This window comes from Heptranchias perlo, chromosome 9 (genome assembly GCF_035084215.1).
Source record: "Heptranchias perlo isolate sHepPer1 chromosome 9, sHepPer1.hap1, whole genome shotgun sequence".
Lineage (NCBI taxonomy): Eukaryota > Metazoa > Chordata > Chondrichthyes > Hexanchiformes > Hexanchidae > Heptranchias > Heptranchias perlo.
This window is the reverse complement of record NC_090333.1, coordinates 51,584,415-51,656,503: the sequence shown is the minus strand read 5'-3', so window position 1 is coordinate 51,656,503 and position 72,089 is coordinate 51,584,415. Positions and strand designations below refer to the sequence as shown.

The 72,089-nt window shown below is 41.1% G+C and overlaps 2 protein-coding genes across 4 annotated transcripts; both read left to right on the top strand.

Moving 5' to 3' along the window:
* Positions 1-21,203: 21,203 nt before the first annotated feature.
* foxd3 (forkhead box D3) lies at positions 21,204-23,190 on the top strand. Its single transcript, XM_067990408.1, has one exon. The coding sequence runs from the start codon at positions 21,570-21,572 to the stop codon at positions 22,701-22,703; it is 1,134 nt and encodes a 377-aa protein (XP_067846509.1). The 5' UTR covers positions 21,204-21,569; the 3' UTR covers positions 22,704-23,190.
* A 5,643-nt stretch (positions 23,191-28,833) lies between these two features.
* alg6 (ALG6 alpha-1,3-glucosyltransferase) lies at positions 28,834-71,762 on the top strand. Of its 3 annotated transcripts, none has more exons than XM_067990405.1 (14): positions 28,834-29,006; positions 30,419-30,503; positions 31,817-31,906; positions 32,742-32,830; positions 34,321-34,400; positions 43,566-43,633; positions 45,730-45,912; positions 48,677-48,812; positions 56,954-57,039; positions 60,180-60,264; positions 63,111-63,181; positions 68,575-68,643; positions 69,177-69,375; positions 71,420-71,762. In XM_067990405.1, exons 1-14 carry the CDS (start codon positions 28,925-28,927, stop codon positions 71,510-71,512), a joined length of 1,416 nt encoding a protein of 471 aa, XP_067846506.1. In that variant the 5' UTR covers positions 28,834-28,924; the 3' UTR covers positions 71,513-71,762. The 3 variants fall into 3 exon arrangements, with proteins under 3 accessions (XP_067846506.1, XP_067846505.1, XP_067846507.1); XM_067990404.1 differs by lacking the exon at positions 71,420-71,762 and adding an exon at positions 70,804-71,093 and having other exon boundaries at positions 28,838-29,006; XM_067990406.1 differs by lacking the exons at positions 56,954-57,039; positions 60,180-60,264; positions 71,420-71,762 and adding an exon at positions 70,804-71,093 and having other exon boundaries at positions 28,838-29,006.
* The last annotated feature ends 327 nt before the right edge of the window (positions 71,763-72,089 follow it).

The following is a 72,089-nucleotide window of genomic DNA, read 5'->3' as shown; positions in this document are numbered from 1 at the left end:
TAAAAACAGAGTTATTTGGACTTGAAGAGGTCTAAGAAGCTACAAACAAGCTGGAGATTGGAAAGATACTGGGAGCTGACAAAATACTTACTGTCAATCCCAGGAAAAGTATTTAACATGAATAGCATTAGTAAAGCAGTAGACAAGAGAATATCTGAAGAACAGGCAGGATTTGGAAACGGAAGATTGTGTAACAATAGGATCTTTGTACTTCATAATATCATCGAGAAAGCTATGAATAAACAAGATGACAGCTTCATCGTTAAATTCAATTATTTTGAAAAGGCCTTTGATAGCCAAGATAGAGTTACACTGTCAAATTTTATACTGTTACAGATTTCCTTACAAATACATAAACATCATTAAGGAACTCCATGATGGAATAGAATATTGTGTTAAAATGGAGGATAGAATAATGGAATGGTTCAAAATAAAGCCTGATGTTTGGATGCTCATGCTACCCTTGTTACTTGGAATATCAGTACATCTGAATGCACATAAGGCAGTAGGAGGAGAATAGTGGGCTCAGATGGAGGAGACTGAGAACACTAGACTTCACGGATGATATAGCACTATTGATAGAAATGGAAGAAGAAATGCAAAGAAAAGTAAACATTGTCAACACATTGGGCAAGAAGTCAGACTAAAGATCTCCCACAACAAAACAAGATCACACCAGTTAATGTTGAGATAAAGCATAAACATAAATAGTTCAGGACGAAGCTGAAAAACATCTAAGAGTCTTAGTAGACAAACATGTCCAACTAATGCAAAACAGCAATCAACAAAGCCAATAGGATGTTGAACTACATAGCCAAAATAGTAGAATATAATTCAGAAGAGTTAGCTGTGGTCATATGGCACCTTGAATACCATGTCCAGTTCAGGTCACCAAGAAACAAAAGAAATACTCAAGCATTAGCGACAAAGAGCCATGAGAATGATTTCTAGTGTCAGGGGTCTGAGATATGAGAAATGACTGGAGAAACTTAGGCTTTTCAGCCTAGAAAAGGAGTGACTGAGAAATTATCTTAGAGGTGTATGATTATTAAGGGCATAGAGAAAGTTACTCCAGAATATCACTTTAAATTTAACTGCAGGTGTAGAACTATGGGACATAGGCTCACACTAGTAAAAATTAACTTTAGGACTGATATCAGGAAATTCTTCTTCACACAAAGAGTGATCAACATGTGGAATAAACTTCCAGATTGAGTAATGGAGGCAAAAGCCCTGGAATCATTTAAGAAACATTTGGATGCTACAGTGGGAGGATGTTAGGATCTCTCTGGGTGGATGATTTAACAGGGGCTGAATAGTCGTCTTCACCCGTAATTATCTTATGGTCTTCACTAATAATTGAGGGCTGTAAAGTAGAAGGAATATAAGACAGAAGTCAAAGGAAAATTAAGAGATTCTGTAGAATATGTCATTGTCTAATCCAAGTAAAATAAGGTGTTTTATTTCATTTATGTTAAAGGGTAGTATTACTAATCTTCGGTATTATATAGCTGAGTCTTGTTTATTGTGTAGTTGCTATATTTGTAACATGCCAAGAGGGTTCCATTGTGAGCTAAATCAGGCTTCCCTAGACAAAAAGGCATTTTAATGAGGAAAAACAAGATCCTTTTTATAAAAGGTTGAAATTCCTTTTCCTCAACTTGGCAACTGCAGAAGGAAAGTTAAAGTTCAGCAGAGTGTCTGAAGCTTGAAATTCACACAGACCTGTTCTTGGGAGCAATCTCCCTTCACAGTTGTAGCTCTCCAGACCTTAATGAGAGGAATAGTATCTTTTATGGGATTTTTTTTCTTGCAGTTTTCCTCTCTCCTCTATGGGGTATGATTCCACAAGCATAGAAACTCTCAGTACCTCATCCAATTGGTCACTCTTGATGTTTGAACCTGGACAGTGAATGTTGAAATATGAATATTCTGTTCAGCAACTAGAAAGTAGTTGTTTTGCTATTCAACTGTGATGGTATTGCTGCCACTTACACAGCGATCACGAGCGGAAATCCTGGCTGATATATATTTCTCTCCATGTTCAGGAACACCGGTTGATTATTGTTCCAACTACTAAACTAGGTAGGGTATTTACCCACAAACCCATTAAGGGACTTGAATAGTGTCTCTGAGGTACTCACTAAAGTTGCCACAACGCATATGTGGAACCTCTGGTATAAAACCAAAAATTTGGTGAGCAGGCAGCTGTTTGTGTCAATGAATTACAAGTCCATATTCTCTATTACAACCAAAAATATTCAACTCCATGTCTTCAAAGCTTTGCAACTACAGGAGAAGAATAAGGGGAAATCCTCCTTCAAGAGGGTAATCAAGGACAAATTCAAAGTAGATGAAGCTAATCCAATGTAAAATGTTCCTCAAGAGAGGTTCCACTTTTCTTGTCCAACACAACCATCGAGAAACCTTCAGAACTGCATTCCCTGGCAGCAGTAACCCTGGAATAGGAAGGAGGAAACTCATCCAGAGTGGCCGCTCTCAGTCATTATCAAGTGACTGCTGTTGGAAAGTCTGCATATATGGACTTTGGATGAGGACAGGATCAACTTGGCTGTAATTCCCCCCACAGTTGAATAACTTGCCAATACTCACTATCTAGGCAGACATGTGAAGAATGGCCATTTGGCCGAGGTAGTGGAAGACTGCCAGCACCAATGGAGCACCGTCACATCAGCAGTCATTGCATTCAAAAGAGGGGAGTAAAGAAGAGAAAGTGGAGATAAGAATTATGCCCTTTGCCCCTAGTACATCATACTCATACACCTAGTCTTGGATTAGATGAGGTTCAGTTTCAAGGTGGATCCTATGATCACAGTGGAACTAGATCAGTGGGGCTTACAGAAATCATTGCTGACAAATCCTCAGTAATTGATTTACTTGAAATTATTCAGATCATGTCTGAAATAAATAGTATCATGGATGATGGAAAAGCTAATTGATCTTCATTGTAAAAGCAAACAGCACAAACCAACTGGTCTGACTAAAGGGAATAAATGAAAGTGCATACTGTTCAGTAACTAGAAAGTAATTGCATTGCTGTTCTTAATTATTCAATAAATGACCTTTTATTGGATTCACAAACAGCAAAGATAATACAGTGGAATTTCTTTTTCCCTCCGCCAATTTTCTCCCTTCTGCTGTTGAAGAAGTGGAGTGACTCTAAGGTGTTGGACACACTTCAATACCTCACCCAAGTGGCCATTCTTCACCTGGGATCCTGAACAGTGAATATTCTTCAATCATGAGAGGGCAGTACAGTTTAGTGTGATATTGTCCTCATCATCCACACACATGCACTTTCCTGCAAAAGTCATTTTGGGAGATGGATGGGGGAACCATGCAGTAAATATAATTACTATTATACATTATATTTGTAGTGCTGATGCAGACTAAACATTTATATCCAAATTGTTTCCAAACATATTATCAGTGTGGGCTCCACCCATGGCTTAGTTGCACTGCCCAGTGAGTAACTGAGCCAAACAAACCGAGAGTCCCAAGTTCCATCCCTAAGTTAATTGATCTCAGCTGGGACTCTTGTGGGAGTACTACAACTGGCCTCAGTACCCTGTACAAGGGAGAGCCAAAATCATCCAGGATTCCTCCTTTGGTCACTTTCCAGTATCACTTGCTAGGAAGAATGCAACAATGGATGTTGCGTGAGGACAGGATCCTGCTTGGCTGTGATATCCCCCAGGTCAAATAGTCTGCCGATACTGTTAATAGAAGGAAAATCCAACGGGTTCTGTTACCGGCTCCCCGCCAGAACTTCCTTTCGCCCGGGCAAGGCTTAGCGCCCGGGCAAGGCTTAGCACCCAAGCAGCAAAGATGAAAATCTACCCTATTGCAATCACGAGGTGGGTGACAATTGGCGGAGAAAAAGAAACATTGGGTATAAAATGTGTTGATCTGCATATTCTCCTCAGGTCACCAGCTACATTATCTTAAACTCCACAAAAAGGACAATAAATTATAACTGCAGGAAAAAATGGTCCATTATAACCTGCAATTAAAAAGTAATTTCATGCAACCTTGGGAATGACAATGTCACCTCATGGAGATGCAGCTGCTGTTGAATTCTTCAAAAACAGGCTGCAAAGTTAGGCTAGGATTATTATTTTTATTATTGTTATTATCATCATCATCTAAATTAGCTTGTGCAGTTTAACATGGATAAAATACTTATTGTCATACTGTGCCGAGAAAGATTTCTTTTAATGCGACAATTTAGAAACTATGGTTGAGATTTTTTTTACCCTTTCCTCTCTTCTGAAGTGGAGATGCCGGTGATGGACTGGGGTTGACAATTGTAAACAATTTTACAACACCAAGTTATAGTCCAGCAATTTTATTTTAAATTCACAAGCTTTCGGAGGCTTCCTCCTTCCTCAGATAAATGAGGAAGGAGGAAGCCTCCGAAAGCTTGTGAATTTAAAATAAAATTGCTGGACTATAACTTGGTGTTGTAAAATTGTTTACAACTCTCTTCTGAAGACACTGACTCATGCTGGAGTACAATTCCACCGGGGTCAGGTGCCCCTCTACCTTGCCCAAGTGGTCATTCTTCATGTGTGAACCTTGAATGGTGACAGGTTATTCAATCGTGGAAGGAATCACAGCAAATTCATTTCTGACCTCACCCAATATCTACACACATGCTTGTTCCAGAAGAAATCACTGGATAGCGATCAGGAGCAGAATTCTTGCAGATAATTTCCCTCTGTAATTCAGCAGCACCTCTAATGTCACCCTGCTGAGATCAATTAACTCAGTTCACACATGAGCCCGAGGCGTTCCTGCTCATTTCCACACTTAGCAGTACATTTATTCACTGAGCCAAGGTGGAAAGGTTTCTTGAGTATTTTCTTTCACAGAAAAACTCATTCAGGTCCATCATCCAAAGAACTAATTCCAGATCCCATAGATTTTCACCCACCTATGGAAGTCCAGGTCCATGTGCCCCTCTCATTTCTTTAGTGTGTTTGTGCAGTTTTTCTGTGACATATACAAAGAAAGAAAAACTTCCATTTATATAGTAGGTCTTATCACATCTCTTAGAAACATCCCAAAGCACTTCATATACAATGAAATATTTTGAAGTGCAGTCACTGTTGTTATGTAGGTGTGTAAACATATACTACCAACAGTATGAGATTATTCAACAGCCTGCATAATATCTGCCTGGTGCACACAGCTATCAACATAGGGCAAAAGTTAAGAGTAACATTTATAATCAGCAGAAGTGACACAGATTACCACATGGAGATGTGTTTTTCCAAAAGCACATTCCTGGTGAGGAGTCTTGCTTGTCCAGCTCACATATTGGGAAACGGTGGGCACAAATTTCCAACCATTAAAACTAATGGACAGAAAATCATGGGGAACACATCCATGATTTCATAGAATCATAGAAAATTTATGGTGCAGAAGGAGGCCATTCGGCCCATCGTGTCCGGGCCAGCTGAGAAACGAGCCACTCAGCCTAATCCCACTTTCCCGCATTTGGTCCGTAGCCCTGCAGGTCGCAGCTCTTCAGGTGCACATCCAGGTATTTTTTAAATGAGTTGAGGGTTTCTGCCTCTACCACCCTCTCAGGCAGTGAGTTCCAGACCCCCACCATTCTCTGGGTGCTTTTATATTCTAAGCCTCGGCTAATAAAGGAAAGTTTCCTGTATGCCTTCTTAACCACCATATTGACCTGTCCTGCTACCTTCAGGGATCCGTGGACATGCACTCCAAGGTCCCTCACTTCCTCTACACCTCTCAGTATCCTCCCATTTATTATGTATTCCCTTGCCTTGTTTTGTTCTCCCCAAATGCATTACCTCACACTTCTCCGGATTGAACTCCATTTGCCACTTTTCTGCCCGTCTGACCAGTCCATTGATATCTTCCTGCAATCTGCAGCTTTCCTCCTCACTATCAACCACACGGCCTATCTTTGTGTCATCCGCAAATTTCTTAATCATGCCCCCTATGTTTAAGTCCAAATCGTTAATGTATACCACAAAAAGTAACGGACCTAGTACCGAGCCCTGTGGCACCCCACTGGAAACAGCCTTCCAGTTGCAAAAACACCCATCGACCATTACCCTTTGCTTCCTGCCACTGAGCCAATTTTGGATCCAATTTGCCACATTCCCTTGGATCCCATGGGCCTTTACTTTTTTGGCCAATCTGCCATGTGGGACCTTGTCAAAAGCCTTGCTGATATCCAGGTAGACTACATCAATTGTGCTACCCTCATTGATTCTCCTTGTCACCTCCTCAAAAAATTCAATCAAGTTAGTCATACACGACCTCCCCTTAACAAATCCGTGCTGACTGTCCTTGATTAGTCCGTGCCTTTCTAAGTGACAATTTATCCTGTCCCTCAGAATTGATTCCAATAATTTGCCCACCACCAAGGTTAGGCTGACTGGCCTGTAATTACTCGGTCTATCCTTCGCTCCCTTTTTAAACAATGGTACAACGATAGCAGTCCTCCAATCCTCCGGCACTACGCCTGTATCCAGTGAAATTTGGAAAATGATTATTAAAGCCTCCGCTATTTCCTCCCTGGCTTCTTTTAACATCCTGGGATACATTTCATACGGCGCTGGTGATTTATCCACTTTCAAAGATGCGAATCCCTTTAATACTTCCTCTCTCACTATGTTTATCCCATCAAATATTTCACACTCCTCCTCCTTAACTTCAATCCCTGTATCATCCCTCTCCTTTGTGAAGACAGATGCAAAGTATTCATTAAGAACCATACCCACATTTTCTGCCTCCACACATAGTTTACCTTTTTGGTTTCTAATAGGCCCTACTCTTTCCTTAGTTATCCTCTTGCTTTTAATGTATTTACAAAACATCTTTGGGTTTTCTTTGATTTTACCTGCTAATAATTTTTCATGCCCTCTCTTTGCTTTCCTAATTTCCTTTTTAACTTCACCCCTGCACTTTGTATACTCCTCTAAGCTTTTGCTGGTATTGAGTTCCCGGTGTCTATCATAGGCTTTCTTTTTCTGCCTTATCTTACCCTGAATGCTTCTTGACATCCAGGGGGCTCTAGCAGGGCACATTTGGAAACTCAGCCGTGATATATTTAAAAGGGTCTCACTCTTTATATAATTGCCTGGAAATTAATGTGAGTGAAATTATCATACACACGTTTGACACACTTGTATCAAATTCTTCTCTCCAGTATTTTAATGGAGGCATTAACCCATTTAAAATAAATTTAAAATAAACAGGTTAACACTGCCAGTAAAATAGCGGAGAGAGAATTTGATAGAAGCACATTAAGTACTGTACAATAACATTGCTCATAGTAATTTCCAGGCTAATATATTTTACTCATTACACTTCCCCAATGTTGGCAGCTCTGTGATGGTCATTCTCAATTACTTCTGGTGTGAACGTAGATGTCTCTTGTTGGCTAGGTATCGGACCTACCATATGTCAATCATTAGGAGTTCCACCCATTCACTTTGACTTTAAAAGGCTTTTTTAAATGTATGTCACTCTGAAGAATAACTCCATACACTTTATAAATGATTAAATGTTTTGTATTTGTAAGAGAGTAGTAACGTATGATTGTAGTGTCCTTTCAACCAAGGAGATCCCAGTCCCACTGTCCCTGGGCTTCACTGCCTCTGTCTCCTGTCCCTGGGCTTCACTGCCTCTGTCTCCTGTCCCTGGGCTTCACTGCCTCTGTCTCCTGTCCCTGGGCTTCACTGCCTCTGTCTCCTGTCCCTGGGCTTCACTGCCTCTGTCTCCTGTCCCTGGGCTTCACTGCCTCTGTCTCCTGTCCCTGGGCTTCACTGCCTCTGTCTCCTGTCCCTGGGCTTCACTGCCTCTGTCTCCTGTCCCTGGGCATTGCTGCTATCACCTCCCAGCCATGGGCTTCACCGCTGCTGCTTTTCAGTCCCAGACTTCACCAGCATCATCCTCTGCCCTTCATTGCAGTGATTAAAGCTGATGATATTACAGAGAGTTCAAGGCCACACACATTTAGTTTTATGGTTTAGCTGGTTGTGGTGAAAGTATTGATGGAATCAAAAAATCATATTTTCACACGTATGGGACCACAATGACAAAATTACATCGCAAAGCAACTTCAACTGATGTGCTTAAGCATGTTAAAAGCTTACTAAGAGTGTTATGTGTGATAAATATCTCTATTCGCAAGGTGAGCATTATTTATTTGTTTTTTTTGTCACTCCTCGTTGTCCAATTGCGCTGACATTTGATGATATGTCATATATCATGGCTGGCTCTGTCATATCCTCCACTAATTCCATAGATCAGCCCATGCAATAACAAGCATCCATGATTGGATCTTACAGGACTATTTTTGTTCCACATATATGGGCATATCAGAGCACACTCACTATTTAAACATTTATCATTACCTTTACTCCCAACATTAACTAGAAAAGTTAAGGCTAGTATTACATTAAAAGAAGAGTCTTACAATATTGTCAAAAAGAATAGTAAGCCTGAGGATTAGGAGAGTTTTAGAAATCAGCAAAGGATGACCAAAAAATTGATAGAGGGAGAAAATTGAATATGAGAGTAAAGCAGCAAGAAAAATAAAAACAGATTGTAAGAGCTTCTACAAGTATGTAAAAAGGAAGAGATTAGCAAAAGTAAACATGGGTCCCTTAGAGGCAGAGAGAGGAGAAATTATAATGGTGAATAAGGAAATGGCAGAGATGTTAAACAAATATTTTGTATCTGTCTTCATAGGAAAAAGAAGGTGGTCAGGAGCAGTGTTGGCCCCTTAAAAACTGAGAGTGCGATATTGTCATTGACAATGGGGAAATGGTGGACATGTTGAATAATTACTTTGCGTCTGTATTTACAGTGGAAAAAGAGGATAGCATGCTGGAAATCCTAAGAAAACTAATATTGAATCGGGGACAGGGACTCAATAAAATTAACATAAGTAAAACAACAGTAATGAAGAAAATAATAGCACTAAAGAGTGACAAATCCCCAGGACCAGATGGTTTCCATCCCAGGGTTTTAAAGGAAGTAGGTGAGCACATTGCAGATGTCCTAACTATAATCTTTCAAAGTTCTCTAGATTCAGGAACTGTCCCTCTAGATTGGAAAATTGCACGTCACTCCACTTTTTAAGAAAGGAGAGAGAGGGAAACCGGAGAATTATAGATCAGTTAGCCTAACATCTGTTGTGGGGAAATTGCTGGAGTCTATAATTAAGGATAGGGTGACTGAGCACCTCGAGAATTTTCAGTTAATCAGAGAGAGCCAGCATGGATTTGTGAAAAGTAGGTCGTGCCTGACAAACCTGATTGAATTTTCTGAAGATGTGACTAAAGTAGTGGACAGGGGAATGTCAGTGGATGTTATTTATATGGACTTCCAGAAGGCATTTGATAAGGTCCCACATAAGAGACTGTTAGCTAAGATAGAAGCCCATGGAATCGAGGGAAAAGTACGGACTTGGTTAGGAAATTGGCTGAGCGAAAAGCGACAGAGAGTAGGGATAATGGGATGTCACTGGTGGAGTCCCGCAGGGATCTGTCTTGGGGCCTCAATTATTCACAATATTTATTAACAACTTAGATGAAGGCATAGAAAGTCTCATATCTTAGTATGCCGATGACACAAAGATTGGTGGTATTGTAAGCAGTGTAGAAGGAAACATAAAATTACAAAGTGATATTGATAGATTAGGTGAATGGGCAAAACTGTGGCAAATGGAATTCAATGTAGACAAATATGAGGTCATCCACTTTGGATCAAAAAAGGATAGAACAGGGTACTTTCTAAATGGTAAAAAGTTAAAAACAGTGGATGTCCAAAGGGACTTAGGGGTTCAGGTACATAGATCATTGAAGTGTCATGAACAGGTGCAGAAAATAATCAAGGCGGCTAATGGAATGCTGGCCTTTATATCTAGAGGACTGGAGTACAAGGGGGCAGAAGTTATGCTGCAGCTATACAAAACGCTGGTTAGACCGCACCTGGAGTACTGTGAGCAGTTCTGGGCACCGCACCTTCGGAAGGACATATTGGCCTTGGAAGGAATGCAGCGTAGATTAAATAAAATGATACCCGGACTTCAAGGGTTAAGTTACGAGGAGAGATTACACAAATTGGGGTTGTATTCTCTGGAGCTTCGAAGGTTAAGGGGTGATCTGATCGAAGTTTATAAGATATTAAGGGGAACGGATAGGGTGAATAGAGAGAAACTATTTCTGCTGGTTAGGGATTCTAGGAGTAGGGGGCACAGTCTAAAAATTAGAGCCAGACCTTTCAGGAGTGAGATTAGAAAACATTTCTACACACAAAGGGTGGTAGAAGTTTGGAACTCTCTTCCGCAAATGGCAATTGATACTAGCTCAATTGCTAAATTTAAATGTGAGATAGATAACTTTTTGGCAACCAAAGGTATTAAGGGATATGAGCCAAAGGCAGGTATATGGAGCTAGATCACAGATCAGCCATGATCTTATCAAATGGCGGAGCAGGCACGAGGGGCTGAATGGCCTACTCCTGTTCCTATGTTCCTATAGTAGAAGACACCAAAAACATATCGGAAATAATGGGGAACCAAGGGTCTAATGAGAGTGAGGAACTTAAACTAATTATTAGTAAAGTAAAAGTACTGGAGAAATTAATGGGACTAAAAGGTGACAAATCCCCTGGACCTGATGGCCTACATCCTAGGGTTTTAATTGAGGTGGCTGCAGAGATAGTGGATGCATTGGCTTTGATCTTCCAAAATTCCCTAGATTCTAGAACGGTCCCCGTAGATTGAAAGGTAGCAAATGTAGCCCCGCTATTCAAGAAAGGAGGGAGAGAGAAAACAGGGAACTATAGACCAGTTAGCCTGACACCAGTAGTAGGGCAAATGCTGGAATCTATTATTAAGGATGTAGTAACAGGGCACTTGAAAATCATAATATGGTTTTATGAGAGGGAAATCGTGTTTGACAAATCTATTAGTTTTTTGAGGTGTAACTAGAGGGTAGATAAGAGGGAACCAGTGGATGTAGTATATTTGGATTTTCAAAAGGCATTCAATATGGTGCAATATAAGAGGTTGTTACACAGGATTAGGGCTCATGGGAATGGGGGTAATATATTAGCATGGATTGGAGATTGGTTAATGGACAGAAAACAGAGACTAGGAATAAATGGGTTATTTTTGGGTTGGTAGGTTGTAACTGGTGGGGTGCCACAAAGATCAATGCTTGGGCCTCAGCTGTTTACAATATATATCAATGACTTAGATGAGGGGACCGAGTGTAATGTATCCAGGTTTGTTGACAATAAAAGCTAGGTGGGAAAGTGAGCTGTGAGGAGGACGCAAAGAGACTGCAAAGGGATATAGACAGGTTAAGTGAATGGGTGAGAAGATGGCAGATGGAAAATAAAGTGGGGAAATGTGAAATTATCAACTTTGATAGGAAGAACACAAAAGCAAAATATTTTTTAAAAGGTGAGAGACTAAGAAATATTGGTAGTCGGAGGGATTTGGGTGTCCTTGTACATGAATCATAGAAAGTTAACATGTAGGTACAACAAGCAATTAGGAGGGCAAATGGTATATTAGCCTTTATTGCAAAGGGGTTGGATTGTAACAGTAAGGTGGTCTTGCCGCAATTATATAGGGCTCTGGTGAGACCACACCTGGAGTACTGTGTACATTTTTGGTCTCCTTACCTAAGGAAGGATATACTTGCCTTAGAGGGGGAACAATGAAGGTTCACTAGATTGATTCCTGGGATGACAGGATTGTCCTTTGAGGAGAGATTGAGTAGAATGGGCCCGTATTCTCTGGAATTTAGAGGAATGAGAGGTGATCTCATTGAAGCATATAAAATTCTTAGAGGGCTCGGCAGGTTAGATGCTAAGAGGCTGTTTCCCTTGGCTGGAGAGTCTAGAACTAGGGGTCATAGTCTCAAGATAATGGGTCGGCCATTTAGGACCAAGATGAGGAAAAATTTCTTCACTCAGAGGGTTGTGAATCTTTGGAATTCTCTACCCCAGAGGGCTGTGGGTGCTCAGTCATTGTGTACATTCAAGACTGAGATCGATGGATAGTTGGACACTAAGGGAATCAAGGGATATGGAGATAGGGCGGGAAAGTAGAGTTGAGGTAGAAGATCAGCCATGATCTTATTGAACGGTGGAGCAGGCTCAAGGGGCCGTATGGCCTATGCCTGCTCCTATTTCTTATGTTCTTACTAGGGAAAGTTCTGCACCACAACCACAATACCATCATGAACTTAAATTAACAAACTCAGATGGTCCCTCTAGCCACAGTCATGGCTATAGCTGAAGGAATTATGTTTTTTATTGCTTTGTAAAGATGTTGCAACTTCTATGCTATTACGACTTTGGTAAATGCTGCATCACCTTAATTCACAGTTAGTCCGCCTCACTTTTACCTCTAATGTAAGCTAAAATGCATTATATTTACATTTTATTTCCAATTTTCTCCCCTCCTGTCCTGAAAGTGTTGAATTATGGTAGAGAACTGTTCTGTGGGTCCTGGCAGCCCTTCACTACTTCACTAACTGGTTATTCTTCATATGTAGGCTAGACTGTGAGTGTCTGCAGCCTTACAGAAAGGGGGAGAAAGAAAGATTGAGAGCAAGAGTTAGAAACAAACTAAGATACAAAGACCTCAATGAGAGAAAGTGTGTGAAAGCAATGCAAAGAGGGAGCGAGTGAGAAAAAGTTGAAGACAAACAGAAAGGAGATAGAAAGAATTTGAAAGTGCCAAACAGAGGCAATTACAGAAAAAGAGACCAATTTTTTGGTCCATGAGCAATGCCATGGGAGGGCATGACATTCTGTCCTCACCTGAGATCCACAAGTTCACTTTCCAAAAGGACCCACTGGATAGTGAACAGAAATAAGAACCCTGGCTGATTTTTCCCACCTTTATTGCTGGGATGCAGCGGCCACTTGTAATGTCCCTATTATTACCCTGGCAGAAATCAGCTAGCCCAATATGAATTGAACCTTGAACCTTTCTGATATGAATGGCTCAGTACTACAGTAGTAGTGCATCTGTAAACTGAATGAAGGGGTAGCGGCCCACTTTTTTTTATCAATGATATATTTTTTTGGAGGACACTTTGGGACATATTGGATGTCATAGTTGTCCAGTGGGTGAACCTCAAATCATAATGCTCTGTGACAATGATATTTGATTAGGTCTACTAGTTAGACTCCAATTGCATCCAATGGAAAGAAAGAATCTGCATTTATAAAGCACCTTATCATTACCCTCAGGATGTCCCAAAGTGCTACATAATGAATAACTTTTGAAGTGTAATCACTGTTGTTAAATAGACAAATGCAGCAGCCAATTTTCACACAGCAATATACCATAAACAGTAAATAGGATAACTGACTTGTTAATCTGCTTTGGGAGGCATATGTTGAGGGAAGAATATTGGCCAGGTCACCATATTCTTCTTGAAAATTTCCAAGGGATCTTTAAAATCCACATGAATCACCAGAAGAGACAGATACTGTCTTAGTTTAACCTCCCATCCAAAAGACAGAACTTCAGATAATGCAGCACTCCCTCAATACTTCACTGAAGTGTCAGACTAGATTATATGCTCACAGGTGTGAGAGTCAACCTTCTGGCTGAAGAGGTGAGAGTACTACTAAGCCAAACAGACTCCAAGCTGATATATATCCTTCATTGAAGCCAATGGCTGAATTATTTATCCCATCACTCAGAAGGTATGTTTGTCACACTTATCCCCTCTCTGTATGTCGGCACACAAGACCATATTAGCCATTTAAAGGTTTTTTTGAAAGACATGTGTGTATGTGGGGCCAAGCTCCATAGTGCAGGACACCAATAAAGTTGAAATGAATGGGAGAGAAGAGATCATTGAAAAAGCAGTGGTATGTAATGCCATGCTTGGGTTTTAAACACCTGTAAATTACCGGGGGACGGAAGGATCGATGAGGTAAGGAGTTGCAGGATTATCTATCGGCTATTAAACCTACGTTTTGCAAAAAAAAACAGATGCCACGGCACAAATGTTGCTTTGACAATCTCTCGGTACCAATGAATGGCCTTCACCTCCATGGACTTTGTAATGACAATGTTACATGTCATATCATCTATAACTAGTCTGTCATTATTTATGCAATAGAATAGAACTGTTTTCTAATATATTTAAAGCAGTTTTGGGTACATACCTATTGCTTAAACAGAAAACATGATGGTCACCTGTTGAATATATCTACACAATAGGCAAAACAAATGTCGTAACACGCCGGCCATTGCCTTCTTGGGTCAGGTCTGTCCTTTGGGGGAATATTGTACTATGTGGGGCGAAGTCACTTGCCGTAACCTGTTTGATTCATACAAAAAGGAAGGGGAGAGGTAGGAGATAGGTGGATCCTTCCGGGTATTCGGCTCAAGTGTAGCTGCAACCTGTGCAGAGCTGAATTTTGAAACTGTGGGCTTCACGGTGGTTCAGCGGAGCACTTGAATTATTTTACATTTATAAAAGAGCTGACTGGAAAGTCGTCTCTTTTGTATCATTTAAAACTTCACCGGCAGTGGGAGGTCGGTGAGCAGAGCGATTTAGCCGCTGTGCGCCAAGCTCTGCTTTTGCCTGTGGGGAGAGCGGCGGCGCAAGTAGGCAGTATAACTCCTCGCCGCCTCGAAGTCATACCAGCACAGTCAATAAAACCAGACCAAACTCAAGACCGGTTCGGCCATTCTGTTGTTCCTGGGGCCAACGGACCCAAGTGGTCTCCTTGCCTTTGATTTCTACTCTTTCAGCGGTTCAGGAATGCAGAAATTGGAGAGTCAAAAAACACAGAAGTTCTCGTCAATATTTTTGTGCGTGTGTCTTATCTTCAACTGCAAAAAAACATCTAGAAAAAAAGACGTTAAAGTAATGTAATGCATGATACACATCAACAGCGACACGTCGAATTGGAAATACACCGCCGAGATGTGATGTCCACACTGCGTATTGTCTTGTACTATTTCATTAATATTAGTGGCTGAATGGCAATCTTTAGTTTATATCAAATGTATTTAATGAGCTTGATATTGCCATAAACATACATTTTTTCCCTATCTGTCTCGAAACTTTACACATAAGCCTTATACAAATCCGGTGTTTTTGTCCATCCAAAAAAAAAGTTTGGTGTATTTTTAGATTAAATTGTTTAATTTACACCGAGCCATTTCATGTTACAGTAAAACAGTAAATCGATAAAAGATGAAAATGGAAAATGCAGATAGGCCCGTCCTCCCAAAAAAATCTGTTAAATGTCCTTTTTTAAAAAAAAAGTGATTGTCGTAATAAACCGATAACTTGCACCTTGTCTTTAAATGATTTCAGAAGTGGTGCCAGTTATTCCAAATTGGAGCAAATTGTTTTTTTTCAAAGAAAAGGAAGAAGACTCAATAATGTTCTGAAAATAAAACTAAACAGCAGGGGCATTTGGCAGGATTGAACTTTCGGAGCGGCCCTTAGTGCAATAGACGATTTGAACAAAAACCGTGAACTTGAATTTTACCGCCACGGTGTAAACTAAAATATAAAACACAACTCCTGTTGGGGAATAACTGGTGAGTGTCTGAAGGGTAAACTGCACCATACGATCCCTATTTTCGGGCTGGTATTCCTCTGCTCAAATCACAGTCTCCTCGGTTAATTCTGCTTGAGTCAGGTCTCAATGGGTGACCCTTTCCTGGAGATCTCGTCACCTTCACCGATCTCTCGTCACTACCTCACTGACACCTCCGGAGTTCATTCAGTGGCAGGTTAGAAACAAATACAAAAATTATAACACATTAGGGATCCGCATGAAGCTATTGTACAATTTAAAAGAGAGACCATTGTATATTTTAGGTTGATTATTAAATGCTTTGCTATTTAAAATTATACACGACTTCGTTGTATAATTACAGGTAATGCGGAGAGAGGACGCTGAAAATATGTTTCGGAGTCATTAAAACGATAGACGAAGCTGTATTAATGCACAAAACTGATAGACTTGGATAAATGTGTGAGTAACTGGAGGAATTGTATTTAGATTTTTTAAAGAATGCATAGATTGTTTTTGCTTTGTCGATATTTCCACCTCTTAATTATAAGTGGAATGCTGCTGGATACAGCAGTCTGGATATTAAAATTTGCCCTGACGCTTTGTGAGCAAACCTTGAGAACACGCACTGACAGTGCCATTGAATATCTCTTTTGTTCCGACCACTTCTCTCTGGTTGTGAAAGCGGGGCTGCCCGCGTCGTATTTGCAAAAAATATCAACAGATAAAAATGAGCAACTTCATGTTGTTTGACAGAGAGTTACACGTTGATGGAGTAGGTTCCTAAAGGGGGTGATAATGGCGAATCCAGCCCTTTTAGGAGCTTCAGCCTGCAGGCTACACGTGACCAGACCGTACAAAACCAAATTAAACATTTCTTTCAATAAAAAGTCATTTTTTATATCTTTAAACAATAAACCCGCATGATGTAGAATCTCACATCGCGGGATAAAAGAACAGTTTTCTGCAGAACGATGCATTTTGATTAAACCTGACATGCTGATAACTTCATGCTAATGTAAAATAATTAACATAATAACTATAATTAAGAGCGCGCCAACAATGCCATTAATTCATCACGAATTTCACTCGCATTCTAAACGCTGTCCAAATGCTGGATCCGATTTCTTTGAACCTTTAATTAAACGAGTTGCCTTTTTATTAAGCACTGTTTGATTTGTATAAATTGGAGGTATCCCACTTACTTTTTCCTATCCATTATCATCGTAGTTTTTACCCTCTCCTCCTTATCGGCTTAATTGGTTAAGTTACAACATATACATGTATATACATACATGAAATATCTATTTTGCCATTTCCCCCGCATTGTTATAGCTAATTGGAAGGATTTAAATAAAATTAAGCAATGTTATAATCTTGATAAAGAGACCAACCCGTTAATAAAGATAGTGTTTGAAATATTACTGCTACGTTATTTGAATCAATTTAGTCAAACGTGAAAATTACAGTGCAAACATCTAGTGTTAGCCAGAAATTGCTATTATTTTAAAAAAGAAAATATAAAAGCCAATTTAATCAGCCGTCGCGGAGGTGCTCGCTCTCTTAACAGTGTAGAGAAATAACCGTGAAAGTGATCTTAATGGGATGGGGGGTTATTATGATACAGTCACTGTACATAGTAGGTAAAAAGGTTTGATGCTATTACTGCTTTCAGTTAGATCGCTAGTAAATGTATTGATTTTACTGGATGTGCAAGGGTTCAGAAGAATATTTGCTACAGGTAAGAATCTTCTGTCTCTCAGATGCTTGTATGGTTAATGTTATTACTGTTAATATTTCCAATAACAAGTTGAGGGGATGCTATCATATCACATGAATGTAAAATATATTCGTCACTGTTGCTCTGTGGTGTGTAGCCGAAGTTTGGAGCTAGCCCACACGATGGGGACTGAAAGAATATTTCCCTTCAACTCACTTTCCCTCCTGCCATGTGCATCATAATGGGATTTCTCCTTTAATAATCCGAGTGTAAGGTCGAGATTTTACATAATTCATCGTGGAGGCTAATAGGGTTTAAGGAGTGGAAATAGGACGTCTTTGATACCATTCCCGTGTTGTGTGTAAAGCGATTAGATCCTGGCAATTGCACTTTGCGGAGCCACAGCCTTAGGGTTGTCGAGCCCGAGTGACATCTGATCGCAACCGCGTCAGATGGGTCCAAATCTCAGCTATATTTAACTGGGAAATTAGTAAACACGAACAAGTGTATTTTAGTGCAATTTAAACCGCCACTTATGGAGGAGGGGGACCAAACAATAACTGGACTTAAAGATATTTGCGTTACTCGTTTGCCTCTTCTATTATTTCCCGTTAGTTTATATATTTTTCTTTTTAAAAAATTCATACGTTTTTTCATTCCTTTTACAAATGTAGCTTTCTCTATTCTCCCCTTCACTCCCTCTGTTTCTTCTTCCCTCCCAATACACCATCTTGACTGGATTAGATGCCGGTTGCTATTAGGAAGATTCGCTCAGGATCCTGTTATTATTTTAAAAAGGATCTGAGACGCCCAGCTCCGCTCCGAGATTTGCTCCTTCTCATTAGCGACGTGAAATTAAATAAGATTATAGACGCTCCGAGATATAAATCAGGTCGTTTTCAGCAGGGGTGGGGGATTGTGCATCTTTTTTCTATTATTTTCTGTTGAGTGTTCAACTTTCACGTAAAAATAGTTGACGTTTAAAGTTTATTGGTTTTGCCGTTTAGTTTTGAAAATGAGTGTTCGGCGCAGTTGTTTCAATATAAAATCCACGTGTGTTTTTTATGCTAACGTGAAATTCCCGTTTATTTCTTTAAATTAAAATCTATAATCGAAACAATCGTAGTGATATCCAAATCATTATTTCACCCTAAACATGCCTGATTAAGATTTGCTAAATTGGTCTAGAAAGGCTTTCTATAGAAATGATTGTAGAACAGACAGTTCTCTGAGTCAACACGGGGATTAGCACAATACATCCCTAATCGAGGGGAAACAATCCTTTTCACGCTAAGGGTCATAATTAATGGTATGATTTAATTAATTTGACTTTTATTGTGTTTAAGAAATACGCATCAAAGGGACCTGCGTTCTTTGGTTGTTTTTTTTTAATTCCCTGCCCAACTCCTCTGAGACTTAAGAAGATCATCGGAAATAAATAGGATGATGCTTTTGGAACAAAGACGGCATTTTATGCTTCTCTTAACGATGCTCTTCCGACCACGAAGCTGATCGCAATTGAAAGCAACAGCCCAGATGGTCGCATATAAGAGATTTTAAAAAATCATATAGTGCTCAAAAATGAAATCACTGATCTTTATTTGCAGCTGCATTCCATGCTCTGGGAACATTTTAATTCATCTCGAAATCATACAAAGGAACTGTCATTTTTTAAATGTGGAACTTTTTGAACCCAGATTCAAACAGGAAGACGGGAAATGTGAAAAGAAAATTTAAAAAGAGGCTTTGTGTGGCGAATTGTGGTTGTCAGTGATGGTTAGTCTACCAGCGTAGCCTGTTTTAAATGAAGAGTGATTATAGAACCCCCTGTTACAGTAACCTCTCCTGCTCCCAGATTACACTAAAATCAGTATTTTGCTTCGACAATTAAAATCTCATCACTTTCAACCGCGAGAATGTGCACGATTTTCGTCAAATGTGACACACGGAAAGTTAATCGCATAATTATAACGAATAAAAACGAAAAGAGGTTAAAACACGTATATATCGAGGCGACTTTCTGGTCTTTTCCAGCGTAAACCTGATTTTGTTAAGAGTTTGATAGAATCATTGAAAGTTTTTTTTAAAAATAAGTTTTGATTGTGGCAGTCGGCCCACGATGAAGTAAACAAAGTGCTTTGTAAACTGAGATGTTCTGCCGTATTTACACAAATGGAAACAGCAACCAACAAACACTCACTTATAACCAATTCACAACCACACAATGCAAGTTTTTTTCCCCTCTCACTCCCCTCCAGGCTTGATTTATTTTTCTTGTCCTCAATCATTGTTTAACATATCTTAATTTACTTGGATTCAGCACTTGTTAAAACACACTAAACTCTACATCTTAATTGCAGCTTATTAATTGAAGTAAATAGTATCTAATTTCTACAAAAAATAACGCCAGATGCCTTTACAAAATATTATTGTTTCGTTTGTATTTAAACGCCTTAATATTAACAGTTTTAAAAATATACACTTTGGGCAAAATAAAATCGTATCATAAAATAGTAACCATGCAAAAAATGAAGGGAAATCCTATTGCCGGCAAATACACCTTTATACGGAAGGAAAACAGTGCTTTGCTCTGTGGGGAAATCGCTTACAGTTTATAATATCATTTTGTGTCACAGGGAAGCCCTGTCAGGTTTAAATGGTTATTCATTCCTCCCATCGAAAACATGTCGTAAACCCATTCACATGGTTTTGTTAGTCTTAATAGGAGGGTGGAAAGAATAATTGATTCTTTTGTCACTTAAAGATATTCTGATTTGAGTAGGAGGAATTGGGAGAACAAATCAATTCGATTTTAACCTAATACCAAAACAAACAAAAACATAAATTAAACCGAGTATTTACACACTAAACTTTCGTGCTACAAAAAAAATGTAAGACAACAGTTTTTCATAAAGATGTTGCTTTCGGGAAGGAATTATTGCGGTGAAATTAGGCTTTTGTTTAAAAGACGGTGTCAGTTCCTGTTAAACTTATTTGGAAAAGTAGAGTTTCCACCCTGCAGGTTAAAAATCTTCTTTCCTGGGAACAACATTGAGACAAACGCTTACCTTCAGTGCTGTGAATGGCTCGTTCACATTCACCCACACTCTCCCATTTCCTAGTTTTTCATATGCTAACACATGGGATGATTAGCTCGTTAACACCTCTGCACATCCTGGTCCAAAGTTCTTTATTTGTAGCTTTCCTTTTGTTACCGCAAGTCTTTTCCCCCTACCCTTTTCGTTCCCTCTTCACTAAATCTAATAGATTAATCAATAACCATTTTGCTGTTTGTGCGGCAACCTATCTGATGCAGTTATAATACGTCTTTCTAACAAAAAATGTCGTTTAGACACTCGTGCCTGACTGTAAGTCAATGTAAAGCAAAAAAACAATAATAAAAAAATCAAACCGATCATTGTCTTTATAGAGAAAGCTAATGTCACGCCAATCTACACAAAAATGTGCTAAACTAAATAAATAGTGTCACATTCATTAATATGGTTATATTATGTTTTAATATCTAATCAAAATATTTATTTTTCACTGTTTTGATTGGAAGGAAAAAACGCCCTGAAATAAAGAAAAATTAATAAATAAACAAACATAGTTTTGTATAACATATTTGTGCAATTGGCCAAAAAGAGCAATTGCAAAAAAATGCGCTCAATTAAATAATTTGAGGTCTTGTCTTGCTCTGTTCTGCTAGCAAGTTTATTGACAAAGAATGCTTTGATCGTCTTGATGAAATGGTGCTTGTAGGAATGAGTGGTGCTACTGTTGTCTTGGCCGGATCTATGTTGACGATTACATGAAATAACTCGAGTTTTGCATGGCTTAACAGAGGGAAGTCTGACGTTAGTCCCTCACGTGACAATCCTGAGAGTATATCTTTAACTGAAACAATCTCCAGACAGTCTTTTTATATATAAAAAGGAGGCATAAAAAGCTAAAGAGCTGCGTACCTGAAAACGTTTTTTTAAAAAAAACATTGCGAGAAAATACAGGAAAAGTTAAAAAGTTGCAATGTGCAAGTTGAAATAGGCTGTCAAAAAGTTAAAGGTAACTATTATTGACAGCCCCTTGACCTGCATTAAAAAAGCGTTGTCATCTGATCTGCAAGGGACTGCCAGCTGAGACAGTGTGTGTGTGAGAGAGAGAGAGAGACGAGAGACAGGAGAGAGAGGGGAGAGAAGTTTCATCAGAAAAGAAGCCAAGCTCTTACCTTTTTTTGCTGATTTGTGAAAGGGAAAGCGTGATGACCCTGTCAGGCAGCGGCAGTGCGAGCGATATGTCAGGGCACACGGTCCTCACAGCCGAGGATGTCGATATTGATGTGGTGGGAGAAGGAGACGAGGGCATGGGAAAGGACAGCGACTCTGAGAGCCACGCCACCCACGATCAGGCAGAAGAGGTGGAGGAGATCGGGGCCAGGGAAATCGCGGAGAGCCCTTCCGTTATCTGCCAGCCTTCCTCCGAGGGAGAAGTAACGAAATCGGAAACTCAGGAAAGTGGCTCTTCGAGCAGCAGCAACGCCTCAAAACCCAAGAACAGTCTGGTGAAACCACCTTATTCGTACATTGCTCTCATCACCATGGCTATCCTGCAAAGTCCCCAGAAAAAGTTAACCCTTAGTGGGATCTGTGAGTTCATCAGCAACCGTTTCCCCTACTATAGGGAGAAATTCCCCGCCTGGCAGAACTCCATTAGGCACAACTTGTCCCTAAATGACTGTTTTGTGAAGATTCCCAGGGAGCCTGGCAATCCGGGAAAAGGGAACTACTGGACCCTGGATCCACAATCTGAAGATATGTTTGATAATGGGAGCTTTCTCCGTCGGAGGAAAAGGTTCAAGAGGCAGCCTGCAGACCATCTGAGGGAGCAGACTGCCCTAATGATGCAGAGTTTTGGAGCTTATAGCCTGAGCGGTCCTTACGGGCGTCCCTATGCGCTGCATCCCGCCTCCTACCCTCATCCCGCAGCTCTCCAGTATCCCTATATCCCGCCTGTGGGTCCCATGCTACCCCCAGCCGTCCCACTCATCCCGTCCAGTGAACTCAACAGGAAAGTCTTCAATTCCCAGCTCAGCCCCAGCCTCCAGCTCCAACTCAGTAGCCTGAGCTCCACGTCCATCGTGAAAACGGAGCCCACCAGCAGACCTTCTTTCAGCATCGAGAATATCATCGGGGTGACCAGTACGTCAGGCAGCTCACAAACTTTCCTGCGGCCGCCAGTGACCGTCCAGTCAGCCCTGATCAGTCCTCAGCCCTTGTCCTTAGCAAGAACCACGGCTGCAATCACCCCTATCATCAGTGTACCTACAAACATAATTTCCGGACAGTTCTTACAGTCAGCAGCCTCGGCCGCCGCAGTGACCAAATGGCCATCTTAATACCTCTTCGACTTACAACTGCTCACTTACCATATCCTTTTTTCCCCTCCTGTGGTAGTGGGTTGCACTGAACTTGACTGCAAATTATAGACTATAATCCTATGTTATATAAAAAAGGAATGCTTTCTGTACAGGTAAATACGTTTGTAAATATTTGTACAAAGAACCTATCGGTTCATAGTCATTGAGTTTTATTTTTTAATTAGACTGGTTTACAGTTGTAGTATAGAGCTCTGGGCTTTCACACTTAATGTCGTTTTTGAAAGGTTCATTGCCAGTAGTGTATTGACGAACATGTATAGTTATTAAGGAAGACTGAATCATTCTAAAGAATTAATTCAACAGGAGAAAATTGTCAATATTGTATACGACTGCAAAAGCTTAAAGCCCTTTATATGAATTAAATATATGTATTCTATGTAGCGCTACCGTCGTGTTGTACAATGGGAATTAAACAACTTTGTAAATACATTTTACAAATTGCAAACCTTTATGTCCTTGTTCATTTCTAAAAGAAAAGATGCTCTTGGCCTTTCATATTTAGAGTTTTTTTCTGACACAATTGTATTAAATGCATAGGGTTACAGACTGGGACATTAAAATACACTGTCATTGGGTAGCAACCTCCAAAAGACAAGAAACATGGCAGCTCAGCGTATTATTATAAATAAAATCTCTCTGTTTGAAGTGACGGCATAGAGGTCATTGCCGCTTTTTTTTATTAAAAGCCATTTAATCAGTAAACATTTTGCTGAAGATATTAGCTGTGAAATTCGAGCTGACAGCACCTACTGTTTAACTTCATGGAAGAGAGGTTCGCAAGGGCAAACTGAAAAGGGCTCGACTGAAATCTGTTTCAATTCCATTTTAGCAATCTAGCAAAATCTATTAATTAGAAGATTTTACCATTCTAAAAGGTTGTACATCAGTCATATCAAAACTCTAAGTGAGGTGCTTTGTCGTAAATTATATATTTTATATCTAAATAAATGTATTTCTGAGTGTATGTGGTCGTTTTTTTATTTGGGATACCCATAAGATTGTATGATTTATATGGAACTCAGCAAATTATTAAAGTCAAACACTTTAATCTCGTCCACAAGAATTGTTCGAGCCGATTTTGTTTCGTTGATGAGGAACCTGCTGTAATAGCCGAGCTGGAGTTGGAAATATAATTTTTTTGAATGAAATTGTCTGTATCTTCTACATAATCACCGAAATAATAATATATAATTTAAAACAAGACTCAAGGATGCATCAGCAATCCGTTATCGATTATCTGCAACTTATCTGAAACACTTAAAGCTAAGAAAATGGATGAAATAAAGGGGGGGGGGGGTGAATGCATGCGGGTTATAGAAAGTAAGGAAATTAAAATTAAAAGGGAATGATTACTGCTGCACTACTGAAGAGAAGGATCTAAGTGTTCTGGAAATAATAATTATTAAGTTCCATGCATGATCTTGTCGTTCCCATGTGTATCCCAGTTGCAGACATGTTTGGCAGACACCTTAAAAGTATTACATTTGAACGAATGTTCAAATAATTATTAAACACACTTGAAATAAATCCGGATCTTCTAACTAATCAATTATTTCAATTCCAAAACTAGCATCGTCTGGTATGGAGTGAACACGTCATTAAGACCGCAGCCTGAAAATATTGTGAAACACTGGGCGCGATTCTCCCAACTTGTGTAACCTGAATTCAAATAAATAAAAGACACCACATTAATCTAACTTTTAGTTTTTGCATACAGATGAAACGCGAGTTTCTGGGAGAGTTCTGAGCTTGAAAAATCTTTGTTTAAAAACGTAGCAGGAAAAAAACCCTCGTTTTCCGTTTTGATATTTTAATACTTTGTAAATGATCTTGGGAGACGAGGTTGATTTTAGATCACCAGCCTTTCTCCCCTGACTGTTTATCTATGTGTCGCGGCTTCAAGTGTCGCTGCCGGTATTGAATTCCCTTATTTACTTCACACTCTGTGCTTAAAGAGTGTTGCGAAATGACTGATCCCGTCTAACTTGAACAACATTTGCGCCCCGGCTTGGACGCGAGTTCTTTCTGTAACCGTAAATATTATTTTACTCTGAGCAAACATTTATACCGCAGTATAAATACACCAAATGAAGCGAGCCGCCCTGCTTGTCGGGGTGTGGTCTGAGCACCAAGTATATATATCTTTGATAATCGTTTGACACGAAAAAAGAAATATCCACCTCCAACGTTACTTGAAGGACAACTTAATAACACCAGATCCCGTCCCTAAATTGAATCTCCCTCAGTAATCCTTTTACAAGGAAATTGAAACTGATCTAAAAATGTTTTGTCTCTTGCTTCTATAAACGTAACAAGATGTTAGGCAGTTGTGATCCTCGTTATGAGTTGCGTTTACACAAAACTAGCAAATGGCGGATGGTTAGTGAAACACGAGCGTTAGTTCTATATTTAACTGATACTCCTGGGAAAGTAGAAGGCGACTCCTAAAGTCACTGTCCGGCTCAGGAACCTGCTGATATAACTACTCCGAAATGACGAGCCATAACAGGGGCTCATTCCAACACTGATCCTTTGTTGCTTGTAACTTTTACTGATTCGTATTTATCTGCAGTTGTAGCTTTTGAGTCACCCTGCGGTCAACTGTGATGTTCAAGTGATTTATGGCTTTAACATTTTTTTTGCGAAACGAAACTTGCGTGAATGACTTTCACAGAGACTTCCAAATAAGTGAACGGCAGAAATAAACAAGAACATGCTATTCTGCCATTTTACAAACTCTCCTGCTCAAAACTACTTACATTGAGTTTTTTTGTAAAAAATGAAACTATAGGAGACTTAGTTTGGAACAAAGTATTTTTTTACTGAAACCCAAAACGTAAACGGCAACTTGTGGGAAGTGCAACCGACTAATTGGCAACACACGAATCAGCGATGAGACTTGTAATCATAATTTTTGTTCTTGTTTTACTGAGAATTTGGATCTCAGTAAAGTGCAGATAATGATGTAAGCAGCACCATGATAATTATTGTAGCTTAACCAAATCTCGTTCCATTTGAAAGCTCGGGGTTGGATTTGGACGGGAGTCTGTGATACCGAAATGCAACACTAGATGGCACTTATGGAATGTGCTTAAAATGTCTGAAATGTTAGCAACTGTCCGATAGTTACTTTTAACATAAAAGTTTAAAAAAGGCATCATTAAAGTTTAACCCTTTGCCATCTAAATTTGAAGAAAAATCCTATATATGTGTGTGTGTGTGTTGGAATTGTATATCTAGTTCACTGTGGAGCTGATCCTCTTCGTAAAATAGTAAAATTGAATTCACTAGGTTTTGTGCAAGGATTGAATCGTGAGAAAAGTGATGCCTCTGTTCTTGTTCCTCGGGATCCCGGCTATTTTTGTATTAAATACGTCAATGAAACCTTCACTCACCGAGGTCCTGTAACACTAGGTTTCAGTGTAAGAAATCAGCTTTTTTAAAAAAAACTCTAGACCCTTTACTTTGGTCATAGAGTTCAAAGAGGAGACGGCAATGCTGTCAGTGACTAAACACAAAGTTACATACGAAATGCATACAAATACACCATACACGCTTTGCAATAAATAAATGCACTAATCCACTAATGGAAGCAAAATTCATTCGCAATTTCGATTTTTATCCAATCGCGGTTTCGTTTAAATTCATTCAATGGAAAAAGTCAATGTGCCACCTTTGGGAGGTAAAATTAGCCTATAGCTGGTCAACAAGAAACTTCAGCTAAAACCAATCCTCTTTCTTAAGATTAAAAAAAATCGATTTTATTTTTATTTAGGATTCTTGCGCTGTTAATTTTATTTATCATTATCCTGTCAGCTCGTACCAATTTACATTGAAAGGCAATCCGATTTAAATTAAACTGCAGGATGTCGGTGAGCGTTGTAAAGTTGTGTTGGTTTTTATTTTGTTCGCAATCTCCGTATTTCGAATATTTCATTTAACAAAAAATAAATAAAAGTCCAGGGAGCCCAATTGTGAATCACTAGTAGCACGGATTCACCTCGGCCAACCCTTGAATACGAAGTCTGCTGTTTACTGCGGTTCTTTGCTCAGATATATAGCCATGATGTAGAGATGCCGGTGATGGACTGGGGTTGACAAATGTAAGGAATCTTACAACACCAGGTTATCGTCCAACTGTTTTATTTTAAAATCACAAGCTTTCGGAGGCTTTCTCCTTCGTCAGGTGAGTTTGGGATATACACACTCACCTGACGAAGGAGAAAGCCTCCGAAAGCTTGTGATTTTAAAATAAAACAGTTGGACTATAACCTGGTGTTGTAAGATTCCTTACAGATATATAGCCACTAAGTACGATGGCAGATTTTTTCCTTTTTTAAATGCATTTTTAAACTACGGTCTACAAATATTTGACAGTAATGATTTTAAACAATGTAATTATAGCTTTTACAGTCAGTAAAAGACAGGAGCCTGCGGTTAATCTATCTGATGGGTTCTTGTGGAATGGCTAAACTCTGACATTCTATAAACCTTGTACAGCAGTGTCCTAAATTAACTTATGCAGTCGAGTGGATTCTCTTCTAATGATGTATAATCTTTATATATTTATTATATAATGTACCCATATCGTATACTTATATTAGAAATACTACCGTATACATGCTTACTATGTTTATTAGATAAAAGCATCTATTTTTAATAAATATCACTCACAGACATAGCGTAGACGACGACATTGAAATATATAGAATATTTTCAGCTGTCCGAAACTGACGTTAATATTCAGGGAAAATATCTAAAAGTAAGAATACAAAAGATTTACATTGCAATTAAAGTTCTTAGCAATCAAAACGTAGGCGTTACTGACTGTGGTCAGTCGGTCGAACACATAAAACGAGCAAGGAATTGTTGCTCAAAAGCAGTAAAGTTGAAAATTTGCACAAAATGATTTTTTTAAATTGTTTTAATAATTCACGAAAACCTGCAATCTTGCTGCTTTTGTGCGTTTGACCAATTCTTTAGACGAGGAATAATCATAAACTGCAAAAAGAAAGCGAAAAGTAATCAGCAACCAAAGCCTCATCAGAATGAGCAAAAATGAATCCAATTATATAGTTCTACTTTTGCATTAAAGCTAAGGAATTCAATTAAGTGTCATTCTCAAACCGAGTCAATATCCAGTTCAACTTAAATATATTCGAGCTTATGTATGAGACATCTAATTAGATAAAACTAATTGTCTCAACTGGTTCCATTATAACGTATGATGACAAATGAGGTTAAAATAATATTAATTTTGGCAGCAATACAAGGGAGCATGACAGAAAGTTTGGAAACGGATGCTGTTTGCCCAGGTGAAATAACTTCATTCTTCAGCTCAAACGGCTTCACAAAAAAAACACAAGTTTTTCGTCATTCGTTTGTCGCTATGGATATATGAACTTGCATGAACATAAACAAATGGATCTTGATGTTTTCCTAACCTGCCCGGTCTCATTCTTTCCTGATCAATAATGTGGCTTATTTTAATGTGTATCACTCTGTGAAATTAATACAGTTCATTACTTTAAGTGGGTTTGCCTCCCTCCTTTCCATTAAACGAGTTTCACTCCCAACATTTCCCTGTTCTTTTTCAGCATTTATATCCGTTAAAATGTTTTTACTTGCAAAGGACAACATACAATTGGGAGACCACCCAACATATGTAAAATCGGGAACGGAATGTCAATTTAAATAACTGTGATCCTTTTATTTATCCAAATGAAAACGGCTATGAATTTCAGTCCCTTAATTTAAATAAAAGACATCAATTTGAAAAAAAAAGACAACATATTTATAAACTACTGTAGGTTATTAGAATGAGAATTGAAACAACTTCTGAAATGGATGTCGGTCTCCACAGTAATTTAACTGAAATACAGTAGTTATCCAAATGGAATTTAAACACATTTTAAATTTATCTTTGAAAGTGATTCTTCCATTTAGTGTCTTGTCCGGTAGTTAAATCGAAGAAACTTTCCACAAATGAAAGCGAATTCCTCTCAGGCGACACCGACCGGCCGGCCCGCCTGAGTGGGCCGAGTGGCTTCACACGTCATCAGGTGGCGCCGGCCGAGTGGGGTGAGGCGGAGGCGCATGCGCGGGGTCGGGGACGAGCTGTGCAAAGGCAGAGAGCCCCCCCCCAGGAGAAAGAGGAGTGAAGAGAGGCGGAGGACGGGATGGAGAGATGGAGTCTCATCGCCATCACGCTCGCAATCAGTCTCACAGTGCGTTGGGCGGTGTCCCTGAACCCTTACTCAGGTCAGTCAGCGAGCTGCAGTTCTTCTCACCTCCCATTCAGCCTCACACAATGCAAAAGAAGACCACCCCCCCCCAAACAAAAACACAACGTGTTAACAGATGTGTATAGACTGCAAAGGCTCTTGTCAGCCTTCGCATTTAATATGCACAGTGTAAAATGACAATATCGAATGGGCTTAAATCCCTAATGAGCTGTTTGTCGATTTGTTAAAGGGGCAGGCTTCTTTGAATAATGCATTTGGCAAACTGTGGTTGCTTTTGGAAGCCTACAGTATTGGGATGTAAATTGTGAAATTCTGCTGAAATCACTTGCTCCTGTGATATCATCTTGCAAAAAATAATTGGTGGATTTTCTGTGTCTTCTTTCTCACTCCTCCCAAGAAAAGTTTGCCAAACATCTTTTTCAAATTGTGAAGCAGGTGTCGACCTGCTTCCTTTTTTCTTCCACCGGACTCCTGAACCACTGCAGCCTGCACCACCTTGTCAATTTTTCATGTTTCCCTTTAACTATTCACACGCTGTGTCTCGGATGTCTTTTATTTCTTTGATTTCTCTCATTATGCCTCCTGCTAATATCATGACTGCCATTTTACCATCTCCTCCCAAATCATTTTGTATTTTTTCCTGTGTGTATATTTTCCCCCCTTTCCCTTGTGTTTATTTTTAAACGCATTTCATCTGTAATGTCTCCTCGTCCTGGCGAAGGGTTTAAGGCCTGAAATGCTTACTGTTGTTTTACCACAGATGCTGAGTATTTCCAGCTTTTTCTGTTTTTATTTTCAGATTTCCAGCATCTGCAGTGTTTTGTTTTTTTGCCAAACACTTTCTTCCACCTTCCTGCCTTTTCTCCCAAAGGTCCTGAAATATGGGTGCCAACAGTTCATCACTTGCTCACTTACATGGCCATTCTCCATGTGTAAACCTAGACCACATCCTTAGTCACCTCCTATGATCATCTTCCCAAACTTCTAGTTGGGATTTGATCCCTCTTTGTAAAACTCTTGCAAATTAAAAGCGGTGAATAAGTACACATTAATGTTGATTTAGTAAGGTAGACTTTTCATGGAGGGGAACGTGTATCATAGACGAGTCCAATCCTGTCCTCACTCAGCAGCCATAGACTTTACAGCAGGGGTGGCTGTGTAACTATCAAGAGCCAAGGAACCTGGGTAATATTTTCCCCTCCCTAGTGCAGTAACACTAAGGCTAATTGTTATACTGCTGCAGTAGCTGAAATCCGATAACTCACCTCAGAGTGGGGATGCAACCAGGGACCACCTTGGTCTGTGTTACTCACTTTCCATATGGGGCAATGCAGTTATTCTCAGAAGAGTGGAATTTGTGAAAAACCTTTTCATGAAAGTAGTGCCCTTTAATGTTATTTGTTTAGATGTATTTTTCTGTATCATCAGGTGCTGGGAAACCACCTATGTTTGGAGATTATGAAGCTCAGAGACACTGGCAGGAGATTACCTTCAACCTACCCATCCATCAATGGTTTGTAGTCTCATTATCCAATTAATTCAACATTTTTAGGTGTTGGGCGGGTGTCGCTGAGGATTTGCTTCAGAATATCTGTGATTTGAAGTGATGAATATCTTCCTTCCCTCTCCCCTTTTCCTCTTCCGTCCCACTCCTAATGGCACTGATGTTGGTCCTGGTGGTATCACAATCAAGTGTTCATTCTTTGTGTGCAGGCCTGGACAGGGAATGTTGGGAGGCTTTTCAACCCTTGGGAGGGGATGGGCATCATAGTTTCACCTGACATCTACACTTTTCAGCAGGAATCATTGGATATCAATCGCGAGCATGAACCCTGACTTTTTTCCCCCTTCTAGACCATGATAGGAACATTGCAACAGGAGTAGGCCATTTAGCCTCTGGAGCCTGTTCTGCCATTCAATGAGATCATGGCTCATCTGTGATCTAACTCCATATACATGCCTTGGTCCCATATCTCTTAATACCTTTGGTTAACAAAAATCTATCAATCTCAGATTTTAAAATTAACAATTGAGCTAGCATCAACTGCTGTTTTCGGAAGAAAGTTCCAAACTTCTACCACCCTTTGCGTGTAGAAGTGTTTCCTAACTTCACTCCTGAAAGTCCTGGCTCTAATTTTTGGGCTATGTCCCCTAGTCCTAGACTCCCCAACCTGCGGAAATAGTTTCTCTCTATCTACCCAATCAGTTCCCCTTAAAATCTTGAAAACTTCGATCAAATCGCCCCTTAATCTTCTAAATTCCAGGGAATACAACCCTAGTTTGTGTAATTGCTCCTCATAATTTAACCCTTGGGGTCCAGGTATCATTCCAGTAAACCTACACTGCACTCCCTCCAAGACCAATATATTCTTTCTAAGGTGCGGTGCCTAGCATTGAACACAGTACTCCAGGTGTGGTCTAACCAGAGCTTTGTATAACTGTAGCATAACTTCTACCCCCTTGTATTCTAGTCCTCTACATATAAAGGCCAGCATTCCATTAGTCTTTTTGATTATTTTCTGTACCTGTCTATGACATTTTAATGATCTATATACATGGCACTGAGGTTAATTGTAGCACCCTTACTGCTGCCCTGTTGAGTTCAGCTAACTCAACAGAGACCTTGGACTGTCTTGGGTTCTCTGTAGGTAATTGCACCACCCGATAGAGTGTGTTGCTAAAATATGTAATAGATGACGGTTTAGTAAATTAACCTAATTAAAAAAATATATAATTTTGAGTTTTTTTTAAAAGGTTCAGGAACCAACTGTTTCTGAATGCATTCTCTTTGTGGTTGATATATAGTTGATTTGTTTCTCTCTTCAGGTACTTCAATACAAGCAGCAATAATCTGAAGTACTGGGGCCTTGATTATCCACCTCTCACTGCTTACCACAGTCTGATTTGTGCATATGTGTAAGTTCGATCTGCTAACATTAATAAGACAACTCCATATTTAGAATTAGTCTTCAGAAATGTTTAATATAAAATAAGATGTAAAGTCAGTCAAGGTTCCAGCTTCTCATCAGTGACTGGCCTCTCTTTCGCCCCCCCCAAAAATGGGAAAGTGCAGGGTGTGGATGTTTGGTGTGATCAGGATCGCTCTCGGCTTTGATGCTCTTTGTGCTCATACTTGCTGTCTAGGTTGGGCTGTGGGGATCAGGAGGGAAAGTGGAATTGAGGTTGAAGATCAGCCATGATCTTATTGAATGGCGGAGCAGGCTTGAGGGGCTGTATGGCCTACTCCTGCTCCTATTTCTTATGTTCTTAGGTTTGCACGTGAAGAATAGCCACTGGTATTATTGGAATCAGGCCCCAGCATAAATTACAAATTGCCAATGTTTAGATGTTGCAATGAAGCATTTGTCCATGGGCTTCAGAGGTTGTTCAGCTCACTTAAGCCAGCTGCCACAATGTTGCATTTTGAAACTTGGAAAGAAAACAGTGTGAGCTGCTTCGATGGATAAGGACAGGTTCAGGCTCAAGGTGCATTGTCCATAGACAAACAGCCTGCCAACATTCACTGTTCAGGCTCCTATAAGTAGAATGCCCACTTGGGTGAGGTATCAAAGGCAGCCATACCCCAGTATAAGTCATTGCCTTCAGGGAGGAGAGGAAAAAAGAAAATTGTACTACTGTCTGTCATTAAGTATCTTTTATTGATTATGTGCACATTTTTAAAGACTGAAATGCATTACTTGTAATTTTTTTCTTATCCTAGAGATCAACTTTTTTGTTTTTTTTTATTCAGAGCTGAATTGATAAATCCTGAGTGGATTGCCCTTCATACATCTCATGGGTACGAGAGCCTTGGGCACAAACTATTCATGCGAGCAACAGGTAATTAAGAATTTTAGATCTATCTCTAAATCTGAAATAAAACGAAAGGGAAACAAATAAGAGAAAGCCCAACCATCTCCCTGACCTTCAGTGGCACCACCATTGCCAAGTCCTTCATCATCAACATCAGATCGTCACTGAGCAGATGCTTAACTGGACCAGCCACGTTAACACCTTGGCTATAAGAGTAAGGAAAAGGCTGGATATTCTGACTGACATGGCTCAACTCCTGACCCCTGAAAACCTATCCACCTTCTACAAGATGGTGGATTTTCTGTTACTTGTGTTGTTTAAATACTTTGGCCCTCCCTTTTTTGGCCACCAAGCTGGCGAGGCAAAACATTCTCTGGGAAATTTCCCGATTTTTGCGATCCACTTTAGCATGGTGTGATGGGACACAGTGAGCCCCTGGTGCAACACATTGAACCACAGTGTGATAGTTTGGGCTGGATTAAAGCACCAGTAGTGAAAGAGCAGTGTGCACCACTGAGAAGTGAATCCACAGCAGCTTGGCCAAGATTGACATCCCAGCTTTCCTCAGTATTATGTTGCCAAACTTTGGCACTCCAACCTGCTGTGCCACTAACTTTTTGACATGCCAGCTACAGAGGTTCAAGACCAGGGGACATGGTTTAAAAATTCAGAAATTTACAGTAGGTAGAGAACTCACATGGAACTTTTTGGACACACTGGGAAATAGGCTGAGCTGCCTAGGTGGCTCATTTTGCAATGGTAGCATGTAATTGACCCATTTAGGAGTGAAATCAGGAAGCAGTTTTTCACACAAACGGTATTGGAAATCTCGAACACTCTTCCCCCAAAAGGCTACGGATATTGGGTCAATTGAATTTTTCAAGACTGAGATCGATAGATTTTTGTTAAGTAAGGGTATCAAGGGATATGGAGCAAAGGCAGGCAAATGGAGTCGAGGTACAGATCAACCATGATCTAGTTGAATGGCAGAACAGGCTGAAGCAGATGAATGGCCTACTCCTGTTCCTATGTTCCATAGAAACCAAAACGCCCTATCTTGTATCCGGGCCTGTGCAGAGTTAGCTGATCTCAGTCAGGGTGGTATTAGAGGTGCAACAATTGTGTTGGAGTCCTTGGGAGAGGGCAGGGAAAATCAATTATGGTTGTTGGTGTTTTTTTTATGCAAACCCCCCCCAACCAGAGTGAGAAGTGTGTTGATGCTTACCAGTTGTCTAGAATCACATATGATCAATGGCCACGTGGATGAGGTACCTTAGGGTGGCTGGCACCTGTGGAATGGTACCACAGACTCGTGGAATAAATTACTAAGGAGGTCTATTGAAGCAGGCAGTATAAGTGGGTTCAAGAGTCTGGACAAAGAATTGAAGAATATATTGAAAAGTTGGGCAGGTAGGATCGATCTCTTAAAAAGGATGGGCCTTTTGGGCCTTGGGGCTTTTTCCTGTTTCTAAAAATTCTTGTGCTCCCAGTTCTGACATTCTGTCAATTTTGTTTAGTGTTTGTTGCAGACCTTGCTGTATATGTCCCTGCGATCCTCTGTTACATTCATCACTGTGAAGGACCAGAAAGCAAGAAGGTAGGCATTACGCAGTTAATGTTACTACGGCAATTGCAAAATTGTCAACATCAGACAAATGCTAGGTGAGAGATTTTCAGTCATGAGCTATGTACCCAAGGCATCAACTTGCACAAAACTTATAATGAAGGTTAGAAGTGGGAACCTGTGTCTGAAAGTTGTTCCAGGGGCCAGCTAAGTGGCATTAATATATCTTTTTGTTTCTGCTTCGAGTGCTGCATTTGAATCCTCAGTCTTTGGTTAGAAAAACACATGCTTTATTCGATTTTAAAAAGTCAAGCCGTGTCAAGGGGGTGCATAACAGAAAGAAGAAAGAATTTGCATTTATAAAGCACCTTTCACAAACTCAGGATATTCCAAAGCACTTTACAGCCAATGATTTAATTATGAAGTGCAGTCATTGATCTGTAGGCAAAAGTGGCAGCCAATTTGCACACAGCAAGGTCCCACTAACAGCAATGAGATAAATGACCAGTTAATTTGCTTTTTGTGCTGTTGGATGAGGGAAAACTCCCCTGCTCCTCTTTGAATAGTGCCATGGAATCTTTTACATCCACCTGAACAGGAGGATGGAACTTCAGTTTCACTGCTCATCGAAAAGATGGCACCACAGAAAATGCAGCACCCCCTCAACACTGCACTGTCTAGATTATGTGCTGGAGTCCTGGAGTGGGAATTGAACCAACAGCCTCCTGCCTCAGAGGCAAGAGTACTACCACTGAGCCAAGGCTGAAATGCATTTGAAATTTGCTTCTCTTCCCAGGACTAGGGAGGGGGAGGGGGTGGGGTTGGAAATCAGCCAGAGTTCACTAATTTTTTTAAAAAGCAGGCTTCAGGCATGACTTGTTACGATGTTGGAAATATTTACTATTTACTGCAACAGTCAAAATAAAGTTGAGGCTTGCAAAGCAGAACAACAAAAAAGACAAAATACATGACAACAACTTCTCCTTAGATCAGAGAAGGTTGAGGGGTGACTTAATAGAGGTAATCAAAATTATGAGGGGTTTTGATAGAGTAGCTAGGAGAAACTGTTTCCACTGGCAAGAAGGTTGGTAACCAGAGGACACAGATTTAAGATAATTGGCAAAAAAGCCAGAGGGGAAATGAGGGGAAATTATTTTACGCAGCAAGTTATGATCCGGAATACATTGCCTGAAAGGTTGGTGGAAGCAGATTCAGTAGTAACTTTCAAAAAGGAATTGGATATACACTTAAAAAGGAAAAGTTGGCAGGGCTGTGGGAAAAGAACAGGGGAGTGGGACTAATTGGATAGCTCTTTCAAAGAGCTGGCATAGGCACGATGGGCCAAATGGTCTCCTGTGCTGTATGATTCTAACAGTTTCCAAATGGTAATGATGGCTGCAATTATAAAATATCCAGTAGGAGTGATACCAACATGAGACATGAAATCTGATTTTTAAAAAAAATCCCAAAACGGGCCAGATTCATTAGATACCTCTACACCAGATCTGGCTTGAACACCTCAAACAGTATCATTTCTCCCTTTCTTTGACCAAAGCATCCACGGCTCCCACTTTGTCCTGCAGGGTAAGGAAAATTCTTATCACCTCTTCTCTGCCACAAACTGCTGGTCTGACTTCCTTTTCCCCATCCCCTTCATCCTTACCTCTGACATCCAACCCAAAGAGTTTGTGGACCTCTTTGTTCCAAAATTGAGGCTGCACCCCAGTCTACAGCATTCAGTTTCTTCATTCCTCCCATCAGACTATTTTATCTGAGAACCACCACCTGCTCTCTTGGCCCTCTCTTAACCTAACTCTTCACCATTCACCTGGCTCTTCTAAGCCCACTTCTCTGCCAACCTTTCATTCATGGCTTCCTTTCATCATGTATAATTTTCTCCCTTACTCCCCCCTTAGAAAGCCTACCATTAACCTCTCTTCCCTGCTGGGCCAATTCTAAACACCCATTCCTTTCCAGTCCAGTCCTTAAATGCATCATTACTATCCTACTCCATGCCCGCCATTTCTTCCAATCTGATTTCCATCCTACTCACAACACCAAGACTGTACTGGTCAAAGTCACTAACATCTTTTGCAGCTGTGACTACAATACATTTTCCCTCTTCAACCTCTATGTGGCCTTTGATACGGTCAAACACCCCATTTTCCTCCACTGCCCTTTTTCTGTGGTCCACCTTTGTGGCACTGCTCTCTCCTGGTTTTATTCCTACCTGTCTGAAAACAATATATCTCTTCTGATGATTTCTCCCTCCATGCCCGTGTGGTCATCTCCAGTGTACCCTAGGCTCCACCCTTGGGGCCCCCTCCTTTTCTTTAACCTTATGCTGCCCTTGGTGCTATAACCAACAACCATGGGACCAGCTTCATTTGCATGCCAATGACACCCAACTCTACCTCTGTGTCACCACCCTTAATTCTACAACTGTCACCAAGGTGGCCTGACCAGCTGTCTGACATCAAGTCCTGGATGAGCTATAGTTTTCGTCAAAGCCTGAAGCCAACCTGTTCTTCTTCTACCAGAAACTTCACACATCAGGTCTAATTTCCAGCTCCCTCCCTTGTCACTCAGACTAACCTTGGTGTACAACCTTGGTCATGATATACTCTGAACTGGGCTTCAAACCCCAATCCAGTCCATCCTTTTTCTTCCCCCCGCCCCCCCCAACACTTTCTGCTCCACCATTGGTGACTGAGCCTTCAGTGTCCACACCCCCACATTCTGGAACTCTGTTCTAAACTACTTCTACTTTCTATCTCTCTCCCCACCTTTAAAAGTCTTATCAAAACTTACCTCTTCAACCTTGTCTTTAATCTCCTCTAGTAACTTCTCTTTTACTTCTTGCTTGGTGTCCACCACTCTCCTTTTAATGTATTTTGAAACATATTGTTTTGTGAAAGGTACTATGTAAATGTAATTTGTTGGGTGATTTTCATAGCTGACGTGGACATCGTACAAACCTTTACTTAAATCCTTGGTGACCTCACTACTACGTACCTTGGTACTTCAGTATATTAAATTCATCACTGGTTAGCTCAAGAGAAATACTGATAGTGTAAAGGGACTCAGTGAATAAATGCACTGCCTTGTGTAGAAACAAGGCATAAGACCAGGAAGGTCCCAGGTTCAAACTCCTGGTCTGAGCTGAGTTGACTAATTTGTTTCAAGTGTTTGGTCTCAGCGCTCTGTGCTGAGGAGGGAGGGAAGACCAGCTTGGGTTCCCATTCCGTGCGTGCGTGTGTGTATATTTGTGGACAAATGTTGGATGAAGGCAGGATAAGGCTCCACTGTGATGAGCCACCTTCCCCATGAAAAAAAATAGGCTACTGACACTAGCTGTGTAGGCTCACATGATGAATGTCTACTTGAGTGCGGTATCCAAGGACGCTTATAGAAGCGTACTGGAGCATGGGTTAGTGTGTTCAGGAGAGGAGGAGGGAAAATTGTTGGGAGTGGGGAGGAGGAAGGAGGAATAATTTTTACGGAGTGATTAGAGACACGGCATGATTTTAGCTCGAAGCTGGGAACCCAGCGTGTGCGTAGATGTTCGCGTGGAGAACCCAGAAGTCAAGTGAGTGCGTCACGTTCGGCGGTTGCGACTCAATTGAAGGTAAGCATTTGTGCTTCCGGGTTTCCCACGCGTCGGCGAGATTGACAGGCTAGCTGCTTGTCGGAAGGGAAAGGAACCGCAAATCGGAGAGGAGGAGGGGAGAGAGAGATTGTGGGCCATGGAAGAAATCGGGGCGGGTGGGAGGGATTGGACGTGGACGACATCGGGTGGGCCTTAGAGAGGATCGTGGGATGGGGGTCCACCGTCGGGGTGGGGGGTGGTCGACCGATCGTGAGGGTCCTGTCGGCCAGGTAAGCTTGTTGGGCCTGGATGAAGCACTCCTGCAATAAAGGCATTCACCTCATGGATCCGGCCCTTCCCGCCTGCTTTCACCTGATGTGAATCAGAAGCAATGGGAAATCCGAACAGGTACGGTTAAATTTGTTTTACATTTCTAATACACAAAAAATGAAGTGCCTCAACTATTGCAATGAGATACATTGCCCCTTTAAGTATTGGCTCGCTGGCTTTAAGTGGGGACTGGACTTCCGGGTTTCTGTTGCACGCACGCATCCTATCACACGTGGGTTAAATCTGGAAGTGGGCGTGTTGGAGCCGGGATGCGGTCTCACTCCAAAAAAAACAACTATTTTTACTGCTCACCCGCCCCCAACCCACCTGTTCTTGGGGTTAAAATTACCTCCACAGTACGGGAACTTCCGATTTCCGATTGACCGGATGATTTATTTAATATGGTTTGACATTTTAGTGAAGGTGACTGAAGGGTTTAGGACATGGGTAGAGGATTTCAGTTAAATCCTCTGGAACGTAGCCGTGGAACAAGTGAAGTCCACTCGATCATGCAGCAGTGGTTTGCATGACTTAAGGATAATGTCACTTGAAACTGCTCCGAGGTTTTAAATTCTGTCACATTATGGAATCATCGTTAGATTTACTGGTATTTTTGTATACTGAAACAACAAGACCAAATCATTAACATGCTCTAAATGCTGATAAAAGTCAAGGTGAAGGCTTCCATGATCTATGGTGGGTGCTTCAAGATAACGTGCAAAATACGTATGCCATGAAACCGGATCTGTTTGGCTGGTAAACAGTTTTTGAATTCGTTTCCCGAGAAACATGCAGCAGAAGGTGGGGCTGTGACTACCAGGCAATCAACAGCTGAGAGGGAGCAGCAATGACATTTATTCACTGTTCGTCCCGTGTAATTATCAGAGTACTTCATATAAAGGTAACAGCTGCAATTGCGCATTAACTGCCCCCGTTCTTAGTTGTGCGCTGTGAGTAAGTGTTCCTAAATTAGCATCTACGTTATGTGACTAAAGTCACACAGGAACGCAACGCACTCATTGGGTAGGCACAAATTTCTAGCAATCTTCTTATCAAAAATAAGAGCGCAAATGTTTTTTTCCATCTCTACTGCGTATTTTTATTTCCCCATTGTCTCCTGAAGACACTAATTCATACTGAGCTGTGGTGCCTCAACCAAGTGGCCTTTCTTCCTTTGTAAGTCTAGACAGCAGTATGTGTGACTGTGGAGGACATCACGGCCAAGTCTGATCCTGTCCTGGTCTTGCACCCACACTTGCGCGCATTCCAACAATCACTAAATATTCAGATGCAGGCGCCCTAGTTGATTTTCCCTTTTTCCACTCCTCCTCTCCTCTCCTCTCCCCTAACCCAGGGGTGATGGAGCTGATTTTAATGCCTGTAATACCAACCCTGTTGGGATCGACTAACTCAGCACAGACCAGGCTGGATCTTTGCAGTGTATATGCGTCAGTCCTACGTTGGGTGGTCAGTTAATCACCATGCATTGCTTTTGTAAAGGTTAATTTTTTTTTCAATTATCTGCTTTATTTATGGTCGGCTGCATTATGTGTGGTGAGATACATTCCACGTGCTATCATTCGGCAGCCTTTGTTTGAAGGTAGTATTTTCTTGGTCAGTTGTATTTGTTGAACACAATAAAAGTATTTGTTGAACACAATAAAAGTAGTTGTTGGTCCAGTTAAATCTCGATAATTTGCAGTCCAATTGGCTCAATGGGTAAACGCACCATGCATTTTGGTACTGAGCCATTTGGACCAAAAAGGTTCCAGGTTCAATCTTTTGTCTGGATTAAAAGATCTAGTAGCAGTTAAGTGCTTCAGTTTATCTCAGTGGTCCTGTATTAGGGAGCTAGAACAAAAAAGCAGCCAGTGTTCCTATAGTATTAAAATTAGCGCGAGGCCAGCTAGAAGTAAAATCAGGAAGCATTTTTTTTCACTAATAGATTTTTGTATGGTGATGGTAACTAGTGATATGGAGAAAAGGCAGGTAAATGGAATTGAGGTACAGATCAGCCATGATCTAATAGAATGGCGGACCAGATTTGAATGGCCAACTCCTGTTCCTATGGTCCCAATGCTAATTGCTATCAAATGAACGCTGCTGGAAAGTGTGTGTCTATTAATATCTGGTGAGGACAAGATTCTGCTCAGTTGTGATACTCCCTGTGGTCAAATAGCCTGGACAGGATCAGGCTTGACTATGGTGTCCACCATGGTCAAATAGCCTGCTTACACTCACTGTGTAAATTTACACAGGGAGAATGGACACTTTGTTGAGGCACCATGAAACCACAGACCAGCAGCACCTTCCGGGGAAACTGGGGAAATAAAAGTACACAGCAGGGATGGAAAAAACCATTCAGGATTTGTTTTGACAAGAAAGCTGCTATAGCTTTATATCACAATGACTTACGCACCTGAGTTTAAGCAGGGGGACAAAAATCAGCCAGGGGCCCCACTCCTCGAGTTACATCGAGTCTACAGCACAGAAACAGGCCATTTGGCCCAACTGGTCGATGCCGACGTTTATGCTCCACACGAGCCTCCTCCCTCCCTACTTCATCTAACACTATCAGAATACCCTTCTATTCGTTTCTCCCTCGTGCTTATCTGTCTTCCCTTTGAATGCATTTATGTTACTTGCCTCAACTACTCTTTGTGGCGGCACGTTCCACATTCTTATCACTCTTTGGGTAAAGAATTCCCTATTGGATTTATTAGTGACTATCTTATATTTATGATATCTAGTTTTGGACTCGCCCACAAATGGAAACATTTTCTCTATGTCTACCCAATCAAACTCTTTCATAATCTTAAAGACCTCTATCAGGTCACCCTCAGCCTTTTCTTTTGTAGAGGAAAAAAAGCCCCAGCCTGCAGCCTTTCCTGATAAGTATATCCTCTCCGTTCTGGTATCATCCTTGTGAATTTTTTTGCACCTTCTCCAATGCCTCTATATCCTATTTATAATATGGAGACCAGAACTGTTCACAGTACTCCAAGCGTAGTCGAACCAAGGTTCTATATAAGTTTAACATAACTTCAGTTTTTCAATTCTATCCCTCTAGAAATGAACCCCAGTGCTTGGTTTGCCTTTTTTATGGCCTTATTAACATGCATCACTACTTTTAGTGATTCATATATCTGTACCCCAAGATCCCTTTGCTCCTCTACCCCATTTAGGCTCTTATTATCCAAACAGTATGTGGCCTCCTTATTTTTCCTGCCAAAATGCACCACCTCACAATTTTCTATATTGAAATTCATTTGCCAATTACATACCCATTCTGCAAGTTTATTGATGTCTTCTTGCATTTTGATGCATTTTTCTTTGTATTAACTAAACCCCCAATTTGGTGTCATCCACAAATTTTGAAATTATACTTCCGATTCCTGAGTCCAAATTGTTAATGTAAATTGTGAACAACAGTGGTCCCAGCACCGATCCCTGTGGAACACCACTTCCCACGTTTTTCCAGTCTGAGTAGCTACCCTTAGCCCCGACCTCTTTTCTGTTTTGTAGCCAGCTTGCTATCCATTCTGCTACCCATCCCCTGACTCCACATGCTCTGACCTTAGTCATGAGTCTATAATGTGGTACCTTATCAAAGGCCTTTTGAAAATCCAAATATATTACATCTGCTGCATTACCCTTGTCTACTCTTTCTGTTACTACTTCAAAGGGTTCAGTAAGGTTGGTCAAGCATGACCTTCCCTTCTGAAATCCGTGCTGACTACTCTTTATTATATTTTTGTTTTTTGATATTTTTCTTTATACCTTTGAGTAAAGATTCCATTATCTTTCCTACCACTGACGTAAAGCTAACTGGTCTATAGTTCCCTGGACTTGTTCTATCTCCTTTTTTACATATAGGAATAACATTAGCTGTCCGCCAGTCCTTTGGCACTATTCCCTTTTGAAATGAATTTTTATATATATGTAATAGTGCCTCTGTTGCCTCTTCCTTGACTTCTTTTAATATGCATGGATACAATCCATCTGGATCAGGGGTTTTATCTTCTCTAAGTTTGCTTAGTTTATCAATTATCTCCCTCCTTTCTATCTTAAATGTCTTTATATCTTTTTTGATCTTCTCTTCTAATGTCATGCCCACCTTGTTCGTCTCCCTGGTGAATACTGAGGCAAAGTAACTATTCAATATTTCTGCCATTTTGCTGTCATCACCTGTGAGTTTATCTTGTGCATCCCTTGGTGGCCTTTCCTGATTTTTCTTTTATTATGTGTCTGTAGAACACTTCACTCTTTTTATATTCCTTGATAATTTAATTTTGTAGTTCCTCTTTGCTTTCCTAATTTTTGACTTCTTTTCTAACCTCTTCAGATTCCGTTTTGTCATCCTCTCCTTTGTTGTCTATGTATTTAGGGTTTGGGGGGGTGGGGGGCGGTAAATGGGGTGCCAATCAAGCGGGCTGCTTTGTGCTGGATGGTGTCGAGCTTCTTGAGTGTTGTTGAAGCTGCACTCATCCAGGCAAGTGGAGAGTATCCCATCACACTCCTGCCTTGTGCCTTGTAGAAGTGCCGAGTGGATGATACATCTCGGCCTCCTCCCGATATCCCCACCATCACAGAAGCCAGTCTTCAGCCAATGTGATTCAGTCCACGTGATATCAAGAAACGGCTGCCCCCCCCCCCCCCAAACATTCACTTCCTTCACCACCAGCGGACTGTGGCTGTAGTGTATACCGTCTACAGGATCTACTGCAGCAACTCACCAAGGATTCTTCGACAGCACCTCCTAAACCCGCGACCTCTACCATCTAGAAGGACAAGAGCAGCAGGTACATGGGAACAACACCACCTGCACATTCCCCTCCAAGTCACACACCATCCCGACTTGGAAATATATTGCCGTTCCTTCATCGTCGCTGGATCAAAATCCTGGAACTCCCTTCCTAACAGCGCTGCAGGAGAATCTTCACCACACGGACTGCAGCGGTTGAAGAAGGTGGCTCACCACCACCTTCTCGTGGGCAATTAGGGATGAGCAAGCGCCACCCACATCCCATGAATGAATAATAAAAAAAAAAGTGAAGAGTAACCACTTGGGTGAGGTATTGCAGGGTGTCCAAAACCTTTGCGACCCCAGCATGAGTTAGCATCTTTATGAGGGATGGGGAGAAAATTGGTTGGGGAACAAGTCATTGCTTCTCAAAAGTCATGCTGCTGTGTCATTGTATCTAAATACTTATTTAATGATTCTAATTAACATCTGAGGTGTATTGCAAAACTACAAACTCTCCTTTTACTCTTTGCAGGTCTCGTCTATGCTGTGTGCATTGCTGTATCCTGGACTCATTCTAATCGACCATGGGCATTTTCAATATCCTTATTGACAGACGTTTTGAATTTTAAAAATAGTTAAAGCAATGCATTCGACTCCCCCAGTGGTTCAGTGTGTGACTGCACAGTATGGTGTGGCACTGAGCCATGCATAGAATCATAGAAAATAGGAGCAAGAGTCGGCCTTTCGGCCTGCTCCGCCATTCAAAATGATCATGGCTGATTGTCTAACTCAGTACCCTGTTCCTGCTTTTTCCCCATATCCCTTGATCCCTTTAGCAGTAAGAAATATATCTATCTCCTTCTTGAATACATCTAATGACTTGGACTACACTGCCTTCTGAGAATTCCACAGGTTCACCAACCTGAGTGAAGAAATTTCTCCTCATCTCTGTTCTAAATGGCATACCCCGTATCCTGAGACTGTGACCCCTGGTTCTGGACTCCCCAGCCATCGGGAACATCCTCCCTGCATCTAGTCTGTCTAGTCCTGTTAGAATTTTATATGTTTCGATGAGATCACCTCTCATTCTTCTAAACTCTAGTGAATATAGGCCTAATTGACCCAATCTCTCCTCATACGTCAGTCCTGCCATCTCAGGAATCAGTCTGGTAAACCTTCGTTGCACTCCCTCCATGGCAAGGACATCCTCAGATAAGGAGACCAAAACTGCACACAATACTCCAGATGTGGTCTCACCAAGGCCCTGTACAACTGCAGTAAGACATCCCTGTTCCTGTACTCAAATCCTCTTGCAATGAACGCCAACATACCATTCGCCTTCCTAACTGCTTACTGCACCGGAATGCTCACTTTCAGCAACTGGTGTACAAGGACACCCAGATCTTGTTGCACCTCCCCTTTTCCCAATCTGTCACCATTCAGATAATAATCTGTCTTTCTGTTTTTACAACCAAAGTGGATAACCTCACATTTATCGTGTTATACTGCATCGGCCATGTTCTTGCCCACTCACCCAACTTGTCTAAATCACATTGGAGCCTCTTTGCATCCTCCTCATACTCACATTCCACCCCAGCTTTGTGTCGTCTGCAAACTTGGAAATGTTACATTCAGTTCCCTCATCCAAATCATTGATATATATTGTGAATAGCTGGGGCCCAAGCACTGATCCCTGTGGTACCCCACTAGCCTCTGCTTGCCACCTGGAAAAAGACCCGTTTATTCCTACTCTCTGTTTCCTGTATGTCAACCAATTCTCAATCCATGCCAGGATATTCCCCCCAATCCCATGTGCTTTAATTTTGCACACTAATCTCGTGTGGGACCTTATCAAAAGCCTTCTGAAAATCCAATACACCACATCCACTGGTTCTCCCCTATCTATTAGTTACCTCCTCAAAACTCCAGTAGATTTGTTAAGCATGATTTCCCTTTCATAAACCAATGTTGACTTTGTCCAATCCCGTTAATGCTTTTCAAGTGTTCTGTTATCACATCTTTTATAATAAACTCTTAGAGTTTATTATATAGAGTAGGAAGGTCCCAGGTTCAATTCCCGGCCTTTATTGAGTTAACTGATTTCAGCCAGGATAACTTCAGTAACCCCAGGGCTAGGGGAAAGAAAACTTGGTGAGCGGTTTCTGCTTCTGATTGCTATTCATGGACCCTGCTGGAAAATGTATGTACATGTTTAATGAGGACAGGATTGGGCTTGGTTGCGATACCGTCCATGTTCAAATAACCCGCTGGCATTTTCACTCGAATGAGGCAGCGGTGTGTTCAGCACCCATGGACCAATACTTCAACATGAGCCAGCATCTTAGAGGTGAAGGAAAAAACATAATACATGCTGAAATAAAATACCTGGCTCTTGATTATAAGCAAATGGAAATTTTGTTGATTGCTCTTCAAATTGAGTTTGAAAAGGATTGAATCATGTGTGTGTATGCTACTAAATCCTACTCTCAACAAATTCTGGAATTTTCTACCTAAAGTAATTTAAATTTTGAATTACATTTTTCTTTTGGAAAGTTTTCATATGTGAAAGTAGGCTGCATTGGCCTGATTTCTCAGTATTGGTATATGGTAGTGAAAGAGGCGGTGAGAGTATTAGCTTGTCCATGTATGCTGTCTGGTTGAATACTTCTGTGCTATCCTTAACATGAAAACACATACAACTCTATCAGTTTGGGCCTTGCCCTTTGGGGGTGGTTGGGCCTCGTGTTTGACAGAGTCCTGTTTGGCTCAGTGGCATTTTGCCTGGCTCTTAATTACAAGCAAATGGAACTTTACCATGCACTGCCTTTCTTCTGCTATCTCCTTGGAAACTGTTTAAAGAGAGATCTGAAAGGTGAAGGGTGAGTAACCAAAACAATGAATTAAATACTCATGGTCCTTGTCATGTCATACAGATCAAGTGAGGTCTCTTTTTAAGACTTGAGAATTGTTCCATTTTGCCCTCCCTCTGTAAACAGCATAAAATAAACATGCAAGCTATTTTTTAAGTATGTCAGTTTGCTTAAGAAGGGAAACTTTTCTTAACATTTGACTTAAAATTCCATTTTTTTCCTCAAATTTCTTCTTGCTAAGAAATATTTCTTGCTAAGAAATATTTTTGTAAATAACTGTTGGGATGATTTTGTGGTGTCCTACTAGAGTTGTATAAGGCTAACCTGCAAGCATTTTTAATGGTGAATACAGCACTCAATGTGGAACAGAATCTACAGATCAGAAGGTCCCAGGACTATGTTCTGTTATATCTCAGCTGGAGCAGTGATAGGGATGCTATAATGTGTCTCAGACAGCTAGGGAGGGATGTAAAAAATCAACCAGGGCTCTCTTGTGCATTGTTATCCATTAACTCCTACTGGAAGGTGCATGTGTGGACTGCAGGAGGACTGAATTGGGCTTGGCTAAGATGACCCCCAAAGTTGAATAGCCTGCTGTCACTCTGAAGATTCAGACGTGTAGAATCGCCACTTATACAAGGTACTAGAGAGCTGTCACTGCTTGTGGAACCATATCCGGCCATGAGTCAGTGCGCTCAAAGAAGGTGGGGAGAAAATTAGAAGTAAAATATACTGCAGTTGATTGTAAGAAAAAACCTTGCATTTATATAGTGCCTTTCACAACCTCAGAACTTCCCAAAGCACTTCACAGCCACTGAATTACTTTTTAAGTGTAGTCATTGTTGTAATGTGGGCAAATGTGACAGACAATTACGCAGAGCAAGATTCCACAAATAACAATGAAGTAAATTACTTAGTACGTTTCATTGATTGAGGGATAAATATTGGCCAGGACACTGGGAGAACTCCCCTCTTCAAATAGTGCCATGGATCCACCTGAGCAAGCAGATGGGGCTTCAGTTTAACATCTCATCCAAAAGACGGCACCTCCGGCAGTGTAGCACTCCCTCAGTACTGCACTGGATGTCAGCCTAGATTATGTGCTCAGGTCCTGGATTGGGTTTGACCACAACCTTCTGACTCAGGTGAGAATGCTACCATTGAGTGAGGAATAGACCACACCTGGAGTACTGAGAGTAGTTCTGGGCACTGCACCTTCGGAAGGACATATTGGCCTTGTAGGGAGTGCAGCGTAAGTTTACTAGAATGATACCCGGACTTCAAGGGTTAAGTTACGAGGAGAGATTACACAAATTGGGGTTGTATTCTCTGGAGCTTCGAAGGTTAAGGGGTGATCTGATCAAAGTTTATAAGATATTAAGGGGAACGGATAGGGTGGATAGAGAGAAACTATTTCTGCTGGTTGGGGATTCTAGGAGTAGGGGGCACAGTCTAAAAATTAGAGCCAGACCTTTCAGGAGCGAGATTAGAAAACATTTCTACACACAAAGGGTGGTAGAAGTTTGGAACTCTCTTCCGCAAACGGCAATTGATACTAGCTCAATTGCTAAATTTAAATCTGAGATCGATAGCTTTTTGGCAACCAAAGGTATTAAGGGATATGGGCCAAAGGCAGGTATATGGAGTTAGATCACAGATCAGCCATGATCTTATCAAATGGCAGAGCAGGCATGAGGGGCTGAATGGCCTACTCCTGTTCCTATGTTCCTGGTTGTCTACACTAGCTAAAAGATCTTTTACTTGGCACAGTAAACCTATGCTTTTCTATGTTGCATTTGAACTGGTATTTTAGTTTTTAGTTATCTTTTGAGTTGACGTAGAATAGCATTCTTCATACTTATTGAAGCAGCGTTAATATACCAAGGGCAGGTGCTGTAGGAGCATCGAAAGTTGAGATTGCTGACAGCCAAAGACTGCAGATGACATACATACTGGCTTTGCACTGCCACGGCGTGGTCATTACAGTCCATAGTTGTATAAAGAGTATTGCAACATAATCTGGTTGGGGTGGGGGAGGAACTGCAGACACTTTCAGACATTCCTTTATAGATATTACACTGTAGAACCCATGCTGTATTCTTGGAACTCGGGGCAACTTTTAACAGCGACTGTATTTCTGTCACTTCTGTTGTGTTTGCCTTTTTTGTTAACATGTGAATTGTGAGAACTGTCAGAATCATGTTGCACTGTTGAAGTGAAGTGTTGGAATCTCACCTGGTGAAAACGTTTCAGCTGCCCCTCACCACCTCATGACTCAAATAGCAAACGTACCTTCCAGTATGATATGGAGCCATGCAGACTAGGAAGGGCCCAAGTTCTATCCCCGGTCTCTGCTGAACTAATTGATTTCAGCCATGGAGATGGTAGAGATGCTGCAGCTGGTTTCAATGTCCTTCAACGAGGGGGAAAATTAGGCAATGACCCTGTGCATGATCACTATCCAGTGTCCCCTGCTGGAAAGCCCATGTGTGTAGATATCGATTGAGGACAAGATGGGGGTCCACTGCGATAGCTTCCATTGTTGAATAGCTCACTGATGATCACTTGTGACGAACAGCCACCCAGGTGAGAATTCTGGCGGGCAGTTGGCATTGTGAAACTATCTCAGCGCCCTCAGGAGAGCTGGAGAGAAAATATGGTGCTATGTAACGTTCCCTTCCATGTCCTTTTTTTTTGCTGTGGGTATTAATGCTAGAGAAGCGGCAGTGAGCCTTGCTGCTCAGGAAAATAAATCTCTTATCTTCTGTTACAGGATGATGCGGTTGATCAAAATTGCCTTCACTGTGCTGATTTCATTTGCTTGCTGCTGGCTGCCCTTCCTCACCAGTCTCCAGCAGTCCCTGCAGGTGTTTCAAAGGCTTTTTCCAGTTGAAAGAGGCTTGTTTGAGGTATGTTCAGAAAATGAGCTTCAGGTGATATTTCTGTTACTACTGACCATGTTTGTTTAATAATAAATGTATTAAACTTTGAGGTTGCAACAGGTGTCAGGAATTTCAAGCCACAAAACAGCTTTGAAATATTTATAAGCTTCCACTATGTGTGTGTGTGGTGGGCAGGTACTTTAACACCAAGTTGGCTGAAACACCCCCCTGCTGGTCGGTGCTGCCAGTGGAGCCGGCGTGCGTGTCCTCAGCCTCATGTACAGGTTCCTCAGGGAGGTGGAGGCGGCTCCCCTCGGTGATCAAGTGGTTAGGACACAACCTTTCAAAAGTGTGGGAATGCTGGGGAAAAAGACATTTTAAAAATCCAGCAAAAATGAGCAACGTTTGGGAGTCCAATTATCCAACTAAACCTAAGCCGTAGAGTCCAGTGTCCTCACCTGGCACCAAGCTCAACAGGAAATCTTCCTGACTAACATTTCACCGATAATATTAGCTCAGCATCAGTTTAGAAGTCTGCAACGGATGACATATTTGGACACGGGCGAGGATGAACTTGAGAAATTGTTAACGTAAGCACTCTACAAGTTGAGTCTGACATGTTGGCCATCTCCAATTGCTGTTTAAAAAAAATGCTGATAAGTGTAAATTACATGATGAGCTATAAAATTGATATCTTGTTAGGTTTGTTTGTAGAATAAATCAAGTGTTAACCTTCTAACCTTTCTCAATGTCCTCATCAAATTCAGGGCAGATATTCTATCTGTGCCATGTACGAGGGAAATGGTTCCTCAGTCGGGGCGTGGCAGGCTTGCCTGTGAAGTTATGTCCTCTCCAGTTGTGACATTGACAACTGTTTCTGCCGTTTCTATTTCCTGTCCTGAACAGAGGTATCGAGTATTGCATTCTTGATACTGATATCACAGCTATCCACAGATAGCCCATTTATAGATCCAATCTGCCCCAAACTTAACCCTTGAAATTGGCGGTGAACTTGCATCATAAACACTGCAGTCTTGTTGCCATTGATAAGGCTGTGCATGGGTGGCCCTATGTTGGAGACTCTCACCAGCTGAGCACCTCTGCTGCTCCAGAATTTTGATAATTTTGTTTACTTTTCTTATGGGCTTATCTTTAGGCAAGTTTTTCTTTTTTAAATTAGTTGCATTTCTTTATCCCTCTGGCCTGGAACCTGGGTCCAGCAACACATAGTGGGACATAAGTTTGATTTCTCCTACTCTTCTGAGTTCTTGTTCTCAGTTGTGGTGCTACGGGGTGGAGCCAAGCAAATGCCGAGAGGCTTCACCACTCCAGTCTTGTACATCGCTTGGTGTCCAGTCAATAAATGTATCGATAGAGGCCTTTTGCCCTGCATTCTCAGCTCTAGCAGATGCTGGGCACTACAGGGACCAGTAAGGTGGTGGGGGTAGAAGAAGAGCAGCATGCTTTGAACAGGAAGAGCCATTAATACTGGACAATGGGAAATAAGAGGGAAAAAATTCAGTTAAGAGAAAAATTGAGGTTAAAACACAAAATCAGGAAAAAGAAGAAATTTTTAAATCCATCTGTTTTTCTTTGTACTGTGCTAGTGTTTCGGCAAAAGCAAGTCCCTTCTTTATTTCTGGAAGTTGAGGAAAGAATCACTTATTTTGCGGGGCTGAGGTTATTCCTGTGTTTCTTTTGCCCTTAAAGTAACTGAGGAAATGTGCTTTTTTCAGTGTGTCCTTCACTGAATGAGATTGAGGTGCCCAAAAGAATGTGGAACTTGCTACCACATGGAGTAGTTGAGGCAAATAGCATAGATGCATTTAAGGGGAAGCTAGATAAGTACATGAGGGAGAAAGGAATAGAAGGATATGCTGATAGGGTTAGATGAAGTAGGGTGGGAGGAGGCTTGTGTGGAGCATAAATACCAGAATAGACCAGTTGGGCTGAATGGTCTGTTGCTATGCTGCAAATTCTGTGTATTCTACCAGAAGACCTACTGTTTTTTTATAATGTTATTCTCGTCCGTTTTCTCCTCTTCCCTCTTCTCTGGAAGGTATTAACTACTTTCTGGGGTACTTCTATGGGTGCCAGTCACCGACTGGTATCTCACTCAATTGGGCATTCATGTGTAACCCCACAATACTGAATGTCAACAAGGTGTTTGTCCAGAGGGGCATCACAACAGAGTCATAGAAGGGTTACAGCATGGAAGGAGGCCATTCAGCCCATCGAGTCTGTGCTGGCTGTATGTAAGAGCAATCCAGCTAGTTCCACTCCCCCGCCCTTTCCCCGTAGCCCTGCAATTTTTTTCCTTTCGAGAACTTATCCAGTTCCCTTTTGAAGGCCATGATTGAATCTGCCACCACCACCCCTTCGGGCAGTGCATGCCAGATCTTAACCACTTGCTGTGTAAAAAAAAAAAGTTTTTCCTCATGTCACCTTTGGTTCTTTTGCCAATCACCTTAAATCTATGTCCTCTGGTTCTTGACCCTTCTGCCAATGGGAACAGTTTCTCTTTATCTACTCTGTCTAGACCCTTCATGGTTTTGAATACCTCTATCAAATCTCCTCGCAACCGTCTCTGTTCCAAGGAAAACAGTCTATGCACTTAACTAAAGTCCCTCATCCCTGGAATCATTCTAGTAAATCTCTTCTGCACACTCTCTAAAGCCTTCACATCTTTCTTGAAGTGTGGTGCCCAGAACTGGACACAGTACTTAAGTTGTGGCCGAACCAGAATTTTATAAAGGTTCATCATGACTTCCATACTTTTGTACTCTATGCCTCTATTTATAAAGCCCAGGATCTTGTATGCTTTTTTAACCGTTTTCTCAATCTGCCCTGCCACCTTCAACGATTTGTGTACATATACCCCCAGATCTCTCTGTTCCTGTACCCCTTTTGGAGTTGTGACTTCTAGTTTATATTGGCTCTTCTCGTTCTTCCTACCGAAATGTATCACTTCCATTTTTCTGCGTTAAATTTCATCTGCCATCTGTCCGCCCATTCCTCCAGCCTGTCTGTATCCTCTTGAAGTCTATCATTATCCTCCCCACTGTTTACTACCCTTCCAAGTTTTGTGTCATCTGCAAATTTTGAAATTGTCCCCTGTACACCCAAGTCCAAGTCATTAATATATATCAAGAAACGCAGTGGTTCCAGCACCGACCCCTGGGGAACACCACTGTACACCTCCCTCCAGTCTGAAAATCAACCGTTCACCACTACTGTCTGTTTCCTGCCCCTTAGCCAATTCTGTATCCATGTTGCTACTGTCCCCTTTATTCCATGGGCCGCAATCTTGATGATAAGCCTACCGTGGGGCACTTTATCAAATGCCTTTTGAAAGTCCATATACACCACATCAACTGCAGTCGCTCCAATCCTAGATCTGCAGGGGTCACTGAATAGTGATTTGGACCAAGAACCCTGACCAACACTTCGCCTGCCCTCTCACACAATGACACTAAAGTCAATTGGAGCACTGCTAGTGCTGCCCTACATAAGAACATAAGAAATAGGAGCAGGAGTTGGCCATACGGCCCCTCAAGCCTGCTCTGCCATTCAATAAGATCATGGCTGATCTTTGACCTCAACTTCACTTTCGTGCCCGATCCCCATATCCCTTGATTCTCCTAGAGTCTGAAAATCTATCGATCTCAGCCTTGAATATATTCAATGACTCAGCATCCGCAGCCCTCTGGGGTAGAGAATTCCAAAGATTCACAGCCCTCTTCGTGAAGAAATTCCTCCTCATCTCAGTCTTGAATGGCCGACCCCTTATTCTGCAACTATGCCCTCTAGTTCTAGACTCTCTAGCCAGAGGAAACAATCTCTCAGCATTTATCCTGTCAAGCTCCCTTATAATCTTGTATGTTTCAATGAGATCACCTCTCATTCTTCTAAACTCCAGAGAGTATAGGCCCATTCTACTCAACCTCTCTTCATAGGACAGCCCTCTCATCTCAGGAATTAATCTAGTGAACCTTCATGGCACTGCCTCCATGGCAAGTATATCCTTCCTTAGATAAGGAGACCACAACTGTAAGCAGTATTCCAGGTGAGGTCTCACTAAAGCCCTGTATAACTGTAGTAAGACTTCCTTACTCTTGCACTCCAAACCCCTTGCTATAAAGGCCAACATGCCATTTGCTATCCTAATTGCCTGCTGTACCTGCATACTATCTTTGTGTTTCTTGTATGAGGACACCCAAGTCTCTCCGAACACCAACATTTAATAGTTTCTCACCATTTAAAAAAATATTCTGTTTTTCTATTCTTCCTACCAAAGTGAATAACCTTACATTTCCCCACATACTCCATCTGCCACCACCTTGCCCACTCACTTAACCGGTCTATATCCCTTTGCAGACTCTTTGTGTCGTCCTCATAGCTTACTTCCCCACCTAGCTTTGTATTGTCAGCAAACTTGGATACATTACACTTGGTCCCTTCATTTAAGTTATTAATTTAGATGTAAATAGCTGAGGCCCATGCACCGATCCTTGCGGTATCCCACTAGTTACAGCCTGCCAACCTGAGAATGACCATTTATCCCTACCCTCTGTTTTCTGTCCTTTAACCAATCCTCTATCCATGCTAATATATTACCCCAACCCCATGAGCCCTTACCTTGTGTAACAACCTTTTATGTGGCACCTTATCGAATGCCTTTTGAAAATCCACTGTTTCCCCTTTATCTACACTGCTAGTTACATCCTCAAAAAACGAACTAAATCAAACACGATTTCCCTTTCATGAAACCATGTTGACTCTGTCTAATCGTATTATGATTTTCTAAGTGCCCTGTTACCACTTCCTTAATAATGGATTCCAGCATTTTCCCGATGACCGACGTCAGGCTAACTGGTCTGTAGTACCCTGTTTTCTCTCTTCCTCCCTTCTTGAATAGCGGGGTAACACTTGTTACCTTCCAGTCCACTGGGACCGTTAGAGAATCTAGAGAATTTTGGAAGGTCATAAGTAATGCTTTCACTATCTCTACAACCACCTCTTTTAGAACCCTAGGATGTAGGCCATCAGGTCCAGGGGATTTGGCTGATAGCAGCTGATTCAGCACAGTTACGAATCAAACCTGGGATCTTCCTAGTTTGCATTTCTCAGCACTCATTGGATAAACGAATTGAGCCAGTTGGGGATGCAACAGAAGCTCAGCTTTTTTTGGGGAAAGCTGTTAGGCTTTTACTGTAGATCTAGGAGAGGAGCTGCATGTGCATTTATGCTAGTTACTCTCAAACTCTGCAGGCACCATCGTGTTACGCTCCTTGAAATGTGATGGAAAAATTGGAGAAATCTACCATTATGGGAGACAGGAGAAAAGCTGTATGTTTGAACTGTTTTCCCAGTTGCTGTATTAATGGAAGATTTGTGATGGGTTTGATGTCTGAGCTCTATTAATTTGTACTCGCTGGGTTCACCTGTGTGTGTGTCTCTGCAACTACTAGGCCCTTCTCTCACCTCCCAGATTCCAAATTCCATTGCAGCCTCCTTGTCTCCCTGTTTTATTGATATTACTATGGTCAGTTCTTCTCTGAACTTTCACATTTTTCCTAAGCTCTAGAAACGATGCTTACAAGCTCTTCCTCCCCTGAAGATTCTCACTAAGTTAAAATGAAGATTCATTGCATGGTAAACTTTAGATCATCCTTCCTTTAGATTTCAAAACTGTGGGAGCCTTTACCCCCTCTCTGCACCCGCCCCCCCCCCAGTCTTTCCTTCCCCCTACAATCAACAAGCTTTTAAAACCCAAGCTTGGCATCACCTAATCAGTGCTACTCGATTTACCTTGTCTCTTTTACTGTTTTCGGTCTTGGTGCTGTCCGAAACACTGGGCTTTGGCTCTTGATGTAGGTTTTATAATAAGAAAAAAACTAACTAAACCTTCCTTGTCTATGATCTGTTGTGATATTGCAGGTTACAGAGATGTGACAGCCAAGTGGGCACATTTTCTATAAATGACCACTAGTCTGTGCTATTGTACAGTTTAGTTCAGTTGTAATCTTCACAGTTATTAGAAAATTAAGATGTTAACTATGTTTTTCTGGTATAGTACTTGCATAGTTTGCATGAACGTTGTTGCTCATTGTAAAGTACTTGCTGCTTTTGTTCCCTGGGTGCACCAATAGCAGAGGATCAGAGTTGTATTCAGAGAGGTTGAGTCTGAATTATAGCTTCAATGCTCCAATATTCAGCCTCCACTGACCTCTATAGTTGAGCATTGCTGTGCATCTGGCTGGTATATTTCACAGCACTATTTCATTGGTAAGGAGCATAGAGGATTGTGGTGCACCTCGGTGGCCTACGTGGAGGTGGCTGCATCCCAGAACATTCCATCATCTTAGCTGAGTGGGTAGAGTTTGGGAATAGGAAAGCACGGATACAGATATAGTAACTGGAGTCGGTTGAACTTCCACTTTCCTGGTCCAGTTATCTGACTCAATAGCTGCCATAAAGAAAACAACAGTGTACAATATGAGGAGAGACTCACAGAACTAAGATGATTGAGAAGGGACATGATCCAGTGATGTGTTGGGCCATGAAGCTACAGATTGTGGTGTTATACAGTTCTACTGCTGCTGATAATCCACAGCACCTCAGTGATGCCCGATTTTGGGCTGCTACATCTTTCCTTGGCTTGCCCCTCTTTACACAGTGGTAGCACCATACTACACGATGGAATGTTTTGTGGCACTATTGTGCTAAATGGGACAGATTAAGAGATTAAAGGGAGAACATCAGCAGGAATCTTTGTTTAGGTTCTGCAGCAGAGCCACCAAACTTAGTAAATATTTGAAAAAAAGAATTAGCCAAATTGGAACAAGAGAATGCCATTCAGCCGATCAAGCCCTCTCCTTTGCACAGTCCATGTACAATATGCACTGTCAGGGACTCTTCCAATTTAGTTAGTCTCAAGGGAGCAGAATAACCACAGGCAAAGCCTCCAAGAGGAGAACAATCTGAAATCTCTAACAGCCTGGTGTCTTTACTCAACTACCTCTATCAGTCTAATATTGCAACCATGTTAATCAACCCTACCTCGTTGCTTTCCATAGGTAACATTATTGACCACAAAAATCTATTGTATTTCACAGAGCATCTGTTCATTTCATTATAATCCTATCCTACTGATCATTCTCAGTTCCATTCTTAACCAGATATTTATCCGGCCCCCTTTTAAAGAAGTTAATCTGTTTTTGCTGGATGTCTGTTCTGCATACTCACAGTTCTGTGGGTAAGAAAAAAATTCTTCCAGTCTCTAGTTTTTCTTGCAGTGTATTTGTTTTCTCTCGTAATGCACTCACAATTTAACCTAAAAAAACTTGCTTATCAATCGTTCTCAATTTTGTGGAACAGATTTAGCGAAAGCTGATAAGGCTGAATAAATTAACTCCTTCACAAAAGATCCAGATAAATATCTGGTTGGGAATGTGATAACTGATTCAATGGTTCCTGTGCTGCTGAGAATAGAGGAGTAGTGGGAAAAGAATATTGTCTGTGGATAGTAGTAACATGGATACATATTCCAGAATATTTATGCCTCAGAAAAGTAAATGGGAGCAATGGGATTATTTTGGTAGCTCTTTCAAAGCGCTGGCACAGGCATGATGGGCCGAATCCACAATTGGATAGATTGCATATACTGTGTGGAAGAAGTGGGCTTAATGGATTGGATGGCCTTTTCTCATTCCGTGCTTTCTAATCTTATTATTCTAACAAACTACTTTAGTTCTTTGACCCTTTTTCCATATCCTACAGTTTTAAATCCCAGGATCATCTTTGTTGTTCTTCTCTAATACTTCTCCTTGTCCTTTAGAAGGTCTACTCTCATCTCCCTTATTTCAAATACATAATTGTTGGTGAGCGATAACCACAATATGTGTACCGCACGCAATCTGCATGTTCCGCAGGTCCTACACTCATGTGAGTCACCATATGGGGGGTTAGAGCAGCCAAGTAAACAAATGGCGACCACGGCAAGGTGGAACACTGGTGAGATGAAGCTGGTTAACAAATAGTTAAAAAAATTGGAATGTAACCCAGTCTCTTTCTGATCCTAGTTAACACTTTCCAAGGCCACTGGTACTCAATGAAACAATTTGCATGATGTGTCTGATGACTATTTATATGTGTTTTCTAAATAGGATAAAGTTGGAAATGTGTGGTGCAGTTTATCTGTGATATTGAAAGTGAAGGAGGTTTTGTCACCTCAGATCCAGGTTTGGTTCAGGTAATCTTTTGTCCCTGTTGAATTATTTTATGTAGTTAAGACATTTCACAATTTGCTTCTTCCTCCGCCTGCCATGTCCAACCCCCCCCCCCCCAAATTGATGACTTAGTTTTTTTACAGTAATTGTAATTAATATACATTCATTTAAAAGCTGAGTGTGTGTGCTTTTAACTCCTGTTCAATTTTCTCCCCTCCTCTTCTGAAGATGGTGACTTGTGCTGGGATGTAGTTCAGTAGATGCCAACTATTCTCCATCACCATGCCCAAATCACCATTCTTCAGATGCGAGACTAGACAAGAGTATGTCAGTAGGCTGTTCGACTATAGAGGTAGTCATAACCAAGCCTGATCCTGCCCTCACCCAACATTCATACACATGACTAGGAAGTGGAGATGTGGCTTATTCGTCTTTCCTTCTCTTCCCCCCCCCCCCACCCCAAAGCTCAGGGATTCGACTGACACCAGTTGTAGATGCTCTGTTCTCACCCCAGCTGAGATTGATTCACTCAGAACTGTTAACATGTTCATGAAAACACTGAGTGTTATAATAATTATTGTGAGGCACAGTGTTGATGAACATTGGCAGCAGCCTGCAAACAGTCTCACCAGTTGAGGTGCCCAGGCCAGGCTGGCCAAAGATGAGTAACAAAAGAAAGAAAAACTTCTACAAAAAGAATGTATTTTTCACACAAATGAGCCAGATTTTGCATTATTCCTTTAAGACGAATATTTTCCACAATTCATATCCATTTATCCCGAGTGTACATTTAATATTCACAGCATCTGTAAAACACAAACTAATTTATAAGCACAATATTTTTGTTTCTACTTTACAATAATTCAGCTTATTTCCTCTTGGACAATGTTTTATATTTACACTGGCTGGAGTGAGTGAAACGTTAGTGACTGATTTGGATGGCCAGTACCTAAAAGTACACTTCAATGCAAGTGATCTTAAATTTAGCATTTTGAAGTTCTTGCAATAACTCAGTGGGTGAATATGCTGGCTCCTGTAGTACTGAGCCATGCAGACTAGGAAGCTGTGACCCCTGATCTGTTTGAGTTAGCTGATCACAGCTGGGGTGACTGTGGAGACACTGCAATTGACCTCAGTGCCCTAATCTAGGGAGGAGAAAATCTATCTATTGACTTCTGCTGAAAAGTGAAAATTTGCAGATGCTAGGTGGAGACACATTGCACGTAGCTTTGATGCACTCTGTCTACATGAAGAATGGCAGCTTGGGGAGATACTCAGAGGGCTGTCAGTGCTTGTGGAACTGTAACCCTGCATGACCTAGAGGCTTCAGAAGAAATGGAGAGGAAAAAAAAGAATTGCTGTATTAAGCCGGAATTTATTTGTGTGTGGGTTTGGGGGGCAGGTGGGGGGTGGATATTTGTGTTAGCATGTGTCTTTTCTCCTGAGGAATCTGAATTAAATCCAGCTCAGAGTGAAGGGATAAAAGTCTTTTTCTGCTGGCAACAAGATTCTTAGGGTGCCGTCAATCCAGTTTCTACTGGGCTTAGGTCTACAGCACAAAATTGGTCACAATTCAACTCAAATTGCAACTAAACTGGCAATCTTACTCCGACACCACGACGATGGCTAGTATAGGAAATGGAAAATTGTCACAGTATGGGGCAGTGTTCTGGGATTGGAGTTGATTGTTATGGGACTTATAGGGGCGGGAGGGGGGTTAGTGTTTGATGTTAAGTCCAATTAGTGATTCTGCACAAGCTGATTTCCTGGTCTTGGGTGATGTGGGGGTCTTTCTGTAGCAAAGAGGGGGAATGTTATGAGGTAAGTCAGATTGTTATGGGACATTTACTCTGCATCAACCCTGCTTATACCTGACAGTAAAATGTTTGATACCGACACTGTGTGACAAAGTTTTTTTTTAAAAAGCATTAAGTTTGTAGATGACATGTAATTGAGGAAGGGTTTAAAAAATAGAGATGAGGCAGATCAAATAAAAAGGTTACGTTGGTGGGTTGATGAGTGGCAAATAGCATTTAATGTGGACAAATACAGAGAACTGACACGAAGAGAGGGAAATAAATAGTGAGAATACAAAATAAAAGTCTCTAGGTTACAGAACACAGCATGAGAGGGATTTGGGGACATTGGTGTGTAGCTCACTAAAGCCAACAGCGCAGTGTGCAGCAACAATAAGGATAGCTAACTGGATCTTGGTGAAGCTACAGGGATAGAGCACAAATCCCAGGAGGTGATAACGAGTTTGTACAAGGCACAGATACAATCGTACCTGGAGTACTGTGTACAATTCTGGTCACTATTATAGCAAAGATATCCCAGCATTAATGGTAATAGAGAAAAGGGCAACCAAACTGATATCTAGGGCATCTCAGCTATGAGGAGAGGTTGAAGTGCCTGGGACTGTTCTGGTGAAAAAAAGACTCAGTGGAGATATTATTCAAGATTCTTAAGGGAATGGATAAATTGCCACTAAGTCTAGGACCAAGGGACATGGGCTCAAGCTTAGAAGAGGGAAGGGTCACAGGCAATTTAGATTTAACTACTTTGCATGGCGAATTTGTGGAAAAGACTATTCAAAGATGCAATGGAAGCAGATAGCGTGGGAAAAAAAAGGGCGAATTGAATAGATAATTGAGTGAGTGGACGATTAAGGAGTATTCATTTTCTGGACCTGTACTTTCCCACATTCCTATTCCCCAGACTGATATCCAACACCTTGAGAAGCACAAACATTTAGGGGAGAAAATTAATACAGGGTACAGCATATTTGTATCTCCAGTCAGCTGCTAAATTGAATTGTGTGGAGGATATTTATAAAGGGTTTTAAAAAAGGATATAAAGGGTTTTCTTTAAAATTAATTCTAAAGCGGTAGAGTCCTCTAGCTCCCTCATTACGGCCAACAGGGGCGGGAGGGGGGTTAGTGTTTGAGGTTAAGTCCAATTAGTGATTCTGCACAAGCTGATTTCCTGGTCTTGGGTGATGTGGGGGTCTTTCTCTAGCAAAGAGGGGGAATGTTATGAGGTAAGTCATTCCCACCCATTCTTTCATTCACTCCAATGCTAATTTGTTAAAGCATCGTTGGTTTATTTTGCATTCGATATGAAAGTATTTTTATAAGCTAGTAACATTATTTTCTTTTGTCAGTTTTGCTGCAACACTTTTGACACTGTTACCTACATGCATAAAGCTGACAATTAATCCCACACTAAAGGGGTTCAAACTTGCAATGGTAAGTTTTGGATTAAATTTACTTAGGACAGATGGATGTTCATTACATGCAATTATTTAAAAAAAAAATTAGATTCCCTGTTGTTTAGTTGGTAAGTGCACTGACTGATGTGGAACTGAGCTACGCAGACCAGGAAGGTCCCTAGATTCAGTGCCCCCTGGTCTGTATTGAGTTGGATGCTCTCAGCCAGAGCAATGGCAGTAGAAAAATTGCCAGAGTTCCTTTCCTGATCACCATCCAGTGATTCCTACGGTGAAGTGCATGTGTACAGACATCTAGTAACGACAGGATTGGGCAGAGATGTGGTTCCCCCCACAGTTAAATAGCCTGTTGACACTCACCTCTTCAGCGCTGGGGTGAAGCATAGACACTTGGTTGAGGTACTGAAGGGCAGGTGTCACCTGAGATACTGTACCCCACTAAGTCTAGATGGTGAAGTCAGTGCACTTTGAGAGCCTGCTATTCACACCCACTTCTAACAAAGGTCACTGGATAGTGATCACGAATGGAAATGTTGACTGGATTTTCCCTTTCCTAGCCCAAGGGACACTGGCACTTCCACTGTCGCTCTGGATTGACTAGCTCATATCTGGGCTCTTCCTGCTCTGCGTTACTTGCATCGTGCAGTGCAGTTGCCGAGAGTCTTAGATTAATTAATTTCTAGGAAATAAAAACTATTACCGCAGAATTTGTATGTCCTTCAATATTGAGCAGTGAGAATTTTAAAAAAAATACAAATAAAAGAATTTTAATCTTCACCTTTAGATTTTGACCTTCTGGTAGCTTGGCACATATTCAGGGAATGTAACCCAGTGTATTAGGAGTGAAAGTGAAGACAGCTAATGACAGGATTCCTTCGTGTCATAAGATCCCTCCACGGCTGGTAGGGAACATGTGTTGTGGAATGTGAGCTGCACTCTGCAGACACACAGTTTAAAACAAAACGTCAACAGTACTTCTGTGCTCCTTGATGGCCTGGTGGATGAAGGCACAGCCCAATGTGGCACTAAGTCGTACAGATGGGACGATTCTAGATTCTATTGCTGGTCTGTGCTTAGTTAGCTAATCTTAGCTAGGGCAGTAGTTGGGGTGCTATAATTGGCTTCACTGCCTGAGGAGGAGAAAAATCAGCTAGAGGTTCCCACTCCTGATTACTATCTACTGACTCTTGCGGGACATGTGCCTGTTGGATGAGGACAACATCAGGCTCAGCCGTGATGCCACCCACAGTTGATTAATTCACCAACACTCACTGTTTAAGCAAAATTGACTGCTTGGGTGAGGTTCCAGAGGGCAGCCAGCAACTGTGGAATTCAACATGAGTCAGTGCCTGCAGGAAAGGAAATTGGGGGAAAAACAAAAAAAACCTCAAAGAATATACTTGACAGCACAATTACAAATTCAACTAATTTGTTTTAATAATGTACTTGTGACTTTGAATTTAAAATATTTGCTTTTTTAAGTGTTTGTGCAACAATGAATTTATGAATTGATTGTTCGCTAATAAAGTTTTAAAATGCAGCAGTAATTGACTCAAAAACGCTCCGTAAATCTTGTGAATCATTACAACTCTAACAGTGCTGACAGTTTTGGGCGGATTGGAAATGCAGATTTATGCTTTGATTGTAGAATAATTTTTGCTATGATCATACGTTGAAGCATTAGCTAATTTGTGAACAATCTAAGCTAACTCAAGTAGTTTTATTTCGGACTATATTACTAAGAGCCATTTTCCCAAACAATGCCTTGCTTAAAAGCTAGTCATGAATGATGCACTATGCTGTGATGGACTGGGGATTCTGTGCCTGTGGTTGCTCACACGGTAAGCTATATAATGCAAGTCTGTCTTCTTTTATTTACTTTATTTGAGTCATGCCACTGGGGCCAGTTGCCAAGCGTTTTGCCACAGAAAGAAGGGGCAATAATTGTCTGTTTTAATTGAACCCCTTTCACTCTGTATGGGAGCTGGGATAGCCTGGCTTCCTAATAGACCAGAAAGCCCTTGTTGTACCTTTAGCCTAAGAGTTAGCTGATCACAGCCAGTGCAGCATGTAGGGTAGTACAATTGGCCTTAGTGCCCCTAGATTAGGAAGGAGAAATCAGCCGCAGTTTCCACCCCTGATCACTATAATTTGTATACAAGTTGGTACAGGGTGCTCCCTCTTGTTGAAAAGCCTACTGACACTGTCTAGGCCAGTGATAATGATAATAACAGTCTGGGTGTCATTTGCAGTCCACCTTCCCTTCAGCTGTGTTCCTCAATAGACTAGGTGTTCCTTGTGTCTCTGGGCCATCTTTCATGACCTGCCTGACTGTTGAACGTTGACTGAGCTAGGATTCAGTGATGGTACCTCTGCACTTCTGTAAAAGAATGCAAGTTACTTCTATTAGGAGGCAGTGTTATTTCAGCTCCCTTACATCAAGTGAAAGGGCACTATTAAAATGGAACAGTCGGTCCTATAGTTCCCACCCCACCTCCTCTTCCTCTGGAGGGAGTGCCTGGATTCCACTTGGCAACTGACCCCAGTATAACTGAAATTAGGAGCTGTGTGTGTAGGGAATCACAGGCACAGACTGAGATCGCACCTCTCTGTGTTGAAGTATTCCCAAAAGTAGACCTTGAGCAGGGCAATGATCAATAAGTAACACTGGCCTTATGGTAACTGTGGGATACATAAGTATCATAGGGCTGCTGCCATTTGTGAAATTGTACTCTAGCATGAGTCAGTGCCTTTTAGAAGAGATGAAAGTTCGGGTTGGGGGGAGAAAGCACGTTGAAGATTTCTTGCAATTTGTAATTGACTCAAACTGAAGTTAAAATCCTTTTTCACTTTTGTAATTTCTAGGTGAACTGTTCCTTGTCATTCTTCCTGTTTTCCTTCCAAGTTCATGAAAAGTCAATACTTCTGGCTGCTTTGTAAGTTTCAGAAATCTGTTATTTTAACCTCCTGTGAGATATAAACTGATGATAAACCACGTGATGAATAACAGGATAAATAAGTGAGAATTATCTTTCCTTGCTGGTGTTGATTTATGAAGACTTGTTAAGGAATTGCCAGTATTATCAGTAAATTAGTTAAAACTGTGAGCTGTTTTAAACCAGAAATTTTAAGATTCCCCACCCCCAATTTCCCCTTCTCTCCTGAAGATATTGACTCTTGTTGGGAAATGATTCCATAGGTACCAGCAGCTCTCCAAAACCCCACTCAAGTGGCCGTTCTTAATGTGCGAGTCTAGATAGTGAACATTGATGGGTTGTTCAACTCTGGGAGGGACATTGCAACCTAGCCTGATCCCCTCTCTGCTAGGAACGCACTTTCCAGCAGGGGTTCACAGTATAGCAATCCGGAGTGGGAACCCCAGTTGTTTTTTTTTAATCTTCCCTATCTCAACTGTGGCTAATTATAGCATCTCAACTGCTATCTCAGCTGAGACCAGCTAAGGCACAGATGAGAGATTGAATCTGGAACCTTCCTGGTCTGTATGGCCCACTACCTCATCAGGCAGTTGTAGTATCTCCTTTTGTGTCTTGGTGTGGTATTATAATTTTTTTTAAAAAAAGGTATTTTCTCCCCTTCCCATTTTTCTTTGTCTCCCTGTTCCACACAGCCATCCCTAGTTTTACTCTCCTTTATGTAACATCATCATGTTGCATTCCAGTGACATGAATACAAAAAGTGGGAGCTTGCTCATTCATGTCATGTCAGGGGTAAGAAGAGATTTACACAAAATGTCTGCTTCCACACTGTCTCCAGATCATCATCTCAACATAGTAAAAAGGGCAAGAGTGTCATTACCTCCCATTGTAACACTGACTCAGTGAGTAAGCTTCCCCTTTAGTTTCCTTGAGGCCCCTGTACTGTGCAAGTAGCACAGGGAGTTCAAATCTTCGGATTGTCATGTGCTTTGGTTTAGTGTTCAAAATTGGTTCGTTGTGATTATTAAACTTAATGGAATCAGACATTGGAGTCAGTCAGCTGACTTGAAAGGAGCTTGTTGTATTTTAGTTGAGGTATGTGGCACTTAATATTTCAGCTTCTAGATGTTGCAAACTATGTAAAATAACACAAGAATATCCAGTATAAAGATTTGCACAATTTAGTAAATTATTTAAGAATCTTTAATTAAAGGCAACCTTTACTGTACTGAATCCCTTAACATTCTACAGGCAGGTATCTGTTTGCTTGCTGTGTCTCTGTTATTACTTGTTACTATGTTTTGTTTTAAAGCTACTGATCGAACTTTCCCAATGGTTAAGTGAGTAAATGTTCAGCCTGGTGTAATACTGAGATATAACAGACCTGGAAGTTCCCATCTTTACTCCATGATTTGTGCTGTTAGTTGATCTTGGCTAGGGCAGCAATTTCCCAGGCTATATAGAGAGAGAAATATAAATCAAGCAAGTTCCTTGCACCTGATCACTAAGCAGTGCCCCCTGCTGGAAAGGGCACATTTGTGATGACAGGTGAGGACAGCATGGGTTTGGGATGACGCAACCTCATAGCCGAATAGTCCATTAACACTCACTGTAAGGGCTCATGCATGAAGAACAGTTAGTTGGGTGAGGAACTGTAGCTCAGCAGGAATTGCTGCTTTCAAGAGAAAATTGGAGGCAACATGAGCGTGGGGATGTGGTGAAGTTAAAGGTCACCCAGGAGCAGGCATGTTTTGTAGAATTTTTCCCCAGTATCACATCACAAGTAATTCTTCTTCATACACAGCGTTGAATGTTGCCATCATTCTGTTTTTTAAAAAAATTACATGTGTATAAAGATAAGATTCTAATCTTTTTCTTACATTCCTCATGACATTGCAATATTTTCAGTAAAATAATAGAGACTAGTTCACTTTAAAAGATTGCATGGGAATCTTTAAGAACAGGAAAGGTCCATCAGGCTCAACAAGCCCATCTCTTTTTGATAGATCAACACTATCTACCCAATTTCACATTTTATCCCTCAGTCCCTTTTTGCTTCAGAAACAGACCTCTTCATAATGTCTGCTCCATTGACCTCCCCGGCAACTTATTCCATAGATCTAATACACTTTGTGTGGAAACCATTTTACCTAACTTCTTAGCCCTAATTTATTAATTTTTAACTTAACCCTTGGCATTTGATCCCTCAATGAACAATTTGCCTGGATCAATTTTGTCAGTTCCATTCTTCAAAACTTCGATTAGGTCATCTCAAAGTCTCATCTTTTTACCAAAGAAAACAAGCTTAACTTTCTTACCTTTCCTTGTAACTAGAAGATACGTTTCGTTATATACGACAGACTCACCTGTGTGTGCTCGATGTGAACCCAATCTCTGTTTAGCGGTGGTTGCAGTAATCAATGTAAGGAATACAGAGGTGTGAACTATGAGCACATGACTGATGAAGATGGTATAATGAACATCATGCACAATATATTTGAGTATCTTGGACAGAAGTGCATCTTTTAATTATTAAATCCTAGTTTCCATGTCTTGCTAGTACTTGTTGAATATATTGTAAAACAGGACATTGTCTTGAGTTTATGGAATTGCTAGTCTTGAACATTTCAAACAATAGGAATAAATGACTAATCAGGACATAGTAACTTTGTCATAACTGCTACATTGATAAATTTCCATCACAATCCAAATTATATATTTGAAAGGCTGTAAACCATATCCCAGCAGAAATAGAACAAGTCCACAGAACTCCCCAATTCATTCTGTAAGAAAGAACTTGCATTTATGTGGTACTTTATCACGTCCTTGGGACATCCCAAAGCATTTTACCATGAATGGATTACCTTTTGAAGTGTAGTCACTGTTATTATGTAGGAAAATGTGCAGCCAATTAGGCACAGCAAGATTCCAGAAAAAGCAAATTAGCAAATGACTGTATAATTTGTTTTTGGTGGTGTAGGTTGAAAGAGGAATGTTGGCCAGGACACTAGGAGAACTTCCTACTCTACTTCAACCAGTCCACCAGAGCAGGGGCCTCTGATTAACATTTCATCTGGAGGACAATACCTCTGACAATAGAGCACTCTCTTTGAATTGCATTGAAGTGTCAATCTAGAATATGTGCACAAGTCCTGAAATGGGTCTTGAACTCAACCTGCTGATTCAGAGATGTTACCGACTGAGCCAAGCCAAGCCAACGCTTTGAGCTCATGAACTGCTAATTTTTGGCAGGCGTTAGGTAATTGTCTACATAATTAATTTTGTTTGAAGCACCCTGAAGGCTCTGTGTGGAAATGCATTGTGTGCTGTGGTATTAGACCATAAAGATTAGGAAAGTTCCCGGTTTCTGGACTTTGCTGAGTTATCTGCCAGGGCAATGGTGGGTTGCTACAATTGACCTCAGTGACCTAGGGAGGAGAAAATTAGGCAAAGTTCCTACTCCTGGCGGCTATCCAGGGAGCTTTGCTAGGGAATGAATGTTTTCAGACATCAAGATCAACCTCATTTGTGATGTTACTCCTCCCCCAAACACACAAATAAATGACTGTCTACGCTCTGGCATGAAGAATAGACACTGGGCTGGGGTACAGGCGGGTGCCAGCATTTGAGGAACCATACATCAGTATGAATCAGCCCCTTCAGGAAACTGGTCTGAAAAAGATGTAATTCTTTTAATTGAAATTAATACATGTTCAATAATAAAAGAGAATTGGACAAAATATTTTATGCATCACTGCATGGAGTAGCTAAAATGAACAGAACATTTATTTATAAAATGTCTATTACTTAGCAGGCTGAAAATAACTAGAGATTAAATTATTATTCCATGCTTACTGACTAATATGATGACTGATATTCCTGCCAGTTAACATAGCAACCCGTCAGTTTATTCAAACCCAATCTTTTGCTCTTTCTCATTCCTACCTTGAGGCAGATGGTCAGTCAGTGGGCTCTTTGCTGCCATAGAATTAACGGAGCTGCCTTCTGCCCAAAGTACTTTTGACGGGAATAATTTACAGAGCTTGGTACAGTCTTGGCTCTCTGACTCATTTTCTTATTTTAAAATTATGTATTTTTTTGTTCTAATTTTCCTCCCTCCTGAAGGCACTGACTCTTTCTGGTGTATGGTTCTATAGGCATCAGCCACTCACTGATATTTTACCTAAGTGCCCATTCATCACATGTGAGCTCAGACAATGAGTGTAAGTAGGCTACTCAACCAGAGGCAATAAAAGAACTTGCACTTAGATGCCACCTCATTCCGTCTTTCAGAAATATCTCAGATTTTTCACATACATTGAGTTACTTTAAAGTGCAGTGACTGATGTTATGCAGCCAAATGTAGCAGCCATTTCGTATACAGGAAGATCTTACAAAGGAACAAGTTGAATAACCAATTAATCTGTCTTCAGCAGGATTTTTTTTGAGAGGAGCATGGGCCAGAGCACCTGAAAAACTCTTGCTTTTCCTTAAATAGTGCCATTGGACCTTTAAGATCCACTTGAACCATTAGAAGGACAGGGTCTCAGTTCAATATCTCATCTGAAGGATGGCACCTCTGAATGCAGCAGTCTCTCACTACTGCATTGGCGTGTCAGCCTAGATCATGTGCTCAATTTTGGAGTAGACTTGAACCAACGAACTTTTGACTGAGGCCAGAGTGCTACCAACTGATCCAAGCTAACACTCAGCATTACCCAATCCCGTTCTCATTCCACGTTCAAACACGCACTTTCTAGCCTTCCTGAGATCTTTTGTGTGCAGTAAAGCTTGTGGCACTTCTCTGCCATCAATACTGTTAGGGGTGGGTGGAGGGTGTGGGGGGGGGGGGGGTTGGGGGGAAGACAAAATGTGTAGGAAGTTACATATTTTCTCCACTTCTTTCCTGAGAGCACTGGCTGGTGCTGTGAAAATAGTCACAGGTTAATAATGGCGCTCTATCTCTTCCATATGGCCGTTCTTCATGTTGTTCAGATAGCAAGTGTACGTGGGCTGCTCGACAAATAGGGAATGTAAAGTTATTTAACAAATAGTGAATGTCAATGTACTATTTGCCTGGAGGGCATCACTGCAGAACCCAATCCTGTTGATATATAAACACATTTCACTGAGCTCATGTGAGAGTGATCAGGAGCAAAATCCTTGGCTGATATTTCCTCACCTTACCCAAAACATTGAGGCCATTTGTAATACCCCTATCACTGCCCTGGCCGAGGTCGGCTAAAGGAGCACTGACTGGGATCGAACCTCTTGCTTTCCTGGTCTGTATGAATCTGTATCACACAAGGCAATGTGTTTACCCCACACCCCTTGTCCATATTTTCAGTTCAGTTCTGTGCAAATCATGTACCTTTTATTCTGTTTGTTTTCAGGCCTGTTTTATTGCTACTACATGAAATCCCCTTCATGGCAACGTGGTTTTTGCTCGTGTCAACATTTAGGTAAATGCAGCTTTTTTTTGTCAAATCTCTGTATGGATGCTAACTAATAGGTTCTGTGAATGTTTGTTGGCATTACCTATAAGTGTTTTTCCATTTCCTGTCATATTTAATGTGAGAAGGAACTCAAGATTTTAAAAAAGCTCTTTTTGTAAATCTTGCCCCTTGCATGTAATTTTAGCAAATATCAGTCACATTTTTCTTTTAAATATGCATTAAGTATTTGGGTCACTGTGTTTCCAAAGCTTGTGCTAAAAGACATTTCTTCTTTCGGCTTTGGGCACCACTCAAGTTTACGGGGGGGGGAAAGTCCAACAAGCCTGCCCTAATTCATAGATCAGCCCAACTTATTGGCCTTCTTACCATGTGTCCTGTAAAGGGAACAATTGCTGGTGTCAGTGTTGTTAATCTTCAGAGACCAATACTGAGTCCAAGGATGTAGTTTTAACTTAATTAGTTTTATATTTCTTGTCGTACCACTGAGTAGGAATAATGCTTCCCACTTTCACGTTCTTTATTTTGTTGTGCCCTCGCAGCATGCTTCCCCTGTTGTTGAAAGATGGGCTGCTCCTCCCTTACACTATTACCTCTTTGGCCTTCCTCCTCGTCACAACAAAGTTGCTGTCAGCGTTTGAGAAAGTATCGGTGGAGGATCTGCAACTCCAGCCATTTTCTCAGGGCGTGAGGAGATACATTCCACACTTCACAATTCCAGCACATCTTGTGAAACTTGCAGTAAGTAACCTCTATGCTTTACAAACAATGGCTTTGTGAAAAATCATTGTTTTAAATTTGTTTTTAAGTGTGATGCATTAGAATAATGGGCTCACACCTTACCCTGTCACCTCTGGGACCTGGGTTTCAATCCAGATCAGACCAATTGGATGGAAATTAATTAGCACTAAATTGGCCCTAAGGATGGCTGGTGCAGGAAATGTAAAATATTACACTGGGGTGCTTTTCTGAGGTTGACGTTAAGTTATGTTGATGAGGCAGAGGAGAGTGAACTTTACTTTCCATATAACTCATATAATGCTTGATGGGGAAATGCACACTAGGTGATAAAAGTGGGGGGAAAATATTTCATTTCCCAGGTTGACATTCTTACACCTTGATGAATTCTAAAGGGGTCTTTGCGTGAAATGAATCTGAAGATATTTCAGCCCAGTTTCTGTTAGTTTTGGGCAAGGCCACTGCCAGCAGTTGGCACAAATTAGCACTAAACTGGCAATCTCACTCAAAGAAGCTGCAGTGAGAGATTGGGAGAAGATGAAAGAAAGAAAAACTTGCATTTATATGGCGCTTTTCACTATCTCAGGACGTCCCAAAGTGCTTTACAGCCAATTACTTTTGAAGTGTAGTCAATGTTGTAGGAAACGCAGCAACCAATTTGCACACAGCAATTTCCCTCAAACAGCAATGAGTTTGTGACCAGAATGTCTTTTTTTTAATGTTGATTGAGGGATAAATATTGGCCAGGACACCGGGAAGAAACTCCCCTGCTCTTCAAAATAGTGCCATTGGAAAATTTACGTCCAACTGAAAGGGCATACGGAGCCTCGGTTGAATATCTCATCCGAAAGATGGCGCCTCCAACAGTGCAGCACTCCCTCAGTACTGCACTAGAGTGTCAGCCTAGATTTTTGTGTTCAAGCCTCTGGAGTGGGTTTTGAATGCACAACCTTCTGACTCAGGCGCGATTGCTATCCAATGAGCCATCATCAAAAAACGGATTGAGCTTGGAGTACAGTTTTTAATTCTTTTACTTTTTCTTTCATCATGAAACCTAGGTGAAGGGTCAAGGCCAATGGTGCAGGACACCACCAAGGTTGAAAAGGATAGGAGAGAAGGCAAGGTAGATCAAGAACTAATGCTTAGGTGACAGTAAATTTGGATTTTAGAAGTCTGTAGATTGCAGAAGGGAAAATTGAGAGGCAAGCGGTTCCACAATTTTGACATCCTGGGAAAAATTGAACCTAAAGTAGAGGACGGTTGATGAGTATTTCAACATAGTGAGGATGCAGGGAGAAGGAAGAGTATATGGGATGTTATATTTGCAGATTAGGAAACGTAAGTGTGTTCTACTTTTTGGGTTTTACAACCTTAAAAATGTAACGTAATATATATAAAATAGAAAAATGGCTTTCTCTTTTATCCCTACAGTTCTTTCTGTCAATATTTGCCATGGCAACGCTTAGCTTGATAAGTGCGACGCTAGTTCCTCCCCCACAGCTGCCAGACTTATTCCCTGTCCTGGTATCCCTATTTTCCTGTATCCATTTCTTGATCTTCCTGACATACTTCAACATACTGCATCAATCGGAGCCTTTATACAAGAAGCATCAACGGAAAGTGAAGTAAAAGACAAATAGTTTTTATTGCACTGCTAAACTAGGAATTAATAATATTGTATGTAAATTACAGTAAATAAAAGCTGCTGTTTTAAATCCAAATTGCAAGAATTATCATTTTTTTAAAAATTCTGTACAGTAGATCGGTAGTTGCCTTAATGGATCAGTTGGCAAATGCGCCATGTGGTATGTAACTGAGCTAAGGATTCAGGTTCTATGCTGAGCTAGTTGATCTCAGACAGGTCAACAATTGGGTTGCTACATTTGGCCACAGTATCTTTGGTTTAAGGAGGTAAGAAATCGGCCAAGAGTCCTGCTCCTGATTACTATCCAGTGACCTCTGCTGGAAAGTGCATGTGTTTGAACATCTGGTGAGGACAGGATCGGGTTTGCATTTGATTAATATTCTGTTGATGCTCATTTTTCAGGCTTATACACTTGTACAAGGCAACGAAAGCCAAATGACATCCAGCGCTAACCATGCTCTTAACATCAGCCGCTGCCTTCAAGAGAGGAGGTGAAGAAATAAAAACGACTATGCCCATTTCTGACTCCAGCTCGCTCGGATTTTGATCTGAGCCATAGTTTGCAAAGAGAATGCTAAATAGGGAGAGGGGAGAAAATCAACTATTGTGCTTCCTGGCTGCAGGAAAAAGAGAAGCACGGGTGGTGGTTTGAGAACAGGCTGTCCTCCTCCATGACCAGACTAAAAGATATTTACAAATGCAGGGAGTCTCGCCCTCAACGAAAATAAAATCTAAGTACAACTAACTCCAAAATGACATGACTTTTTGTTTCCAGTACCTTCAGCATTTTTGAAGAATGTCAGTCACTGAATAGAAACGTGAGTCTTGCGTAGATTCAATTCTGTTTTTGTCTACATCATCTGCGCTGTTTTTTTCCCATTTTCCCTTTCTCCTGAAAATGTGGACTAATTTGTGGTCGTGATATGGTTCCATTGTACCTCTTCCAATATCTTCACCCAAGAGGTCATTTCTCATGTGTGAGCCTAGCCACTGAGTGTACACAGCAAGCTCTATTATGGGGGTACCATAGCCAAGTCCCATCCTGTTAATTGAGATTTACATACCAGCAGGA

Coding starts and splice junctions, on each gene's coding strand:
- alg6 (XM_067990404.1), top strand. CDS start 28,925: ATGGAGAGATGGAGTCTCATCGCCATCACGCTCGCAATCAGTCTCACA. Junction 30,504..31,816: donor AACCTACCCATCCATCAATG/GTTTGTAGTCTC, acceptor TTCTCTCTTCAG/GTACTTCAATACAAGCAGCA. Junction 48,813..56,953: donor TTGAAAGAGGCTTGTTTGAG/GTATGTTCAGAA, acceptor TTTTCTAAATAG/GATAAAGTTGGAAATGTGTG.
- foxd3 (XM_067990408.1), top strand. CDS start 21,570: ATGACCCTGTCAGGCAGCGGCAGTGCGAGCGATATGTCAGGGCACACG.